Below are 57,109 nucleotides of genomic sequence, written 5' to 3'. Positions count from 1 at the left end.
GACACAATCAAGTAGGAGTCTGTCTTTTATCAGTTTACCCAAGTTGCCAGCCTGCCAGTCTGGAAAAACCCTAAGACTCACACAATCTTAACTTAGTAATGCTAAACCTCTGTCTAACCTGGATTTAATTTCCATTTGTTTACCCTCCTCAAGTCTATCAAAACACAGAATATGATAGAAAAGACATATTGGGCTATCACCAGTATACTGATGAAAACCCAGTCCAATTCTTCATCCCCGGATAACCTCTACCAGTAGTTTCATGTTGATACTGAAATGCATATGGGACAAAACTGAACTCTGTAGACCAAGGGATTGAGGCCAAATTCCCCAGCATCCCCTTCCGAAGCCTATCTGCAAGAAAGGACTGGAGCCACTGCAAAGTGGTCCTCTCATCCCCATCCCAGCAAGGCAGCCCAGAAGGATACCATGACTGATGATATCAAAAGCTACTAATAGGTCCAGCAAAACCAATAGGAATACACTCCCACTGTCTAGCTAGGTCCTAGTGAAGATCATCTACTGGGACAAACAAGGCTATTTCAGTCATAAAACCAGGCCTGAAGCCAGAATAAAATGGCTCCAAATAATCAGTTTCATCCAGGAATTCTTGGAGTTGGGTCACCACTATGCATTCAAACATATTAACCAAAAAATGAATGTTTAACATTGGATGATAATTATTTAAACAGTGCTATCTAAAGATGACTGCTATTTTTCGGCAGGATGGAATGGAACTCTCACATAAAGTTGAGTCGACATACTACCACCCTGCCAGTCCATTTCTGGCTACCTTTACAAGTCAACATCTTCAGGTTACACAAACTGAAAAGAATCCCTAATCATTGCACAAGCAACAGCAGAAGGTATAATTATAATTTGCAGCCATCTGCTTTTACAGGCATGTTTTTCTCTTATTTTGTGGGACCAATACTCTGTTTATACATCAGTAAAACACAAAATGCTATTTTGGGCTGATTTCTCAGCTACCAGAATTAATCACAGAATTCCATGGTAGTAATGAGGATAGTTTACATTAAGAATCTGGGTTGTAACATCAGTAAAAATATGAAATTGACATTGTGTTTCAATATGCCAAAAGGAGTCACTAAAAATGGCCAAGAAGCCATTGCCAAGTAATAATAATATTAAGCATTTGAAGAGTGATCTAATGTCATTACAACCTGTTGTATATACTCACAGTAGAGAGGACTTTCAAAAAGCGGATATAGGACATTGTTGCTATAGTGAATAATTAGCCACTATAGCATCACAACGAAGACCTACATGGAACAAATGTGTACTAGACCAATATATTCACAGGAGACCAGATGTCCTCACATCTTTCCCAAGCATCTGTCTGATAGGTTTGGCTACTGGAGAGAGAAGAATTCAGGGAATAAAATCTGGACTGTGGAGGAGCCCATGGGGATAAAGCCACCCGGTCTTGCAAAGACTTTCCGATGATCTTAGGAAACTGTATTGACTGAACTATGTCATGTATCATCTTTTGTATTATTAAAGCTATTGTTATGTATTATTTTCATTAGCAAACCATCCCATGACAATGGATCGTGTAGAGAAGAACGAAAATAATTTTATGGTTGGGGGTCACCACAACATGAGGAACTGTATTAAAGGGTCGCGGCATTAGGAAGGTTGAGAACCACTGCATTAGAGGGTCCTCATGCTAACGCAACATCATCTGCATCAGTGGAATGACATCATTGGATACTGCCCATAGTATTTTACTAGCCTGCCAGACAAAAATCCCATTTGTGGCATATTGCTGGCCAAAAAAATGGGGAGAGAGAGAGAGAGAGAGAGAGAGAGAGAGAGAGAGAGAGAGAGAGAGAGAAGAAAACTACCTGTCTTGTGCATTACAAAACGTGCTTGGTTGGTTGTCTGAAAGTTATTTCTACTTGCCGCAGGCAACCCTGCACGTAGTTATTTACAAGACTGTAGCCAGCCAGCATGGTATACCCATCTCCTGTAAAGTGCTAGTGATTTGCAATTATGATTTTGTACAGCTGGGGCTGGCATACTGCTTTTGTAGCTTCAGAAACATTGTAACATGAAGAAAAGGGGGACTTGAGTTTGTGGTTTAAAACACGCTGGTCTCTGTACACTGCACAGGCCACAAATAGCAAAGAAGATTAGAACAATATAACAGACACAAAATAAATGAGATTAGAAACAGCATTACAGGTTTAAAAGCCCTTTCTTTGCTACCTGTCAAAGGAGATGAAAACAACAATGGGGGGGGGACCCAAAGCAGTTGCAGTAGACAAGAAAGACCAAGGTTCTTTTATGCATGAAGCCAGGAACTACAGCATGAAAGTAGATGTGTTATTGGGAGCCAAAGCTGGAAGGGTACTGAGATAGGTTAAAGGTTCATATTGTGCGTTCACAGGAGACTAAATAGACTGTAAAGTAAAAATCCAATTAGCAACAGTAAGAAGTCATGCTATGAATCAGCAAGAGCAAAAACATTCGCAGTAAATGAAGGGATCAGAACATAGAGTTTAAAGAGCAGATTTATGCATCAGTAGATGATCAAAATGCAAATATTGTTGTTGTTTACCTACACTTTGTCTCAACTTAATTGTCAGAAAACATGGTAGAATGTTAGGAAAGATTCCATCAGAATCCAAACTGTGATCCACAGCCCTTAAACTTTTCAAACAGTCCCCACTTCAGCTTACCTTGAAGGAAGGAAGCAAAATATATCATGAAGCTTGACTTTCCCTTTCCCTTTTCTAAATATTATAAATTCATAGTAAAAAAAAAAAAAAGAAGAGAGAGAGAGAGAGAGTTATAGTTAAGACATATAGATGAAGAGAGCAATTATGTCCTCCAATTATTCCCCTCAATCCCCACCCAAGACAAGATTAGCTTTATAATCAATTCTTCAGGTTTATATATCTGAAAAAAGCAAAATAGTTTTAATTACAGGAAAAGCACTCAATTTACTCTGCTCTGCAGTTATAAGATGGCGTCTAGACACTGTTAAAAAGAAACATAGCACTTATAGTACCATTTCAGTGGGTTAGTGGAAAGAGAAAGAAAATATACTTCTATATAATTTTATGAGTAATACGCCTATTACTCATAGAATTAATTGCCCATTACTTAAATTGAGCAGAATCCTGAGACCCAAATTCTACATCAAAAATAAATAAATTGTGAGCTCAGAATAAATAATAATAACAATAATAATAATAATAATAATAATAATAATACAATTTATTTATTTATTATCTGCCTCTCCCTCTGGATCGAGGCAGGGAACAACATAGAATACAAAAATATTATAAAATACATAAAACTGTTTAAAACATATCAAAGTAATACATTATTAAAATAACAACCAGACATCTTAAAATTCGACTGGGTAGGCCTGTTGAAAGAGATCTGTCTTTATTGCATTTTTATATTCAGAAAGACCATTGGGTCGGCGGATCTCTCCTGGCAGGCCATTCCACCGTCTGGGAGCAGCAGAAGAGAAGGGCCTCTGGGTAACAGTTGTTAATTTGGTTTTTGCTGGCTGAAGTAAATTCTTCCCAAAGGACCTGAGTGTGCGGGGCGGATTGTATGGGAGATGGCAATACCGCAGGTAACCTGGACGCAAACCATGTAGGGCTTTAAAGGTAATAACCAACACTTTATACTTCGCCCAGAAACTAATTGGCAGTGATTGTAGTGATTTTAAAGCTGGTGTAATATGGTCACCCCTAGATGTACCGGTGACCAATCTGGCTGCCATATTTTACACTAGTTGAAGTTTCCAGACTAGGCACAAAGGTAGACCTATGTAGAGTACATTGCAGAAGTCAAGCCTCAAAGTTACCAGCATGTACACTACCATCTTTAGGACTTCCAACTCTAGGAAGGGGCGCAGCTGGCGTATCAGCTGAAGCTGATAGTAGGCACTCCTGGCCATCGCATCTATCTGGGCTGTCATTTGGAGCGACGGATCCAGAAACACCCCCAAGCTACGAATGCAGTCTTTCAGGCAGAGTGTAACCCCATCCAGAACTGGTTGACACACCTCCAAACCCAGGTTGGGGCCTCTGACAGTAAGCACCTCCATCTTGTCTGGATTCAGCTTCAGTTTGTTTTTCCTCATCCAGCGCATTACTGCCTCCAAGCATTCATTCAGAGGAGACACACTGTCCGTAGCTGACGCTGCTGTTGAAGGCATAGAGAAATATATTTGGGTGTCATTGGCATACTGATAGCACCCTGCCCCATGCCTCCAGATGTTGTCATATTTGGGGTGGGGGTGAGGGAAGCAAACTCCACAGTTAGGCAATATCTTTATTAGGTCTGATCAAAATGCCACAAAAGATTGTGCAAGTTCTCCAGAACTCTTCTTTGGGCTAGGTGGTATAAGAGGCAGGGAATGAAGTAAGAAACGGAAAAGTTAAAAATTTAGGCCCGATCTTGCAGCTGTGACATCTGCAGTATCGTCACAGTTCCAAAATGGTGATAAAATGGTGATTGCACAATTTGAATGAGTCACTAGTAGGTGTTGCAGGTATCAGATAAGGATAGAGTACTTTTGATTCCATATTGACAAATATTTATGATAGCTAGGGTCTCTAGCTTTAAGAATAAAAGAAAAGAAACCAAACATACTTAAGAAGCCAAATCAAATGTCAGATTCTTCGGCTGGTCACAAGGCAGAAATGAAGAGCATACTGAACATTTTTCTCATTGTAATTCCTGACAGCCTGGAATTCTAACACTCTGCTTTCCTTCCACCAATAAGTAACAACACAGGTTAAGACTGCACTGAACTCCTGGTGCTGAAAAGCAAGCTCAAATTATGATGGGGAAATCTGTGGTCATTCAAGTGTTATTTAAACGTCCATTGTTGCAAACACAAAAGGGATAAAGTCCCATTCAAACAAAATGTAAATTAGATGACAAATCTCTACAAATATGCTTTGTTGTATCTTCTTCCCCAAGATTAAAGGCAAAGAGGTATCAAGATAACGAGGTTAAAGTTAAAAGTTAACATTACGTCAACAAACTTTTATTCAGTTTTGAGACTAAAAAGAAATAGGGAAATACCCAGTAAAAGAATACTAGATGCATTTGCCTGAATGGACCACCCTGCCTAACCCTGACAAATCCAATTAAACAGTCCTGGAGTATTCCAACTGGAATGCAATCTTGGAGGTTTCAGATTCCATGGAAAATATCCTCATTTAACACTGTATCTGTACCAGTGGCTTGAGCTGTGTTATGAGAAGCAAATTCTTTCTTCTTTGTCTGGTACGTTTGTGCATTCACAGTCCACACATGCAAAGAGCAGTCCCAAACTGCAGATTGGACCAGATCTGTGGGAGCAAAACAGCTGGGCAGGGAATAGTTTAAATACTAGGAAATGCATGAGTAGATGATCCAAGGTGCTGCTTGAAATAGATTCAAAGATAAGACCACAGGCTGCTGCATGAAATGACACTGAGGAGGGGAGGCAATGATCCTTACAATACTGCGGGAAAGTTACTTCTTCTTTAATGAAGTCCCTGCAAAAATAACCCCCAGTAGTGTAAGCCTGATCAGGGACACCACCTTAGGCGCTCCAATCCCTTGTTTATTTATTTATTTATTTATTTAATTACATTTACATACCGCCCCACAGCCGAAGCTCTCTGGGCGGTTCACAACAATTAAAAATAGTAAACATTAAAAGTATACAAAAATTAAAAAAAACATAAAAACAGTATAAAAATTGTTCTGGCCCCTATTCAGATTTTAGACAGTTCTGAGTGGTACTTAGGATCATAAGCTTCCTGTGGACATCTGTCTGGCCACTTGGTAAACAGAATGATGGATGATTTATTTATTTGTAGAATTTTTGTGCCACTTCTCAGCCAAAATGACTCTCAGAACAAGCTTACATTTAAGTACACACAGTTAGTTAAGGTTCAACAGGGAAAAAAGCATTCTACCATGATAAAGGGGTAATCGGGGTTGGTCATTCTAACATTCATAAAATAAAATAAAATGTTTCACCAATCTTCCTGAAATTTACAAGTGCCAGAAAGAAATGTTGGTTTTACATAACCTGAAAATTTCAAGAAGATTGGTGAAAGATTGAGGGAAGGAGGGCAGTTTAAAGGAGAAAAGGGAAAAAAACTCCTTCAGCCAAAGCGTTTGTTAAAAAAAACCTTGGCGATTTTTTTGTCCACCCTTTGGGATCATATGAGGGCTAACCTAATTAAAATCCTGATGATTTCCTTTTCCTTTGATCTTATATTTGATGGAATAGCATTTCATTTTTTAAAATTCAATTTACTTTTTTAAAAATATTTGTTTTATTGCAAATGAAAGCATATGGAAGCTCATACTGCGGCCTGGTTCTTGCCTCCCTTTTGAGAGAAGAAGAGTCCTCTTTTGGAACATGTTTTCCCTTGGCTTTGAAACTATTTTGGGATATCTTTTCCCAAAAGGCAAAGGCTATCAATGGCTACTAGCCCTGATAGTTGTGTGCTATCTCCAGTATTCGAGGCAGTAAGCCTGTGTGCACCAGTTGCTGGGGAACATGGGTGGGCAGTGCTGTTACACCATGTTGTGCTTGTGGGTTCCTGGCCATCAACTGGTTGGCCACTGTGTGAACAGAGTGCTGGACTAGATGGACCCATGGCCTGATCCAGCATTTCTTATGTTCTTAAGGCCAACTTTTCTAACCCAGGCACATGGCTCGCCCCCTATTTGATTTTACTCACTGTTGAAGGTTGGGCTCCACAGCACTTTCCATTTAAAAATATTTTCTACACTCTCTATCTGGATTAATTTTTCCCACTTGGACTTTGCTGAGTTCTACACCCTGGATTCTAGGAGAGATCTCTTTCAACTTTCCTCTGGATCCATGATAACCTGATCTTCAAATCTCTCCTTGGAATAGATAGCTATACATTCCTTTTAACCCCCCTCCCATATACACATACTGCTCCCTTCCTTTTTTCTAAGAGTTTGGACCATACTGCTACAAAGTTAAAGTCTTCAAATACTTCATATAAGTAGTTTGGGCCGGTGTAAATTTTAAGTACAAATTTTAAACCTTTCAAAGTGCTTCTGGGCCTACAACATTGTTTTCAATCTAGTCACACTATTTTTCTAAAAGGCCTTAGAAACAGTTAAACTGTAGTGTATTTTGCATAATATGCACATGTATTGACATTTCATTTCTACATCTGATATACTTTTGCATTTACTTTTCTTTATAAATCTTCATATCTTAAGACTTCTTGTGTGGCATGTTTTCATTGGTTTAACAAGTTAAAAGGGGTATTCACTGTTTTCCTTCTTATGTTTTAAAATCTATTTTCAACAGGCCTAGTAAGTTCAAGAGTTACAGAGTTGGGGGAAATCCTCAATCTCTTTGCGATCAGAGGCACTGAGTAAGGGATCCCTGGAGATAATTTAGACTGACCCAACCACATAACACTATTCCCCCTTCTGAAGAGGTCTGGATTACGGACTACTAAAGACAAACAAAGTGGCAGACCATAATAATTTGCCCATTTGCTTTATGAGGCATGTGCTCCTGCAGGCTACCAAACAGAGGGACTAACAGGCCATAAAGTTGCCTGGCTGAGTCTGCCAGAAAACTGGCCTCACCACTCTGGCAAGTCCATGTTCTACAGCTACCGCTCTCATCTGAACTTGATGGAATTCCACCCGCCATCTCTGGGTTTAATTTACTTACCTCCCCTGCCTGGGCCTTGCAGGGAACTATACGGACAGCAGGCATACATAGCACACATGGAGTGCTGAGACTGGCAAATCTAAAAGCAAGTATGTTGCTTTTCAAGAACCAAGAAATTCAATGGGTCTTACTTTTTGAGTAAATATCTATAGGTGAAAATGCAGCCTATGTGGGCTTGAAACTTGACCACAAACTTTGAGAGCCAAACAGGAAGAAAAAGCACGTAGCTTAAAATGAGCTAATCTAATTAACATAGTAAACTGAAACTTATTATTTATTTATTTATTTTATATAGCACCATCAGTGTACATGGTGCTGTACAGAGTAAAACAATAAAATAGCAAAACCCTGCCGCATAGGCTTACATTCTAATAGAATCATAATAAAACAATAAGAAGGGGAAGAGAAGAAAGGGAAGAGAAACAGGCACAGGGTAGAGTAAAACTAACAGTATAAAACTTATTCAAATATATAATATTTTTCTGTATCATCTTGTGTGCTTCCAGAATTAATCAGGGTTTTTTAATTCCAGTAGAACAATTTTTCAAGTTGTCTCCAAATATTGACACAAAACATGAAATGCTTCCTTTTCATGATGCAGTGATAAAAAGCTTTTATCTCTGGACATTGGCTATTAAAAAGTTCAAACGAGTATCATCAGAGCATAACTTTTAGGGCTCATTTATTAATTTGAAAAGTGGGTTGAACACATAACACTAGCTTTGATTTTATATTGAATGTCAACATGGTGTAACATCCTGGCTGAGGCTGACTTGGTTGTCAACTGTATAATATCCAGTCAGCCATTACACAAAGCCATGAAATTCATTAAACAAAAAGCCTATTGTTTACAAAAGAATGTTAAGGCTCTAGAGCTTTCAACCAAGCACTAAAGAGCAGGGAAATTGGGAGTTAAGGCTCACAAGCCTTAACGCCACATCCTCCCTAAGGAGGCAGAAAGGCAAGTAAAATTCTCATTCTCCCAAAGCAGATAAACCATGAGGCCAGGATGAGAGTATCATATGCAGAAGTGACTGTGGGATTCTGGAAAACTGGTGATGAACAACTTAGGACCACCTACTTCTCTATTTTTTCGGTAAAAAGTAACGGTTACCATAAAAACAATAAAATTTGGTTTTATTCTATTCAGTTTGAGAATGTATGTCCCTGCCTTAATTAGCTAATTCTTAATAATGTATTGCCTTAGCTCCTTTGCCAACTCTGCAAAATTACGTGTCTTGGGAACCCAGCCAAGTAGCATTTTATGAAGTCTCCACCCAAAATGGAGAAACCAGTCCACGTTTAAACAGACACCTTACTGCATCCTATCTATACAAAATTCCACTGGGGATATCTTTGCATCCTTTTAAAGAATGTTGCATTGACTTGTTTTGTCATATTTTGAGGCCTGGGAAGCTTCTGCAATTATTTTTCTATTTTGCCCCTTTTGTCACAGGAAGAACTAACCTCATTCTGCTTGGGTCCAAGTGCCGATCTGCTCTAAGTACCCACCAATATTTCCTTACTTATTTTGCCATTGATTATACTTCCAGTGTATTTTCATATTTAAAATGAAAAATGAATGATCAGATAACTTTCTTTGTAAAGCAAAAAAATCCAATTTCTGGGATCCTATTCATCACAAGGTGGTTCAGAAATGCGTGTTCACCATAGTGATTATAGCATCATGTAAAGCAGGGGTGCAGAACCTCAGGGGCCAAATCCAACCCAACAGGGGTCCCAGTTCAGTTGCCCCCTGAAGGTCATGCCTCCTTCCCCCTGACCCTACACCTTTCCCCCCCAATCTCCAATCATTTCGTGACTTTGCAGCTTTTGTGCATTTTTTCCCCCGTTCTAAAAGGTTGAAATGCCTCTCCTAAGACTTAGTGTCAATAAGAACTTTAAACTAAGATATGCTGGCATTTGGGGATTTTGGGCCCCACTCCTTTTGCCCTCGACCTCCCCCACCACTGGAATGCAGCTCCTGAGAGCTTCTCCAAAACAGAATGTTCATATTACTTCCCATCACTACAAGCACAACGTTTCTCTGTGCAATCGGTTCACATATTTAGGCACAAGCCATTGAGCGTGAATAATGTGGGGGTAATGAGGGACTACACATGTACATGCATGCATGAACCAAGTACTCACCTCTGTGCTCCATTCTACCTCTCCCTCCACACACACATTCATTTGTGTGTATGGGGTGGGTGGGTATTACTCATATTATGTACTTACATTTAAGTGACGCTACTATCACTATTCCAAACTGTCAATACAATGCTGATACTTTTAAAAAGTCATAGATACAGTAAGCCAAACAAAATGCCTTGCTCAGCAGGAAAGAGAAAGTTACATACAGTTCAACCAGCCTTACAGTGCAACGGATAACTCCTCCTCCCTTATCTTCCTCTTTATTAAGCTCCACAGATATAGGTTTTTTAAGGCAGGGCCCAAGTTAACCTGCTCTTCTTGCGGCTTTTTCCTTCTAGCCTCCCTCCCACAGCAGCATTCATTAGCTCCTCCCTCCCTTTACTGTGTTACTATGGTGACCTCAACAAAGACCTTACTAGGCCTCTGGGGTACAGAGATACAACCACCAGGACTCTAGGATCACAAAGCCCTCATTCCACCCTCTAGAGTGTAGCAACAGCAGGAGAAAGACAGGCATGTGAGTTACAGAGTGGGGTGGCTGGGCATGGGATTAGGAGCTATTTATTGTGGGGAAATATGAGCAAGCAACCCCAATTATTTGGTTATTATATCCTATTTTGAGGGGTAGAGAGAGGGAGAGAGTTACATTTTAAGGGGTTGCACTCTTATTGCAACAACAAAATGAAAAGCTTTTCTTTCTGGTCCATGAAGTCACAAAGAGTCGGAAACGACTGAACGAATAAACAACAAAAAATATTTTCAGAGTGCTTTATGGGCTTTATTGAGAGCCCTTGTAGCAACCCTGAAAGATGGGGCATTGCTTTCTCCGCCTTTTATATATGGGGAATTATTATTATTATTATTATTTATTTATATAGCACCATCAATGTACATGGTGCTGTACAGAGTAAAACAGTAAATAGCAAGACCCTGCCGCATAGGCTTAAAGCTGAGAAAGTGTGACTTGCCCAAGCCTGCATAAGAAAGAATTTCAACCCAGGTCCCCCAGACCAAGTGCATGCAGTAACCTGCATGTGTGAATGGGTCTTCTTAAATACAGCTTCACAAACAGAATGTTTCATTTATCCCACACACAATGCTTCTAATGGAATCAGTTCATACATTCAGCTGCCAGGCATCATGTAGAAAAAGTAAGTGATGTACTTTCATGTATGGACCAGCCCAGGAAGTGACTTAGAATCCAGCCAAATTTCTATACTAGTTCTTCAGCTACTTTATCTTGCTCCTCTTCTGCAGGTGTAGTTTCTTACTCTTACGATACTCAACGTGTCCAAGATGGAACTTCACATTTCTCCTTCTAAACCCTCCTCGAGTCCAACTTAATTAGTTATTAAGTTGTTAATTGGATTGAAATTGTGTTTTATTCCGGTTTTATTAATTTTCTAAGCCACTTTAAGAGGGCTCTTTTGTCCTATAGGCAACCTATAAGCATTCTTAAACACATACATACTCTCCATAATATTCATTGGTAATATCACCATCCACCCTATTGAACAAGCTTTATTTGCTCTCCATATACAGTCTGTTGCTTCCTTCTTTAGAGTGTTGTAAAAATATATGAGAATTCCCCTCAGCCCATTGGTAAAAACTCTGGTTCGTGCCCTTACATTGATTATTACAGCCATCTCCTCTCTGGTTTTCTGTTGTCTCACCTTAGCTCCCAGTGGTGGCGCCAGGGGGGGCATGGGGAGGGCAAGCACACTCCCCAAACAAGGAGCTTGCCACCCTAAACACAGTAAGCAAGTTGTTAATTTTAGGATTATTGTGCTGGAAAGGAGAGGAAATTCTCAGTAACATCTCTTACCATGGGCTTCATTATACAATAGACCAAAATCACATCAGCTGGCCTGGACTCAATGTTTGGTAATTCATTAACTGGTAATTTTCTTTTCTCAGAATTAGAATGGGGAAAAAATTAGTTATTTTGGACTGCTTATGGGGCTTAACAAGGGATGCTATATCATTGGTCACTGGTACCAATCCCAACTGTTTATACCTAGTGACCAATTGGGATTGGTATCAGTGACTGACGATGTAACATCCTTTGTTAAGGCCCATAAGCAGTCCAAAATAACTATTTTTTCTCCCCCATCTGCCATAACTGTCTTCCCAGCTTGATTTCTATCCAAAAGATTGTGCATAGCAAATTGACCTCAAGAGTTCATGGATTTTAGGAAAGCTGATTTTAATAAACTCAGAACTATGATAAGTAAGGTCCCGTGGCAAGGGAGCCTAATGAGAAAAGGAGTGCAGGATGGGTGGGAGTATTTTAAAAAGGAAATTTTAAAGGCACTATTACAAACAATTCCAACAAGGAGAAAAGATAGAAGACAACAGAGGAAACCAATGTGACTCCACAAAAAGCTTAGAGATGACCTGAAAACAAAAAAGGATACATATAGGAAGTGGAAGGAAGGCCAAGCTACAAAAGAAGACTACAGACAGGTGGCACAGAAGTGCCGAAATGGTGTCAGGAAGGCTAAAGCTGTGAATAAGCTGAGATTAGCAAGGGATGCTAAAAGCAATAAAAAGGCTTTCTTCAGATACGTGAGTAGTAAAAGACAGAGGAAAGAAATGGTGGTTCAAGTGCTTAATGAGGATGGCAAATTGATAACAGATGACAAAGAAAAGGCTGAAGTGCTCAATTCCTACTTTGCCTCAGTCTTCTCCCAAAAGCGGGTCTATGACCCCAAGGAAAAAGTGAAGCAAAAGTTTTTTTGTTTTTTAATTCTTTTTATTGACTTTTACATCAGTTAACAAATTTAAAAACATAATACATAAACATAAAATAGCATTTATATCATATATTCAAACTAATCTATTAAACATATTCATGCTTAACATAAAAGTGCACCCCCCACCTCGGGATCTCATTCCTGTTTCCAAAAACTCATAGTTTCTTCTGTTGGTGGTTTCCCGCTTCCCTTAGAAAACACAAATACTAAGAACTTTTTCCATATTCCCTCAAAATCATTCTTTTTTGCTAAACCTCTTTTCATTTTAATATTACATGTCAATTTATCATTAATAGCAATATCCCACACTTCTTTATACCATTCTTCAATACAATAATCTCCTTGTGTCTTCCAGTTCCTAGCTATGATTAACCTTGCAGCCGTCAGCAAATTCGTTATCAGTTCCTTAGTTTCTTTAGTACATTTAAGATCTTCTTGCAGTGAGAGTAATGCAATCTTTGGTGTGTCCTCTATTTTCAGTCCGACAATCTGCTCAATCTCAGTAAACACCATCTTCCACAACTTTTGCACAAATTTACAATCCCACCACATATGTAAATACGTTCCTTTTTCACCACAACCCCTCCAACAATCTGCTGAGTGCTGATTATTAATCTTGTTTAATCTAACCGGAGTTAGATACCACCTCCATAAGATTTTATAATAATTCTCCTTTATTCTTACTGACATATTTCTCAACACTCTCTGTTTCCATAGTCCTTCCCAACTCTGCTGTCCTATCTGTATCTTTAAATCTGTCTCCCAAACCAATTTTCCTACCCTATCCGACACTCCTTTCTCAAGTAATATATCATATAATTGACTCATTAAGCCTTTTGTCCCTATATTTTGTCCCTTATCGGTTTCTATTTTCTCAATCAGTTGCTCAAACTTCGTCCTCTCTCCACTCTCTCCATTTTCTCTTACCCAATTTTTAGTCCATTGTTCCAATTGCCCATAATTTAACCACGTTAATTTTATATCTTTCAAAACCTCTTCCATCTTCTCTCTTGTATTCATCCCTCTTAACCATTCTCTTAATTTCATTTTATTTTTCTCTATTAAAACTTTACTTAATCTATTCTTTAAATCTTCAGGAAAATTCTTTAACATTATCACCGGTGTTAAATTGGAGCTGCTTGAGAGCAATTCCTTTTTATATTTGTTCCAAAGTTCCCAATGGAACTTCAGAAATTGATTACCTAAATCATCAACCCATTTTCTTTCCCCTCTTTCCTTAAAAAATACATTCTGCAACTTAAAGGTGAAGCAGAAGTTGAGGAGGCAGGATTGCAGTTTGAGATTGATAAACAACTGGTCAAAGAACACCTAATTTCCTTGAATGAGTTCAAATCTCCAGGGCCCGATGAACTGCATCCTAGAGTGATGAAGGAGCTAGCAGAAGAACTCTCAGAACCTTTGTCTATTATCTTTGCAAAATCATGGAAGACGGGTGAGGTGCCGGACGACTGGAGGAGGGCTAACGTTGTCCCTATCTTCAAAAAGGGCAAAAAGGAGGAACCTGGGAACTACAGACCAGTCAGTCTGACATCCATCCCTGGGAAAATTCTGGAGCAGATTATAAAGAAGTCAATCTGTAAACACCTTGAAATTAATGCAGTGATTACTAGAAGCCAACATGGATTTGTCAGGAACAAATCCTGTCAGACTAACTTGATCTCATTTTTTGATTGGGTAACCTCCCTTGTGGACTGTGGGAATGCTGTGGACGTCATATATCTTGACTTCAGCAAAGCTTTCGACAAAGTGCCCCATGATATTCTGATTAACAAACTAGCCAAAAGTGGGCTAGATGGAACAACTATTAGGTGGATTCACAGTTGGCTACAGAATCGGACTCAAAGAGTACTTATCAATGGAACCTTCTCAAACTGGGGAGAGGCAACGAGTGGGGTACCGCAGGGCTCAGTCCTGGGCCCAGTGCTCTTCAACATTTTTATTAATGATTTGGACAAGGAAGTGCAGGGAACGCTGATCAAATTTGCAGAAGACACAAAATTGGGTGGGATAGCGAATAACCTGGAAGACAAAAACAAACTTCAAAGTGATCTTGATAGGCTGGAGTGCTGGGCTGAAAACAACAGAATGAAATTTAATAGGGATAAATGCCAAGTTCTACATTTAGGAAATAGAAACCAAATGCACAGTTACAAGATGGGGAATACTTGGCTCAGCAATACTACAAATGAGAAGGATCTTGGAATTGTTGTAGATCGCAAGCTGAATATGAGCCAACAGTGCGATATGGCTGCAAGAAAGGCAAATGCTATTTTGGGCTGCATTAATAGAAGTATAGCTTCCAAATCACATGAGGTACTGGTTCCTCTCTATTCGGCCCTGGTTAGGCCTCATCTAGAGTATTGCGTCCAGTTCTGGGCTCCACAATTCAAGAAGGACGCAGACAAGCTGGAGCGTGTTCAGAGGAGGGCAACCAGGATGATCAGGGGTCTGGAAACAAAGCCCTATGAAGAGAGACTGAAAGAACTGGGCATGTTTAGCCTGGAGAAGAGAAGATTGAGGGGAGACATGATAGCACTCTTCAAATACTTAAAAGGTTGTCACACAGAGGAGGGCCAGGATCTCTTCTCAATCCTCCCAGAGTGCAGGACACGGAAGAACGGGCTCAAGTTAAAGGAAGCCAGATTCCAGCTGGACATCAGGAAAAACTTCCTGACTGTTAGAGCAGTACGACAATGGAATCAGTTACCTAGGGAGGTTGTGGGCTCTCCCACACTAGAGGCCCTCAAGAGGCAGCTGGACAACCTTCTGTCAGGGATACTTTAGGGTAGATTCCTGCATTGAGCAGGAGGTTGGACTTGATGGCCTTGTAGGCCCCTTCCAACTCTGCTATTCTATGATTCTATGATTCTCTAGTATTGTAGTAGCTGCAATATAGTCAATACAGGCTTTAAAAATATTCCAGTTTTTAATGTCTGTAACTTGAACAAAAATTATTTAATCTCTGCAAAGGATTCCAAGTACCAATAGAACCAAGCAGGACAACTTTTAAACAGAACACTCTCAACACATCTGCTGTGGATACCAAACGGCACTGCTCTTAACCTCAGCTATGCAAGCAGAGCTTAACAATGTTTCAACTTCAAGTCAAAGAAAAATAACCCTGAACTGCATTTGTTTTTGCTTTTTTAATATAAGTACCAACAATGGCATCCTATTTGAAACAGTCATCTCTAGAATTATACTTCCAGTGCCACTTATCAAAAAAGTTGTTTATATTATTGACATATTTTGTTATACAACTCATCTTATTATAAGACGTGACACCTGAATGGTTTTTGTAAGAAAGTGTTTTTCTTAAATACTCAGGTAAATAAAAAACACAGACATACTATATGCTTGGTCAAAGCATTTTGAAAAAATGTTTTTACTGATTGGCTGTTTTACATATGTAACATTTTTTGAATACATCACATAATGATTATATTGAAGATGTTGCTGCTGATATCAGCATTCATTGGTCTACTGTTGCAGTTTCAGATATTCATGAAATGTGTCTGGTGTTGTCAGCATTCCCATGCAATTATCTATAATCTTATTATTGAACATTCACAAAATGTATCTGGGATTTTCAGTGTTCACGGTTGTCAATAATACCAGTTTCTGCTATTCCCTGTAATATATGCATTTGATAATGAGTTTTATAGCTGCACTCTTATTGAATACTAGCAAAAAAGCCCGTCATACAACAGGTGTATTTATTTTGTTAGCACTTCTTTGAATACAATATTTTTGGTATACACTTTTGTAACATTTTCAACCAACTTCCCCTGTTCTTTCCCATCAATAATTTTTAACTTTATGTCCTCAAACCATCGGACTCTGGCCATTGCTACACAATAGCAAAGGCGGTCACGTTCTCTTTGTATATCAGACCAATTTGCACGTTGGGCTTTGTTTCGCTCTGCCTTTCGCCTTTTAGCCAGTTCCCTCATTGCTGCATCTTCGACAACAGTTCATTTACGTTTGGGGGGCATATTCACAATTTTCTAATTGTGAGGAGAAGCAGTCTGGTGAGGAGATTAGTGGGTTTTGGCGCCTCTGCTAAGCTGGAAGTTACTGGCAGTTATTTTTCTTGGAACTTCCATAAAAGGCCGCAGTTCCGATAAACGTCACTAGAAGGCGCCAGAGGGCAAAACCTAGAAGTGGCTTGGAGGCCTTCTATCTTGGAACTTCCCTAGATGGCAGTTATTATTATTATTATTATTGGAACTTCCATAGAAGGCCCTGTGAGCTCAGAATTTTTAAACATTCAAATAGCAGAGAATGCAGAGGCAGTGGATTGGCCTATAAGTGCAAATAGGAGAGAACATGCAAATAGCCTATAAAAGCAAATAGAAGAGAACATGCAAATAGGAGAGAAGGCAGAGGCAGTGGATTGGCCTACTGGTTGGCGATGTCATTGTGACATCCCCAACCAGTAGGCCAATCCACTGCCTCTGCCTTCTCTCCTATTTGCATAAGTGGCTTGGAGGAGGCCTCTGGGATTTTATATATATAGATATGATATTTACATTGAACCCCTGATTTACATTGACACCTGAGACAGAAAAACTCACAAGTTAAATCCCCTTTCCTGGTAGCAAAAATACAATAATAATGAATTAAATAGCTAACAGTTTGCTGCCCTTACATGCCACCCCAAGTCAGCTGCCTGAGGCATCCGCCTCACTGTGCCTTACAGTAGGGAACAGGAAACTGGATTACTGCCCACACATGTTCTGAAATCTTTCCTGCAGAATTCACATAGTTTGGGGGCTCTGGTGTCTCCAAGATATATCCCTCCAGACGTTCTGTCAGAACCAGAATGTTTTGTTCTGAGGTATTCCTTCAGTCACCAACTATCTCTACTATCTTGAATGAGGGGGGTAAAAGAATAACACGGTCAAGGAAATGCACACTGAGGAATGATAGCCACTTCATACACCAAATTTCATAAACATGCATACATAAACATATCAGATACGAAAGTGACAAAACATGTTTGCAAAAACATGCATCAGACAATTACACTGATCCAGAAGCTAACCTTGGCTGAGGTGCCCTGTGAAGTCAAGGGTATACTTGGTGTTGAATGAGATTTGCTGACTTGACATCTAATGTGTAATATAGCCCTGAGACCAGTGGTTACAACTGACAGGAATAGAAAAGGTGTAGAGAAAGTTTTCAAAGTGGGCAAAGAACTCCTACATTGTGTGGCTTTTTTTCTTTTCCACAGGGAACGACATTCCAGCATTAGATTTAAGCCAGTGGAGGGAAATAAATCCGAAATAGATAATGGTGATGTTAACGGCCAGTTCCGGTGGGAAGACAGGAGCGAACATCCTGTCATCAGCAGGGGCAGCGTGATGTTCAGTCCTAGGACTAATACCCAAAGATTTGACAGCTTCTCTAGCTCTTCTACAACTGCAAATGAACCCCTGAAACAACAGTAAGTGTTGTTGACATACCAACTCCACCATAGACTTTAAAGTGTAAGTGTTTTTCTCTATGTAATTGGCACAACATAATATGTGTCTTGATAGGTCTGAGTTAACAACAGACTCCTGGGAGTTTGGCATTATAGTATGTGTAGTCAAACACATCTGGAGACCACCAGGTTGGGGAAGGCTGATTTAGGGCACAAGAAAAGTCCTACAACTCCCAGCATTCCCCAGCCATACATGCATAGGATTGTGCCCTTAGAGTGTTATAACTGGATGTCCTGACTTCAGTACCATGTATTTGAGGGAGCACCTCTCCCTACGTATGCCTGCCCAAGATCTGGGATCTGTTGGAGGAACTCTCCTCTGCATCCCACCAACGTGAGACAGACATTATGGTGGGATATGGAAGAGGGCTTTCTTTCTTCGTTGTGGCACCCCAGTTGTGGAATACCCTCCCTTTGGAGGTCCGACTAGCACCAACGCTGCCTTCATTTTGACGCCAAGTTAAAATATGGCTCTTTATCAAAGCCTCTGAGGGCTAAATTCTCCACGGTTACACATAGTTGTAATTGTTTTTATTGCTTTGAAAAAAATTCTAATTTTAATTTAATGATTTAATATGTTTTTAGCTGTGTATATTTATGTTTACATTGTTCCTATTTTTATCTGTATGTCGCCCTGAGCTCCCAGTGATATAGGGTGGGATGCAAATGTTTTACTAAATAAATAAATAAATAAATATTTATCTAGGCATATCTGTTGACATTTCTCTAGCACTTTTCTGATGCTCTCATAGTAAATAATATTGCTATGAAGTATTGGAACAATGTCAGCAGTTCTTAGATTGAGCTCACAGGCTCAACTCAAAAGGACTCCTGTACTTATAATACAGGGGTGAGGAACAGGTGGCCCTCCATTTGTTGTTGGATTACAATTCACATGAGCCCTAGCAAGCATAGTGAGGGATGATGGGACTTATAGTCCAACAACATTTAGGCCACACATTCCCCATCCCTATAAGAGATGCATTATATGGCAAAATATCACAAAGTGGGCTTTTCCTATCACAGTGTTTGTTCTATGCAACTATCAACAGCTAAAATACTAAGGGTTACCACCACCACCACCACCACCACCACCAGGTTTTGACCTCTGTGTGTGTGTGTGTGTAGCTTCCCATTGCTCTGGAGGATCAAGTGATAACTTACACTTTCAGTACAGAAGGGGCTTGGTTCACTCTATCATGCTGCAGTGCTCTGCTCTCGCTCTCCCGTCGCCTCAATGAGATTAGCAACAGAGCAGGAAGGTCTCCATAGTTGTGGGAAGAAATTTGGCGGTGGGGGGGACTGCTCTTGCCTATGGGTGTCCTCCATGGATGCTCATTTGCATAATATATGCTGGATCTTGATTGGTTTGGGGGAAGCAGACCAGGCCTATATTTGGGAGTCAGGCAGAGTGGTGCTTCTGGACACTGTCTCCCCCTACAGTAATGTCTGAAGTGACTATTTGAACATGTGCACAGAAGAGACAGGAGAGGGAGCCAGAGGTGTGCTCACAGCTCTCCTGAAAAGAGAGCATGCCCTGCAGGTTTTTTGCCCAGCAGCAGCCAGCCTAGCCAGGAATGGAACTGACAGAGAGCAAGCAAAAGACTAAGGGCCTTGCTAGACCTACCTGTTAATCCGGTGAGGAGAAGGAGCGAGGCTGCGCTGCAGCTAGCGCGGGCCGTCACCCCTTTCTACACGTGAGACGCGATGGGGTAAGGGAAAGCCCCGTCGCGTCGGCCATTTTAAAAAAAACTTAAAGGGGCCATGTACGCAGGAGCGCACCAATGATAAGGTAAGTCTTTTTTTAAAAAAGGTTTCCCCGCTCCCCCTGCCCCCGATTCCCCCCAATGTCTGATGCCCCCCGCTCGCCCATCCACTCGCTCGCTCGCCCCCTTGCTCGCTCGCTCCTTCACTCACCCGTCCACTCGCCCCCTCGCTCGCCCGTCCACCCCCCGCTCACCCATCCACCCCCCTGCTCGCCTGTCCTTCACCCCTCCCTCGCCATGTCCACCCCCCCCGCTCGCCTGTCCACCCCCCCCGCTCGCCATGTCCAATGCCCCCTCCGCCCCCCGTCCGTGACCCCCCCCCCCAGCCTGATGGGCACAGCACTCCTATGGAGCACTGTGCCCAGTATGCGGCTTCTCCTGGCTACTCACGAATAAGCGAGCAGCCGGGAAAAGCCACGGAACTAGCTAGATCTTCCGCAGCCCCTGGCTCAGCCTGGGGCTACGGAAAAACTGGGCCACGAGCGAATCCGGTTATCCCGGGTCAAGGGAGGGTTTAGCCTGGCCTGACCCCGGGATCCCCTGTGCATCATCTGCACGCACAGCAAGGAGCCCAGGCCTCGCACAGGGCTAAACCCTCGTCTAGGAAGGCCCTAGGCACCTGCACCAATTATCTGTAACTAAATTGGAACCATATTTGGATGATGGTAACACTAGAGCAAGAGTGGGAGGCCTACCTGCAGAAAGAGATGAACCACTTCAGTCCATGTCATGCCTCTGCTGGAGGAATCCTGTTTATGGGTTTGAAATAACCCAAAAACTAAATATGGACAGTTGTTTGGTTTACTCTGGATTGCTTAACCCTTAAACAACCCCAAGTTTCCCAGTTTGTATATCATGAAACAGCCCAGGAATGGGATGTTCCTGGTTTGTTAAGCAACAGCAGAAATAATGAGTGTGTGGGAGGCAGCATACTTGTTGCTTCGCTTGTCCCTGGCAATTCCTGGATTAAGCAACCTGGGAATTGCAGTTTGATTTACTTTAGCAGGAGCTTGTCAGCAAATGCTGTTTCCTCTCTTCTTGTTACATCTGGGCTGAGGTGGGAAAGAGTCTTATTATTTCTGAAGGATATTAAAGGGGCTGGGGAGGAGGGAGGTGTAATTTCTTCCATCCCTTTGCCTTTATCTAGCAGACAAAGTTGCATAGTTTAGCTATTTAATTCCCTTCCTCCCATCCCATGGCAACCAAAGGATTTCAAACACAAACAAAACCACTCAATTTGCCGCTTGTGAGATCAAGTGGAAGGAATAGGAGACAGATGGAGACAGGTAAAAGAACCTCCGGATCTCAGATGAGCCAAGATATCACAGGAATCCCTGCTTCCTAGAGCCAAATAAACTGACCCTGAATAGCAAGGAGGAGGGAAGAGGAGATATTGGAGGCTTTTGAACATAGTCCTGCATAGCAGACATTCTGTAATTATTCCAACATATGGAGAGTCAAGAAGGATTCTGAGTGGACAAGAGAAACTCACTTGATGCAAAACAGAAAACAAGGTCATGCAGAAGATATGTGCAGGTTGGGAGGGGACTCATTAGACTACAGGTGATCAATCCAAAGAATAAGGGGGAAATGCAAGTGGACTATAGAGATGGTTTATATCAAACTTTCTACCTAAGCTAGGGTGGGAAATCTTTTTTCTATTGAGAGACACATTCCCCTTGTGGGTAATCTACCAGGGGTGACGTGCTAAAGGTGAGTCCAGCAAGAGCCCAAAGTGGGCTGGGCCGTGCTTTGTCTTTCTCTCTCTCTCTGACTGGGTTCAGATGACACAATAGTCAACGGTTGCTTAAATAGTCAACCGTTGACTGTTGTGTCATCTGGCAAGCCTTTTCCACACCAGTTGGTTATTTCCCTGAAATAACCAACACAAATAATCAACAGTGTGCAGAACTGATGTTGAATACTGTGTCTTGTGGCAAGCTCCGTTGACTACTTCACATGCCTACAGAGTCGTGAGGCAAGAGCAGCAGAAAACCCTGCCGCTCTTGCCCGGCAGGACTCTATAGGCATGAGTCAGCTGTCTCGGGAAGCACGTGGGAAGCCACCAACCATGGCAGCCCCTGGGCGAGGCACCGCAATTGGCACCTCCCCAAGTGCTTCCAAGGAGGTGCATGACCCTTCCCTGGGGAGGGTGGGGCACAAGCATCTCTCTGAGGCTGTCAAGATGCTTGCAGCCCACCCTCCCCATTTTCCCCAAAGTGGTGGCGAATGGGGACAGGGGAGCACAAGGATCTTTCCTCTGGCTTCCAAGTTACAGGAGAAATCCTTGCGCATGCCCTGTCCCTGTTCGACAGCACTCTGGGGAGAACAGGGAGGGCGGGTTGCAAGCATCTTGACAGTCTCAGGAGAGGTTCTTGCTCCCCACCCAGGGACGGGATGTGCACGTCCCTGGGAGTGTGTGGGGCACCATTGATCGTAGTGCCCACCCAGGGATGGCACATCCCATGAGAATCCCCCTTTGTGCTGGATTCTGTCAGTGGTGGGACCCAACCTCAAGGAGGATTCTCATGCAAACAGGCACTGCTATTTGGTGGGGAGGGCAGAGAGGGGGTGGAGGTGGGCAATAGTCAACCCTGTGTTAATAGTCAATTCCACGGATGACTATTATCATGTCGTGTTGAGAGTACCTCCTAAATAGTGATTTAGTCAACTCCTAAAGAGTTGACTATTAACACAGGGTTGACTTGTGTTGTCTGAACATGGCCTCTCTCCCCCTCTCCTTCTGTCTGACATTGCCTTCTCTCTTTCCACCCAGTGGCTGCTGGGGTTGGAAAAGGTCACTCTCACCAGAGGTCTAGAATTATTGTTTGCAGAAGGCCACCTTAGACTAGGCTTAGGGGTGCCATGTTTTCCACTCTTGCCCTAATCCATGAGGACTTGTTATCACCTCTAGTCAAACAGGTTTTGCAGATTTTTGAAAGAATACAAAAATATTTACAAGAGGCAGCATGGGCTTACAAACCATGAGCAGCAATCCTTTCATGCTGCTTTCAGTTCTCAGGGGGAAAAACACCCAATTGTGTCTGTCTCTAGCCTCTCATATGATTTGCTTCCCTGTTATCTGAGCCAAAGAGGTCCTCCTTGAAGTTGCAGTATTCTAGTATTCTGGCATTCTACTTCCTTTGTAGGGAATCCCGCATGCTGCTGCAGAACCCAAAACTGGTGGAAAATCCACGTGCCCTGCTCCTATTGCTGCATCAGAAGAATCTGGAAATCAAGGGGCTGAAAAACGCTTCCCAGAAAGATCCATCTGACCGGCTTGGCTGTATTTTGCAGGAGCTTGTGAAATCCAGGCAGAAAGCACCACAAAGGAAGTGAGTGACAGAAAGCTGGGCAAAACTGGAGTATACTTCAAAACACATACGGGTGTGAAAAACTGGGCCTTGTAGAAATACAAATGGCAAAGGTGGGGGGCTCTAGCTATCAAATTACATACACCCAGGATGACCAAGTTGCCTTACCAGGAGGTACAGATAATATCCAGCGATGAGTGAAATGGGTTGCCCATACGAGGTAACATTCCAACATCTCTCACAGAGATGGGATTGAAAACATCATTAGCCAATTCACCTGCTTTATGGAAGAGCAGCATCCTGTGGTCAAGCCAAATGACAGTGCACTCCAAGCAGAGATCAGCCAGAACCTAGGTGGAAAACTAGAGATAGTCATCCCGAGGTGGGATCTCCAGTGTGGTGCCTGTTCAGTTCCAACTCATACCAGCATCCCCCAGTGGTGGCAACTGAGGAGGAATTGCCAGGTGGCTTCTTCCTGTATGGTCTCACATTATCCAAGTGCCAGGGGAAGGAGCTGTGCAACAGTGGTCCTACTTTATGGCAAACGTAATGTGAGAAGAGGCTCTTAGCAGACTGAATTCTTGGGCTGCGCCATTTCAGGCTAGAGGTGTAGGATTCTATCACATTAGGAAAGAAACGTGTGTAAAAGAACTAGCAGAAGGAAAGGTTTAGGTGGTCCTGCCTCTGATGTGCTAGTTTTCTACAGCAGGGAACATTTACCATGGGGTGCCTTAAAAACAGGAGTCTCCTCCCTGCGATCGGAAACTACCCTCTTAGTCTACCGCTTCATTCTGCATAAGGTGTAGAATGGCTCTAAATGAGTCAAAATTATGACTCTTCAGAGACAGCTCCTTAGATGAAAACTCTGCTTGCAATGTAACTTATTGCATGAAGAGGTTTATTTATTTATTTATTACACTTATATACCGCCCCCATAGTCAGAGCTCTCTGGGCGGTTTACAGAAATTCTAAAATTGAGATAAAAACAAGTATACAAAATTTAAAAATTTAAAACACAGAACATACACACATAAAGCATTAAAAACCATAAAAAAACCAACAACATGTGGGTGATTAAGATGTGCTGCCATATGTCTGGACAAAGAGGAAAGTCTTAACCTGGCGCCGGAAAGATAGCAGCGTTGGCGCCAGGTTGCCGAGGTCTGCTCTGTTTCGGTCCATGTCACTGATTTGTAAGTTGCCTCCTGCAGGAATTCCTTCCTTGTTTCCAGCCAGAGGCATTACTAGGCCTAGTTCCGTGGGGCCCTGGCCCCTAATCTATTTTCCAAGGCCCTAGGCCTGTTCCCCACATCCCTGAGTGTCTATTGAGTTTTTTTTACCCCCCAGCTTAATTGCCAGGCAGGAACAATTTTCAAGGGAGATTGCAGCTGAGAAGGAAAAGTTTAACCCTCTCTTCCCCACAAGCTGCAACACACACACATTCCACATCCCCCTTGCATAGTAATTAAGCCTAGGAAAAATATCCCTTCCATTGCTGCTAATGGCAGCTTTCCCCCCTAAGCTTAACTGCATGATTATGTGTGTGAAGGGGTCCATGATAAAACTTACTAGCCAGTCTTTTTTGTGCTTTGGTTCACACCTTTTCACAGCCATTACCAATGCATTGACCAAGTTCGCACAATCATAGAGGGGAAGTAAGCCTTGGTGGCTTGTTTTCCCTCCCTGCCCATGCCAGTTGCAAACTGCCTACCCTCGCCAGGCATAGGTTGTCATGATGTCCAGACCCAGGGAGGATGGCTGGCTGGGTTGTGTGCAAATTAATTAATTAATTTTGTTTGGTATGCTTTTGATGGAAAATTAATTGGCTGGCTTTGCCTTTTGTGAAATTTAAAGAAATCCTAGTAATAATTTCTGGTTTTGCATATATAGATCTAAATTAGCACATGTACTTTTATGCTGATTTGTGCCTTAAAGGCTTCGGCCCCAAACCTTTTAAGTGCTTAGCAACGCCCCTTTTTCCTGCAGCAACTCTTAGGTCTAAAGTATAGAAAGGAGTGTTCCACTTCACAGTTCGTCCCATGAATCGCTGGGCAAACAATGCCGTTCTCCCTCTCTCTGAAGGAAGCAATGGAAACAAAAGCATGCCACCCATTCAAGATTTGTGATCCATAACGTGAATAAACTGCATGTGGCCAAGGGCAGCCACCATGCCTTTTTAGAAGAATAGCCTTCACTTTATTCTAGGATTCCAGGGATACATATTGTGCTCTGTAGCTGTGGCTGAAGTCCCTTTTGAACTGCTAAATGGGAAGTACTTCTCCTGAAGTCCAGGGCAGGGTGGGGGCAGGAACGAATAGTATAGAATCACTATTATCTGAAATCCTTCATTATTCAAACATTTGTTTATTCTATAGTTGTTGTTTTAGGATTTGTACCCTGCTTTTCTGACACCAAAAGGAAGCCTAAATGGCATTGCCAACCTTTTCTTTTTACCAGCTTCTACTCCTGTGACTTTAGCCATACTTGTCCTGCAGACATTAATAGGTGATCATGCTTATCCTCCTTGCACTAGCTGAGGGAAGAATTGTGTTTTGACATAATATATTTTGAGTGCTGGCTGGGAAGATGTAAACACCTCAGCAACAGAAGTTGTTGATACCTGATTTCCTGTGATGGACAACACCTGATTTCCACACTGTAAATGTGTAACACCTATGCATCTGTTATCCACTAAACTGATTCTGTAAAGGCTCTTATATAGTTTCCTGGCTTGGCTTCCCAATACCATCAGTCTTGCTGGTTGTTGCTGCTCTGCTTGGTTTTCCAAACTGGAGTTAAAGCTCAACTTTCAGCTGTGCAGTTTAGAACTGACAGTCAAGCAAGAGTTCATTCTGACTTAGAGCAATGTTCATCTTGGGGAAAAACATGCTGCTATCCCACAAGGCATGACAGAGAGAGATGATGGCAAGCCAGAACCAGTGCAGGGAACAATCAGAGTGAGGCTGCCAGTGTTCTCAGGGGAGAGAATGTGTTCAGTCCTCATCATTACCAGATCACAAGAAAGCACAGGCAGATCAGAGAAAGCACAGGCCGATTCTCTCAGAGCTCATCTTTATGAGTCACACATATAGTGCAAGCCACTTAATGTTTCACATTCCTAACTACACATAGCCTGAATCTGGGCTGGCCTAAGACATTCAGCTGCCCGAGGCAAAGGACAAGCTAGTGCCCCCTCCCTTTCTATATACAAAAGACGATGGGACTGGCAGCTCAGTCTTCCTTTGGTACTGTCGATGGGTGGCATCCTCCACCACACCGGAAGGCAACAGGCTAGCTTAAGGGGCGCAGGGCAGGCTGTGTGCCCACCGCTATCTCCTCCAACACTGCATTTTAAAGAAAGGAAACTCAGTGAAGTTTTGCAGTACAATGAAAGTTGGAGAAGGTTATCCAGTAGTCAAACTATTCATTTATTATTCATTTATTTGTTACATTTATAGCCTGCCTTTCATCCAAGGAGTTCAAGGCAACATACATGATATTCCTCCTCTCCTCATAACAACCCTGTGAGGTAGTTTTGGCTGAGAGTCACGAAGTAGCCCACAGTGAGCTTCATGGCTGAGTGGAGACAGGGCCGGATCTACACTACTGCTTTAAAGCGCTTTATAACAGTTATAAAGCGCTTTAACTGCTTTAAAGCGCTATAAAGCTGTTATTAAAAACTTTAAAGCAGTAGTGTAGATCCGGCCCAGGTCTCCTGAGTATCAGTCCAATACTCTACCCAGTACACTACACTGGGTCTCCATGGCAGTGTGGTTGGTTTGTTAGCTGTTATTGTTATAGGGTTGGATCCAGAGAATTAGTCTGCCAGTAGGAGCATGCCCAACTGGAGTGAATGCTCCCACTGGTGGAAAGAGATGGAGAGGCAATTTCTTCTGCACCCCCATCACCATCTCTGCACTATTTCAGAGGGTCCCCCAATGCTTCAGAGCAGATTTTCAAGGTACAAAGAGGACCGCAGAGGAAGGGAATCAGCAAAGATCACTTTCTCCCCTGCTCAAACTCAAAAATCGAAAGCCTCCTGCTGATGGAAGATACCCTTCCATCTGCTGGAGGCTTTTGCTGTATCAAACCCATTGTAAGAGGACTAAGTCAGCATGTATTTCAGTAGTACAAATCAAAGATTCCTCCTTGTACTATTTAATCCTCACTGCAATGGAGTATGACACTGACTTTGCCATCACTCTTCCATCCTCCCAGATACAGGTAGACCTCCAATACTCTGCTCTTTTGGGTGAAAGCTCTTATATTTTATTTGTTTATTTATAGCCAGGCACATGTACGATTCCTGAGAATCCATTGAAAATAATCCAATAAAATACATTTAGAACAACATTCCCCAGTCAGGGCCCCTTATTCATGAAAGACTTCCTTTAGAGTAGCTTTCCCCAACCTGGCATCCTCCACTGATAAGTTGGACTACAACTCCCATCATCCCCAGTCAGCATAGCCTTTGGCCACGTGGGCATGATTGCAGTTGTAGTCCAACACATCTGGAGGGCACCAGGCTGGGAATGGCTAAGTTAGGGTTTCCAGAAGAGTATCTCCATTGCCAAGTATAGATCAAGGTTTATAAGAAACTACCAATTTTTCACATTATCAATTTTGTACAATGGTTCATTTGTTCTAGATTTTTTTTTAAAAAAAATCTCCACAGTTAAGAAAGGAACGATGTCTGTTATCTGTGTTTGTTCATAGAAGTTCAACTGAAAATGCCCTTCAAAAAGAAGTAGATCAACTGAATGCTGAACTGACAGCTGTCAAGAAAAAACATGAGCAGGTGAACAACTAACAGATGCAGAATTCTCTGTGGCTATTCAGCTTTGACAGACCCAAGTATCACAAAGATCCAGACATGCTAGCTTACAGAACAAAGTAAACAACTGGCATGCTGAAAAATTGGCCAGGCTGTAGGCAAATCTTGCTGAAACTGTACTTATTTTTTTACTAGAGATTGATTTTAGCCAAATGGGGTCATGTTATTCTTGGATGAGAAAAGCTGTTCGTCATATTTATGATCCTGGAAACCAGGGCTTAAATGCCAGGCTGTATTCAGAAGAAATGAACCTGAGTCCTGCTGGGTCAGACTACAGCCCCATCTAGTTCAGCCGCCTGTTTCCTATGGTAGCCAACCAGCTGCCTCCAGGAAAGCCACATGCAGGGTGTGAAGGCAGTATCCATCTCCATAGCTCCCCATGCTGCCTCTGAGCCTGGAGAGCCCATAAAGCCATCATGGCTAATTGCCCTGATCTGTAATGCCTTTTAACTGGCATTGTAAGCCATCATGACTTGAACCGATCTCTATCGCCAAGTGGAGGTGATGGCCCAAATGAGATTGTTGGGAGACAGGCCCAGGGCTGCCTGAGCCACCTTTGAGCTGGAATAAGGCCAGGACTCTGGACAGGAACAAGAGTGTTGGGTCAGGGTGTAAGAGCTTCAGGACCTTGGGCAGCGACTCTACAACTGAGAGCGGAAGGAACACGTTGCCTCGGCACTGGCTTGCTGCAGCTGCTGCCAAAATCTTATTGCCTGGCCAGGAGAATCAAGACAGAAGTCCCACCTTCCAAGTGCTGCAACATTCCACTTAAAGGGCCAGTGCTCCTGAGTGCCACCACAAGCTCCTTCTAGGTGGCCATAAGCTCCTAGGTGGCAGGAGGTTGGGCTGCAGGGACTTGGTCAGTGGAGGTTCTGCAAGGCTTCCGTGGTCTTCAGAAGAGTCAGTAGTCCATTCCTCACAGACTGAGATCCAGGGGTTGTTGTGCAGCATCTAATGGTGGAGGGTCTACTTAGAATGGGTCTTGAATCAGAGAGCTCAGGGTCCTGGGTGATAACACTAATAGCCATCGACAAATCCATCCTCCATGAATTTGTCAAGTCCCCTTTCAAGTCCATCTAAATTAGTGCTCATTACCTCCTCTTGTGGCAGCAAATTCCATACATTGAGTGTCATGTGAAGAAGTACAAAACTTTTTTTTGTCTATCCTGAATCTCCTGTCAAGCAAATTTATTGGGTGGCCCTGACTTCTAGTGCTAATGTTATAAACCTCCGTCACAGCCTTTCCCAATCTGGTGCCCCCCAGATGGGTTGGTTTGCAACATCTTTCTTAGCCAGCTTGGCCAGTAATTACTCATTTTTTTCTAAATTAAAAGCCCCAAACACTTTAGACAAGGGGTCCCCCAATCTTTTTGGATCCATGGACACATTTGGGGATTTGAGAAACTGGGATTGGGGACAGGAGTGCATTTAGATTGTCTTTGGAGGGTGGGTGCTCTAACCCCCTGCTCACTTTGCACATTTTCCAGCTCTACAGTTTCCTCTTTCTGGTACAGTGACCAGAACTGTACAAAGTATTCCAAGTATGGCCACACCATAGCTTTGTATAAGGAATTATGATACTGGTAGTTTTATTTTCAGTCCCCTTTCCTAGTAATCTCTAGCATGGAATTTATTCATGCCTTTTCCATCTGCCTCACATACTTTTAAGTGAGGTTTCCACCATATCTCTAAGATCTCTTTTCTAGCTAACTGCTGCCAGTTCAGACCCCCTCATTGTATGTGTGACATTAGGATTCTTTGCCATAGTTTGCATCATTTAACAATTGCTTACATTGACAAGCCACCCTGGGGAAATCACGCTGTGTTCAGACAACATGATAACCCACAGTTCAATAGGAACCCACACTCAACCACTGAGTGTGGGTTAGCATGTTGTGTGAACCCAGCCAATGTGTACCAAAATGTCCCTATCCACATGCTTGTTGACACTTTCAAAGAACTCCAAAAGGACAGTGAGGAAAGAATCGCCTTTGCAGAATACATATTGATTCTTCTTCAGCAAGGCCTCTTCTCTATGTTTATTTTATCTTTAATTATGTTTTCCACCAAATTACCTGGGACAAATATTAAGCTAATTGGCCTGTAATTTCCTGGATTCCTCTTGGATCCCTTTTCAAAATTGACATCACAGTGACTACTTTCCATTCCTTTGGTACAGAAGCTGATTTTGGAGACACGTTGCATGTTTTTGATAGAAGATCAGCAATTTCATATTTGAGTTTCTAAAGTACTCTCAGGTGGATACTGACTGGACCTAGTAATTTGATAATTTTTAATATCCCAGTAAGTCTTGCCATCTCTATTTCAACTAAGTTCTTCAGAGTCCCTCCCTGAAAAAGCCAGTTCAGGTACTTGCCCTACAATTCCTGCAGTTTTGCCAGCAGAAAATTTGGCCCTTGACTGTTTGATTAAGCCTCTCATTTCTTTAACATATTCTCCCCTATTCTTCCTTCTGAAAAGGAGTTGCAAAAGTTGGAGGATAAACTCATGAAATCAAAATTGGACGTCCTGCACTTGCAGGATGCAGTAAGAATCCTGACAGAAAAAGCTGAGGAAGAAATAGACACAGAGTCGAGTATGTCACAGGATGAAGGGACAAAATTAGCATGCGAGTGCTTTGAGGTAGGAGCTAAAATGCATACCCTCCAATAATTGTAATGAAAGTAATAATTATAGGCAATGATTATATCATAGTAATATAGTATGTAATAAAAAGGATTTGATCACTAGATCTATTCTTGATTTGTTTACCAGTTGCTGGCATGGGCTGGGGACAGACAATACTTTTTTTCAGTTGCTGAAAGTGGTATGTAGAACCATCAATTGCCTAAGATGTACAGTCATTTCTTTTTTCCCACAACCAGGTTTCTCTGGTCAAACAGGTTTTTGAAGCAAGAAATGTGTACGTACCTCAAGCAACAATAACTGTACTGATCCCACTTTGAGCTATTGGGTTAAATCCAATAGTGTCTATCCACTGCACCCCTGAAATGTTCTCCAGATAATCCATCAGCATTACAGAGAAGGTTTTGGGGGTGCAGGGGGGAAGAGGGGAGGGGAAGCCCCATTGCACAAGCAGAGGCCTCCTCACATGGTGTTGGATGGAACCCATTTTTCTGTTTTCCAGACTGAATTTGTACTGAATGCTGGAGCTTATCTTCCGAATATATCTGTTTCTCCAGTATGAATACTGTCTGCTGTCTTACTGTGGAGCTAGATTTCACAACTTTGCTAGTGTTTCTGAATTTAATAATTCTGAAACATGCCAGTACATGGGGATAATGAAATGCTATGGAATCATAGAAACATGTGACTGACATTATGATACATTTTGGAGTTGCCACTAAATGTAGCATTTTGCCATTTCAAGTTTTCTTTCTTCAGCCAAACAAGTCAGTGGAGCACCAGGAAGCATCTGGCTCATGCCACACTATGAGCCCCTTGTTCAGTTAATGTAGCATTGCCAAATCTGGTGCCCTCCACATTGTTGGACTGCAACTCCCATAATTCCCAGCCGGCCATTCCCATAATTCCCAGCAAGTGAACGTATTCTGTCAAGCACTAGAACAAAAAAAAGGGAGGCAGCGAGACATGGAAGAGAGAGGGGCTGGTATTCTATGGGCTTAGTTAGAATTCGAAAGGCATTTAGGTCCAGAAATAAATACTGTATATTTTTCATGCATCAGGATTTTGCATAATAAGTAGAACAGCTCTACATTAGCATGCTAAGAATGTAGATGGTGAAACCCACATTTACCCCATTATTGCCAAACATTGATTGGTGTCACAGGAAACATGAACTTTAAAGAAAATAATAATAATCTGTCAACTCTGCATAGATCCACTTATTTTGTATAGACTAGTGGGCAAGTTAAGGTGCAGCCTCTTTAATGGATAAACTTGCTTTCTCCTGTCAAGCATGTGAGGGAAGCTAATTTTCTCCTTCTCTTCCTGGAAGATCAATGAGAGATTAGGGTACAGAGCTATTTGCCCTATGGCGGGTTATTGTCATCTCCTCTTGCTGTCCATGCCTGCCTCGGCAATGCTGAGGAATGAAAAGCCTTCTGTGAGAAGAGCTCTGGGGCCAGGCTGAAGTTTTGTCCCTCCGAGATGTCAGTCACTCGAAGCCTGGAGGAGTGCTGAAGCAGCTCCACGGCAACATCTTAACAGGAAAGGTTAGGAAAGGTGTGCGATGGAGTCAAAGAGGAGCATTGCCCGTCGGAAGCAATTACTTCATTACCTTGACATGGTTTCAGAGAGCTGGAGAGTTGCCTGCTGAACAGCCAAATGTCAAATGCCAAGTGTTGGTGGGAGAAGGGAAGGAGCAGGCTGTGGGAAAGCAAAGCAAAAGCATCTTTTCCAAATCACATGTCCATGCGCAAAGAGCATCCCAGCCAATCCAGAGCAGTTTAGTCTGACTGCAAATCAAACTAGTTGCAGTCTTGAGGAATTACAAAAGCTCATCCCAGCACCATACTTCTTACTAAGAAGTATTTATAATTACGAATGAAATGTGGCTCGATGTGAGCCTCTGGAAGGAAATGTAATAAGAGAAAAGTCCAGAACTTACATAAAGCACTTGCATAAGTAGCAACATCAAAGCAAGGCAGGGAAAGGGGGAGGGTTGGCAGACATGTCAAGACTGCTGCTGGGAAGAGGGATTAAATAAGAAGAGTCCTTTGGTAGCAAGCTGGATGATTTCAAGAAGCTGATCAGTAGGCCCGGCATGAAGGCAAGCATAATCCCCCTGCAACTGCCTTTGAGCATGGAGGGTCCATGAAGTCATCATCACAAATAGTAATTGTTGGCTGCATCTGTTGCATAATTGTGTTGCATCTGTTTAAAAATAGTAGTAGTAGTAGTAGTAGTATTGAAGCTTACAGCATGCAAAAGTAGTTGGTGTTTAAGATAATGACCAACACAAAATCCACCCAGTTCATAAATACCTCACCTAATAGGTATCACAAAAATTTAAATAAGCATGCAATATCCTTTGATGAATGTGGTTTCTCTTTTGAATAATTAGTAAATATAGGAGTTCCATCCTCCCTGTCTTTCTCCTCCCTCCTGCTCCCCCCATGTCTGCAGAAGTTGTTTTATACTTTGAATGTTTTTAATTTTTGTGAACCGCCCAGAGAGCTCCGGCTATTGGGCAGTATAGAAATGCAATAAATAAATAAATAAATAAGATTCTCTAGGCCTCTGGAGCAAATTTTGGGGGCATTCAAAGTGGGGGCTCCATTCTGCCAAAGGTGTCCTTTCCAGTGGTGGTTGGATACCCTGGAATTTCACACAGATATCTTTTTAATAAATGTTTTTCCTCTGAAATTGTATATAACTTGTAAGTTTAACCACTGTTGTAAAATCGTAATGTTTCTCCCCTCCCCCCACTTGTTCATTCATCATATTTTTGCCATTTTCTAATGCCTGGCATAGCAAAGCCATGCAGTTGTTATCATATGACATCAATTCCTGTTTGAATGATAGAACATTTTTGGGATACATTAGTAGAAAAAAACATTGGATTATATGGTATTTTGGGGATACATTAATAGAAAAATCATTGGATTATATGGTAATGTAATTCAAGTTACTATTTGTATAGATTGTATAATCCCCCCACCCCATCCACTAGGTGGAATTCACTGCCATTTCTAGGCAGTGAATTCCGTAAATGAATTATGCATTGTGTGAAGAAGTACTTTATATTATCTCTTTTAAGCATTGTACCTTTAGGTTTTATGCAAGATGCACATTATACTTCGTAGTAAAAATATATGATTTTTACATACATTTTAGAATGTAGTGTTTAATTATATCAGTTGGGTGTTTTTAGTACTTTTTGGCTGTTTTCGCTACCAAATTTACCCCTCCTGTTTTGCTTATCAGCATACCGATGTTATCTTGCTCACAATCTCCTAGTGACTGCATCCCAATGGCTTCATATAGTTATTAAAGATCATTGGGGACAAGATGGTACCCTACGGAACACCACAGCACAACTGCCAGAAGCCCAAGAAATAATTCCCCCAATGCTGCTCTCTGAGATTGACCCTACAAATAGGAGCAGAACCATAGAACTGCTGTGACCCCAAGACCCACCTCATGGAGTTGATCCAGGAGGATTCCATGATCAATGATTTCAAAAGCCACTGAGAGATTGAGCAGGAGTTTTCTAGGAAAGAATTTGTTCTCTTTCTCTGTCTTTGAGTCACTACTAATATTGCTACAACTTCTTTCCTCCCTTCCTCCTGTGTATTTCAGATAATGGCTACCGCACTGATTGATAGAACAAGGCAATTTTAAAGGAGCAGAGCTAAGACTAATTGCAATATCTGGCCATTAGGGGGCATGCACTGCTTGCCAAACGTTTGAGCCCTGCCCTCTTCTCATTTTCTGTGAAATGAAGACCCCGAAGTCCTTGGTGATTTAGCATGTTTACATATATGCACACGTTCTTTTATTTTTATTTGTTTTGATGCAGAACTTGCTTTATTGCAAAGGCTCACAGTCAAATAGATTTTTTTAAAAAAACCACACAAAAATATGAAACAACTTCAGCCATAATACATCAGCACAAATAAGATTTTGATTGTTTATAGAAAATACTCAGGTTCTGCTGTGTGATGGCTACCATGTCTGAGACCTTATAATTTGGTTGCTGCTGCAACCAAGTAAGCCCTTTCCCTCTGGCTGAGTTCCTAAACTGGAGTGTCCAGATATTGTACTTTCTGCCACTCACTGCCTGCCAATGCCAAGCCACTCCTGCTCCATACGTCGCCACCACCACCATAGCACATGTCATGTCCTGTTATGATTATCAACGTTTTTAAATCAACATTTTTAATGTACTAAGAACTGACCAAGAAGGTCCAGTGCTAAGGATCAGTACTAATACCCCAGCCCTCATTGCAATATGCAATGCACACACAATTAATAATTCCACCAGGGAGGCTGGATGATGTGAAGGCTGGTCAGGTATGAAACCGAAAAGGATCAAAAATAAAAGGAAAAGATTTTTTTTTAAAAAAAAGCCTTTATACCAGGAGTGCCACACTGCATCCAGGTGTCCCCCCCCCCGCCCGCCCGCCCGCCCGCCCGCCCGCCACTGAGCCCTCCGCAGGCCAGATGACTGCAGGGGCTAGGCTCACTCTAGGAATGTTGGAGAAATCGGCAATGGCGTCAAATGAGTTCAGATTTCTATGAATCCGACCTGTGCATTCTGCATTGGGCTGGTTTTCTCCGAGCCACACAGACTCACCGACCAGTTTTTACTGTTTGGGGGGGATGTGCTAATTTCCATGTGGGCTAATATGCATTAGTGCTAATGCACATTAACGCAAGGGTGAATCAGCACTAATGCACACTAGTGCAAGTGGAATAAAATCCTCATACATCCTTTAAAAGAAATCTGATTCCATGAATGAACAGATGATACCTGGAACAATCTGCAAAGCGCAGATGAAATGGATTTAACAAAATACATACATCCCTAGCACACACACACACACACACACACATTCATGTCATCTGGCCCCCACCTAAAACACTGGTTGGACCTCTTCCAGCTGGTATCTCAATATAGGCAGCTTCACCTGCCCTGTAACTTTCCCCATTGGTGAGGATGTGGGAAGTGCAAAGCCCTTGACATGCCACCCCCTTCCCAATGGGGAAGTGGAGCAGCATACAGGCGAATTCCTGCTATTATTGTCAGTCACAGATTAGAGATAACAGTGGGGTTTCCTCTTGACTAAGGGGCTTGGGGAGGGCTTCGCATGAGGCCCTGTAGGCTGGATGGGCTGGCCTGCAGGATGAAAGCTCATCACCCTATGGTTCTTCTGCCGTGGACAAGAAGAAGTCAATTTAGGGTTCAGCTAAACTGAGCACAGGAATTCAAATGATCTGAAAATGGTCAGAAGGGACATCACACACTTTTGTTGCTGCCTCTCTGCTCTCCTGGGCTTCCTGGGATGCCCCTATTCTGTGTTCTGAGGAACTGTTCTGGATTGCATATATAACCAATGAATGCTAACAACAACAACAACAACAACAATAGTTACCCGCCTCTCCCTCTGGATTGAAGCGGGGTACAACACAAATGCAAACACCATAAAATACATATAATTGATTAAAACATTTAAAACTAATACATTATTAAAAGCAGCACATTATTAAAAGGCATCTTAAAATACCAGAAGAGCTCACTCATTTTGGCTTTCTTAAATTCATAATTAATGGATCGTTAACTCTAGTAATGCATTACTTTTTCCTTCTTGTGTAGCTCTGGTCAGAGAAGGGAAAAAGGATAACATCAGACACAAGTGATCTAAGGCTTCGGAGAATTCCAAAGCACACCAGCTTTGTGGATGCCTTTAATAAGGTTAGTGCCATGAAGACAGGGGCTCTAGTGGAATCCAGAAAAGTGTGAGTTCTAGGTACTTGAACTCACAAAACCCACGTACAGAAGCACTCTCATCTAGCACAGCATTGCTATAATCAACCTCAATCGAGGCTGCACTCCTATACCTACTTTCCTGGGAGTAAGCTCCATTGAACTTGGTGTGACTAATTTCTGGGTAGACATGTAGAGGTTTTCTATATGAGGCATTTATTGCACACTGGCTATTCCCTACTCATGGTTGTTTTATGGGTTCTTTAGATGATGTTGTGATTCTCCAGTTTTGCCTCTGTTTTTAAACAGCACTTTCTGTGTGTGTGTTTTTAGAGCAAGGAAAATGAATTATTTGTGAAAGTGAGAGAAAACTCTTCTTTCACTTGTGTATTTGTGCTATTCTGCTATACCACAGTGGGCTGGTTCAGACAACACACTAAACCATGCTGCTTAACCACAAAATGGTTAACCATTTTGTGGTTAAGCAGCATGGTTTAGCGTGTTGTCTGAACCAGGGCAGTGTCTCCTAGTGGTTGGCAGAAAAGCAGGAAAGGAAATGCTTTTTGTGCAGTGCTTAAATCTCAATTCTGCAACAAAACTGAAAGTAGATACTGCGGATTAACAGTATCGTGTAGAAGCTTGTATAGGATCGCATTGTAAAGAAAGCAGCCCTAGAAGCAACTGCCCCTTAAAGTAATATTAAACAATGTTATAGATTCACTTGTTTACAATTTACCTATATTCACAATTTGCATGTTGATACCTTTCAGTTCAAACCAGCATAGATGAATGCTAAAATAATTTTAGTGGTTGCATGTAGTTAATCCTTGATTTCAAGAAGCAAGGAAGGAAGGAAGGAAGGAAGGAAGGAAGGAAGGAAGGAAGGAAGGAAGGAAGGCCCCCCTTTCCATCATTTATCTTTGTCCATTCCTTGTGTTCTTTCATGCTGGGACAACCTTTCAATACTTATGAGCATCATACCTGGGACAATGGAATCCAGTTTATGTGTGTAAGTATGTATGTGTCACATCATATACATGTGCAGAGGTACATACACATATAAATATACATACACACACATACGTCAAAACTGTTTTTCTTTTCAAAAGAGGAAAGCAGTGCCCTGAAGAGGAAGTCTGGCAAAGAAGCAATGCAAGACATAAAGTGATGGTACTTCTAGAGGATTCTTGTTTTCGAATAGATTTACTAAGCACACTGCCTTGCGGGACCATAGATTTGCCTCTCAGACTGATTGTTATCCTTCCTTCTTGGTGTTTTATCAGTTTTGCCAACTTTCTCTATTTTAGTTTGGAAGTGTCTCTCTGTCTGAAGAGGAGAAAGGTGAAATAATCAATAAATTAGAGACAGTCGCTGAAATAGCACAACTTCATAGCATCACAGATGAGAGCTCACAGGAAAGGTAACTTCAAATCACAAGGCCTTCTGACAGAAGGGGTCCAATCGGGGGCATGGGGAAAATAACTCTGAGGTGAGCCGGAACTAGAACATACTAAATTCAATGGGCACAGACCTTGGCTCATCCTAGACCAGCCTCCCACAAACAGTTGCCCTCCAAGTGTCTTGGACTGCAACTCCCATCTTTCCCACCATTCCAGGTACACTCAGCATTTGCAGGAAGCTGGGACCTGAGAAAGCCAGGTGCGCAATGTGCAAAGGGCCCAAGCCAAAAATGTCTTATTTATTTATTTATTTATTTATTTATTTATTTATTTATTGCATTTTTATACCGCCCAATAGCTGAAGCCCCCTGGGCGGTTCACAGGACTGCCTGGAACATCTGTCTCAGCAGGCGGAGGCACTTGTCCGCCTTTCTCCTGCCGAGAGTGCCGAAAGACTCAGGAGGATGCAGGGGGCTGGGCAGGAAGAAGCACCAGGGGCCTTTTCCTCTTCTTCACACTTCAGACCAACCTGCCCAAGCTCCTCTTCTTTCCTCTGAGGGTAGCGAGGAGGGGTGTAGGAAAGGAGGCAGCCACTCCCCTCTCCCTGTGCAGCCCCTTTGGACTGTGGCACCTGGGAGTGGGAAGCGGGGGGCTCATTCACTGTCAACTGCTCTGGCAAGGACACTAGTCATGCTCTGAGCGTTTGGGGAAAACACTCTGCCTGGGATAGGGAATGTGTAGCCTTCTGGGTGTTGATGCAACACAACTCCCATTATCCTTCAGCATTGGCTAGGGTGCCTAAGGCTGATGAGAGTTGTAGTTCCCTCCATAGCAGATTTGGAAGGTGCATGGGAGGGTGTGTGTGTGCTAGAATGGGGAAATCTCATTCTGCAAGTTCCACCTTCCACTGGTGGAACAACACGTCTGGATCCAACCCCTTGTCCAGACAACTTTTATTTCAGGAATCCACTCTGCTCAGTCATCCCAGATTCCTTCCTCTTTCTCTGTGTTATACTTCATGTCTTTCTCTCAGATTTCGATCTTCCTCTTTTGTCTGGCTTCATTCCTTTCTATCCTACCATCCATTCTATCTTATTCTTATGCTGCTTTTGAGAAAGAATTCAGAATGAGATTCCTCCAGCTCTTTAGAATAAGCAGTAATGACAGAAATAGAGCTGGCTGTCAGTAAAGAGGTTGCAGTTTTATGTTTGTGATGAACAGAGATGGTTTACTCTGGGCATGATGCAAATCTGATCTGTTCCTTTTAAAGCATCATGATTTCATCAGTACAGAGTAAACAAATAGCATTTATATTGAGTTGTATCCAATTGGTGTCCCTCCACTCTTTGATCCAGCAGAGGCTTCTGTCAACACAGTGGGAAGGAAGGTGATCCCCCGCCTCTGCTGGATCAAAGAGCCTTCTGTCAGTGGAGAGACACCGATTGGCTACAAGTCATAATGCTTTTCTAAAGTGCTTCACATACATTAGCTCAGCTTTCTTGAAATAGCCCTGTCAAAGTATGCCAGTCATATTATCCCAGCATTATGGATGCAGGTGGTGGTGGGCTGAAGCAGAAAAAAACCCCACCCCCCAGCAAGTTCATGACTGAGGCAAAATTGGAACCATGGATTTTCTAGCCTCTTCACTCAAACCACCATGCTAACCTGATATTATGCACCACATGGCGCCTCTCCTTCAGTGTTACACCGGCTTCCTGCCCACTCCTGGGTCCAGCACAACTCTTTTGGCCTTACCTTCCAAGCCCTCCCGAGTCTTGCTCCCTTATCTATCTGCACGTATATCCTGATACATCGCTGCCCATGATCACTCCACCATCCTTTAAGGAGAAGGGCCGTAGCTCAATGGGATAGAGCAAAATGAGGAGAGCAATGCTATGGCCCCTAGACAGTCTGGAGTTGAGGCAGGCATAAGATCCTTTGTATTCCTGGATCCAAGGCTGGAGAAAGTGCTCAGACCTTGGATCCAAGAATCTGAACTTCCTCCCCCTACTCCTCACAGCCGTTACAGAGAGAATCACGCCAGCTTTCTCTACGAGCTTGCAAACATGAGTTTGGAGAGGAGGGAAAGGGGATGGTCCTGTGGGCAGAAAGGAGGGGAGACCAGGGCGGCCAGCTTATGCAGAATCCTCCAGCTGCCCCAGCCTCCATCCACAGAGGCCCAGCTAGACTGCTCCAGAAAAATTGCCCATCTAGTGAAAATGCAGAGCAAAAGGCACGTGGAGGTGATGATCATCTTCCTGCTCCTCTCACCCTGCATAGGAAACCTGTCAGCCTCTGTGTTTGAAGGCTGGCAGTCATCTGGAAAGGATTGCGGCCTAACCCCCTTTTGGGACTCCTTCCTAGTAGAGACCCATTTTGTATAAGGGTTCAGAATTCAAAAAAGAATTCTGACAGGCTGCCATCATCATGCTGAACCTCCTGGCACCCCCTAGGCTGTACAGCTGCTTGGGAAAGGAGTTCCAAGCTCACCTGACAAGAACTCCTCCTTGTAGCCCAGCTCTAAGGAAAATAAATAAATTAAAGAAAGCAGCTTTTCCCCAAACCTAGAGCCTTACAGAAACTTGTGAACTTTCCTTAGAACACAAGGGCGCGCGCGGTAATTTAACAACAGTACAGTCTAGCACATGGAGAAGATTCTAGTTAGAGATTCCAGAGAAATACCTTTTAAACCAATGTCAAAGTATTTAATGAATTTGAACCAGGAAAGAGGGGGTAGGAAAAAAAGGAACACAACAGTCTCAAACTCAGACCCAAATAAAATAAATGAAGTCAATCTAAGCTAATGAGTTATATTTTACCAGCTTGTGCCTTGTATAGAATCTAGCTTTTCAGAGCATGTGCAAAGTGGAAAAGATGATTTGAGAAAGCATGACAGCATCTTTGGACTCCTGACTTGGATGGTTCCAAGGAGAAAAAAATAGTGGAAGCTTCACTTATGAGAATTCGAGATCAGTAAAAAACGGCCTCTTAATGGAGATGGGTCGCTGTTTGGATCAATGATATGAGAGGCTCCATCTCTGATGCAAATGGTTTTGTTAGCCAATCAGAAATATATTTTGAGGCTGATTCCACATTCTTAGTTATTCTGAACTTTTATTACAAGCTAGCCAGTTCCAGCTGGGTTACTGTAAAAAAGGAATTAACTTAGGAATGTGTATTGGAGACAAAACCCAGGCTTTTGCTTTTGCTTTTCAGAAGAGGTGCTGAATTGTACTCTAGGTGATGCTGTTGGTCTATATCAGAATATAGAATTTATTCCCATTTATTTAGAGATAATTTGTTGAATTATCAAGGAACCTCTTGACTCTCAGTGCTAGTAACTTCAAAAATTGGATTACTGCAGTGTGCTCTATGTGGAAAAAATAGTTCTTTATGTTTAGGATCAAACCTTTAATGTGAAATATAAACTTGCTTCTGTTTGGGAACATTAAAAAAATGAAACACTGATCTCTCCCAACCCCAAAAACTATTTTGCTGACTGTTTTTCCCCCTCTAGAGCTGTCTCTGCCTTCCACCAAGACATCTTCCACGATCTTATTTTAACAGTTCCCAGACCAAGTGTGGAGGGGTGGGGGTGGGGGGAGTGATAGCTTCCTAGAACAGCCCATGATGGTACTGAGTGGTTGCTTTAGTGATTCTGCATGCAATGTGTATACCTGGCGCCATATTTGAGGCTTTTCTGCCCTCCCCCACATTCAAGAGGCTGGTCCCAGGTAGGCTAGACTGAGTAATCCATGTTCTGGCAACCTTAGTGCTATACTACAGTAATATGCTTTTCACGGGGCTTCTTTTGAAAGCTGTTTGGAAGCTGCAGTTAGTTCCAATGAAGCAGCTCAACTACTAGCTATGTCTGGGCATTATAATAATATTGTGCTGGTACTATGCTAGTCTGTTTCTGGGCCCTATTCAAAATACTGGTTTCAACCTTCAAAGCCCTTTATGGCTTAGTTTCAGGTTACTTTAAGGACCTACCTCTGTATGTATCTTACCCCTACATCAAGATCTTCTGTTGAGAGCCTTCTGCACATGCCCTTGCCATCTGAGGCAAGGCAAGTGGCTACCAGAGGAAGGGCCTTCTCAGTGGTGGCACCCCAACTGTGGAATGCTCTTCCAAGGGAGATCTGACTGGCATCTACTTTATTGTCCTTTGGGGATCAAGCAGAGACCTTTTTACCTTCCTAGGCTTTGTAGCCGTAATTTTAGCTCTCCTGGTCATTTTCATCTGTTTAAGGTCTTGTTACCTTTTAAAGTCCTTGAATTTTAAGATTGTTGATTGTTTAACCTTTATTTTAATTCTTGTACTTTTCCTTTATGTAAATTACCCTGGGATTTCCTATTGAAGGGTGATATAATAATAACAACAAATCCTATGCTTACACCAGCCATATTCCCAAGCTTATCAAGGAGGAGGGGGTGTATATAGAATTATGTACCAGGACAGCAGAGAACAAAGATGAAATGGAATGTGACAAAATGGCTGCTCTATGGAATTGTGGCTCTCCAAATGGTCTTCCTAGATCTTTTTTTCTTAATGCAATAAATTTACAGTTAATAACTCATTTTACTTGTGTGGTATCCCGATGTCTTTCCTCAGGGTTGCTTGCAATTGTACTGTGGGGAAGAATCTGGCATTTGTCCAGCATGTCAATTACAAGATTTTGTCACCCAGAAAATGTGATTCTCCAGCTAGTGCATCCATTGCTCCTGGAATTACTGTGTGCAGTGTGGCTGCATGAATGTCATGGGAATGGGCTGCATAATGTCTGTGGCATTGCTAGTGATGAGCAACGCCCCACCCATCCCATCCCATCCCATGCCTGGGCCATCTTAAGAACGTCTTAAAAGAATAGGGATTGAGCCCTCCAGCATTGCAAGGTTCAAGCACATGAATGTTCATGTTGCAGAGCCTTCCCTGACCGGAAATGGAGTTCAGGAAGAAAAGGGGGCGGGGGAATAGCAAAGTCTAAATTTTCTTCTTGCAGCAATGTCCCAGCATTACGTTAATTGTTGCTGCTGCTGCTGCTGCTGCTGCTGCTGCTGCTGCTGCTGCTGCTGTTTTTAAGATTTATACCCCATTCCAGTGGTGGAGCACAAATTTCCCAAGACTTTTCTGTAAAAACAAATGAGCAGGCTATGCCCTTTGGTAGCAAGGTTTCCACTATATTATGTATGGTTACGGGCAAAATCTCACACTCTTCCTACTGGATTTGGTTTAGTATGAATATAGCACTAAGAATGTCTTGAGTTTTTAAAAATTCCAGATAAGCCCAAAGCCCACATAGAACTTTCCTTTCCACCTCCTACAGCTTAGGAACCGAGAGTCAGTTGCCTTCTTCACAATCCTCCATAGCTGTCCTCACCTCTCAGAAATCAGATCTCACTTTATCTACAACCGAGACCAAGATGACAGAATCCTCTTTGAGTCTGCCACCATCACTGGAGAAAGTTGAACAGGGGATATGTAAGTTCTAATTCTTCCTCTGTAAAAAGGGTCTGGCACTACCTGATTGATCAAAGAGTCACACATGCAATGTGTGCACATGTATGTGCACACATATATTAGATCACCTCCATATTGAAAGTGCACAACCCATTCTTATAGTTCCCATTAGCCCTGTGGACATGCTGGAGACCACCATAGCTGGAAATATCTCCATGTGTTGGCACTGAAATGAATTACTTTGGTTTTTATTGTATTTTAAACGTACAGTTTTTATACTATGTTACTGTATTTTACGGTTTTATGGTTTGTTTTGCAAACCGCTCAGTGAACTTTGGCTATGGTATAGAAATCTAATACATACATACACGACCATTGTCCATTTAGAATCAAATATTATTCCTTCTCCCTGGATGTTGCATACGCGGTGTGTGGCATTCCTTGCATAGCCAGTGTCCAGCTGTACACCAAAGGCTGAGCTCTGGGAGCACCCCGCCAGGAGAGGAGACAGGCTTTGTCAGAGCAGGGAGCAAAAGCCATTGTATTGTCTAATGAACTGCTCGTAAGCCTTTTTCTTTTATGTGCAAGTTGAATTTGGAACAGCTCCTTCAGACAGGGGGAAATCGTGTTCCCTTAGCATTGGCTGAAGCTTCATCTCCTCTTCTTCTGTAAGGAGTTCCAATTCCACAGAGGGGGAGAGCAGGAAGTGAAGCTTGTACAGCTTCAATGCAGTTTAATGGGACAGTGCCCTCTAGTGGGCGTTTTACAGTGGAACTTCTGCATATGGCAGGAAATCTCGGCATATATCTGAAGAGTCAGCTTTTCTGAGCCTTTTTTTACATCACTAAAGCCAGGAAATGGAACATGGGATGCACAGGATGATCATCGTGTCGTCAAAATGTCCCATGAAGATCCATGAGTGGCAAGTCACAACTGTGTGATAATGTGCTCGTCTGAAGAAGCTCATTGACTTGGTTCTCATGTAACAACAACTCAGAGTATGGGTTGAATATGGGTTGTCATTGAAGCATGGACTGCAGGCATTCTGTAGCTGAGCAGTATTGATAGATTGAAAAACAGCCTATAAATTGCCTCTGTCATTTCTTGGCTGCCTTTCAGGGCATGAGCCCTCCCAAGGCAGCTTTTGCAGCAATAAAATATGTAAAAACAGTTACAATATTAAAATCAGTAAAACATAGACACAATACTGGGCCTTGAGGATATAAATATGAGGAGGGGGAGGGTGCAATAAAAACCACAAAAGCCACAGTATATGCATGACACACAGGCAACAGATGTTTTGACCTCCAATATTTATTTTTTTACATTTTTTAAAACCCCAGTAACAGTCATTTTTGTAATAAGATAAAAAAAATCAAAATCCATCAATATAGAAAACTGGTGTGTGCGTTTTTAAAATGCAGCTAATACCACCACTGTGCAGTGTCTAACGTATAGCCACAGTATTTTCCCCCACCCCAGAGGTTTTCATAAGTAAGTATTAATGTGCCACATGAGGATATTATGTTTCCACTTTCCACAGCCACCCACATGGTTCATCCCTTGGAGCCTTGGAGGCTAACTCAACCTGGTCTTACCCTTGGGCAGCCATCAGATGAAGAGAGATGCACCCACGTTATGTCGTCCCCATTCATAGAAAAATGTAAATGGTGAGTGCCACAGATTAGATGACTGGAGGAACTTGAAGAGTTCAGCTCTGTACAAAGCAAGGCTGTTGTTTCTCTGCAACTTGGGAACAGTGACAAGTCTTTCTCCTACAGAATCATCTGAGTTAGGCGGAGACTGCTGCATGCTTTCTTCCATTTTTAGTCCTTCAGTATTACAAATTCCATTGGTGCATTTTTAGATCTTTGCACTGATGCTGGCTTTTGCCCCCTTTTTTACTTTGGTTTTTATTTTGTTTTAAACTTATGGTTTTTATACTATGTTTTACTAAGTTATTGTATTTTATGGTTTGTTTTGCAAACTGCTCAGAGAACTTTGGCTATGGTATAGAAATGTCATACATACATACATGACCATTGTCCATTTAGTATCAAATATTATTCCTTCTCCCTGGATGTTGCATACGCTGTGTATCGCATTCCTTGCATAGCCAGTGTCCAGCAGTACACCAAAGGCTGAGCTTTGGGAGCACCCCCCCACTCAGGAGAGGAGACAGGCTTTGTCAGAGCAGGGAGCAAAAGCCATTGTATTGTTTAATGAACTACTCATAAGCCTTTTTCTTTTATGTGCAAGTTGAACTTGGAACAGTGTAGAACAAGCACCCAGTCCTCATCTTTTCAGCCCTTTGTCCCACATTTGGCTGCTATGTGAGACTTTGCATTGTTCCTCAGTTTTCTTGCCCCTCCCTTTTTTTTAGAGGATTACTTAACCCTGCCCCCTCTAGTGCTCCTTTTCTGAGAGAACATTTTGAGCCTCTACATGCCATCACTGAGCAAATCACTACAAGATGTGGTGATGGCCACCAATCTGGATGATTTTAAAAGGGGCTTGGATAAATCCCTGTAGGAGAAGGCTATCAATGGCTACTAGCCCTGATGGTTATGTGCTACCTCCAGTATCAGAGGCAGTAAGCTTTTGTGCACCAGTTGCTGGGGAACATGGGTGGGAGGATGCTGTTCCACCATGTCCTGCTTTACTGGTCCCTGGTCGACAGCTGGTCAGCCACTGTGTGAACAGAGTGCTGGACTAGATGGACCCTCAGTCTGATCCAGCATGGCTCTTCTTATGTTCTTAATACTGACGAGGCACTCAGTGACGCAGTGGGACCTTCAGACCTACCGACTGAGCCAAACCACCACCACCCCAAACTCTTGTCGTGCAGGTGTCTGGAAGGCCAGGAACTGCCAGATAACAATACATTGTGAGGCCTCTGAGAAGCAAAGCTGGAAAGAACGTTATATAGATAGCTGTGTGCTTAAAGGCATCAGCTAGCTGGTCATACAGATGTCAGCTGAGCACCACATTTCAACACATTAAACTTATAAACTCTCAAAGCATTAGGTCTGCCACCTACTGTTGCAGTCTATTGGTTTGTGGACTTTGCATATTTCAGCTGAACCCATGACATCACAAACACACACACACATATACTCTCACACACTGGTTCACATGACATGGCAGCTTATCAAGGCTTAAGTATGGTTTATTTAACATCTGATTAACCCGTGATGGCCAGGTTCACGGGTTAATGTAATCAAGGCTTAAATGATGGCCAAGTTCACATGACCCCCATCACCCCAATTGGAGGTTGCATATTCAAAATGGCAGCCACAGCCTTCCCCCACATGAGCTACAGCTAATCATGGGTTAATTAATTCATGATAACCCACTGTGTCATGCGAACCAGGTCTCATGCATGTACAGCCAACATTTTGCAGAAAAATCCCTTATATTTATCATACAAATTTCATTATTTAAGGAATAGTTGTCAGAATCACCCCACCTCAGATGAGTGACTTTTCTAGCACACCACACCTCTCACACCTCCACTGCTCAACCCATGTGTTTTAATCACCTTATGTATCTTCTGAATATATTTCTCTTTTTTCGACTCTTAACTCTCCAGTTGGCTTAGTGTTGTTTTTAAACTAAACATTTCTTGAACCTTCTTGGAACGTCTAGCTGAAGCATAGTAAATATGATCTCTGACAGGATGTGACATTTTGCCTCTTCAGCTGTGTCTTGTGTTTCTCTGTTCTTCATCCACAGACAGACTATTTACTAGGAAACTGCAAAAGGCCAATTTGCATATGTGTTACCAGAAATACTACTGTTAGAGAAAATCATTTGTTTATCCAATGAACCAATGAAACTATGCTTCAGACATACATGAAGTCTCTCTCTCTCAAACACAACCAAATGTAGTCTACTTTAAGTATTCCTTTTCTACTTCTACCGTTTCCCTCTCCAACAAATTCATCACTACCTAAGCTGTTACTATTCCCTTTCAAACCAACACTGGATGCTAAGTAAAAAACTTAATGGCAACCAGTCTGCCTGCCAAACTGTACAAATCTTCTGTCCTTCATATCTGGTCTCTTAACTCATCATCTGATTCCAGGGAGATTTCATAATCCAGAAAAAGTCTGATTTTCTTTGCTGTGCCCTTTCTTTTTCTGTGATGTCTCCCCCCTCCCACCCCCAGTACTTCTTCCTACTTGCTTCTTCAATTCTCTTAGAACAAGCTCTGATATTTCCTGTGGGAAATTTGTCTATGAGAACCACAGTTCTAATTCACCCACATGCATATTAGAAGGATCAGTTTTCACACACATTTTCTAAATTAATAACTAATGCTCCTATTTTTCCTTCCTTCACCCTTCTTTCCTTCCTTCTTCCAGGTGTCATAGTGTCACAAGCCCTCTCAGGATTGTCAGTGTACATCGTACAGGCAAATTTGTTCGAATCTTCAACTCATGGTTGAACAAGGAGGTAGACCTCAGTAGCTACGTCATCCAGCAGTGGGTTGGAGGTTACCCAGTGTCTATCTACCGTTTCCCAAGTGGCACCATTCTGCCTGCACAGCACCACATCACTGTAAGCAGCAGAGACCCCTCCCATCTCCCAGCCCTTACTGTGATGTAAACTCTGTTGATATATAGTACAAAACCAGGAGTGTACGTGGGGGGAAACTCAAGAGTTACCAGGGCTCATTGAACCTTTTGTATGCAGTTAGACACAAATTGGAATAGATAGGGTTAGCACATTGGATTTAACTGTTAGTTTCAGTGCCAAATTAAAATGTTTCTATTTGCCCAGGCATTTTGAGGAAAATTTTAAAATTATAAATTTAATTCAAGGTAAGTTTATTTTAGATTTATTTTGCTTCTTTGCTGGTTTTATGGATTGTATATCTCTTTCTAATTGGGCATGTTCAGACAACATGATAAGCCAAGGTTAGTCTGCTAACCTTTTTGCAGCAAATGGTTAGTGAGTGTGTTTAAACCGTAGTTACGTAGCCACCATGTTAGGAATGGTTCACATGACATGCTAAGCCGTAATGTTTAGCTCAAAACGCTTAACCACCATGGCTTAGTGTGTCGTCTGAACAGGGTCATTGTTAGCCACAGTAGTTCCTGGCTGCCATGAATACAGGCTTCTCTGCACCTGATGTTCAATCTGCAAACTTTCCCAACAAAATAATGTAATATTAACACAGTATTATACTATATTAAGGGACAAACTATATCTTTAATGCAAAGATATGTAACTGTAGCCTGATGGGCCATTTTAAGTTTTAAAACTTCTTTGGGAGAGTGGAGAAGAAATGTGGTGGGGAGGGGATATTTATTAACTCTTTTCCAGTCTGCCTTTTCCCCACTCCAAATTGCCTCCACAGGTAGCTTTTTTCCTTACAGAGTTTGCCTATTCAAACTAAAGAAGGGAGTACCAGGTCAGCGTTTTATCCATCTGAAGATGGAAGGCTCTGGGTAAATATAAGTGAACTGCAGATGATGCACAGATGTAGTGTGGCTTATTCCTCAGTGCTGTATTTTATAGGTCTGGGCTGCAGGGGCTAACCTTGCTCATGAGCATCCTTCAGACAAGTTGTCAGGCCCACGGTTTTTCAGAGCAGGCCCAGAATGCACCACCATCCTCTGTGACCAGAGTGGCCAGGTGAATCACTTTAATAGTTTGGAAGGAAGGCCAAAGCACTGCTTTGTACTTTTCCTGTCTGTCTGTCTTTTCTTCTTTCTTTTCTTTTTAAAAGGAAGTGGGTGAAGAGTATTCCAGGACTGATTGTCCAAAGGTGAGCTATATCAGAATAAACACAAACACAGAACTGTAATAAGAGAAAAATGTTTGAGTCTTAGAGCTCATCAAGATATGTTGAATGTTAAATGGTCATATATTCAGTTGTCCAAGAAATCAGTATACTCTGCAGTTAGCTAAGATAACACATGCATATCATTTTGGTAAGGAAGGGGTTGCAGCATCATTAATCCTGAGGTTCTGCAAAGTAAGGAAAGAGAATCCATGGGGAGAGTCAGGGTTGTCAAAATACATTTTGCTACCTAAAGTGAAGAACAAAATGGTCCCCCCCCCCAATTCCAATTCCAGATACAGAAATTGGACTGACCAATTGAATCTTAGTTCGACATCCTTCATCACATTTTAGGTGATGCAGGATAGGCCATGTGGCACACACAGCTCTACCCTCCAGCACTTTTTGCAATCATTCCCCGCCCGTTATCTGCAGCCTGAGGCAGCTGCCTCACTCTGTCTAATGGAAGGGCCGCCCCTGGGGAGAATGTGTTGTGCTAGTTTCCTGGTATGTGGAATAATCTCTTTAATACCTTTTATCCCATTGTTCTTCCAAAGAGTTGAGGATAGTGTACATGATCCTTCATAACCCAGTGATACAGATTTGGCAAAAAGATAATAACTCACCCAAGGCCATGACTACACATGGACTTGATTCTGGGTCTCCCTCTTCCATGTCCAACATTCTACCTACCACACTACACTGGCTGTCAGTGACCAAATTACTATCAGAGTCCTCTGCAGTCCTGTGGAAAAGCTTATAGCAAGCCACTCTGTCATGTTCAGTTAGGTATCTATCTAAGGGCCATGAAGGGAAGGGGGTCAAGAAGTCCCAATGCTTGGTTTAATGGCATTTGATGCACCATCCTTGCTGAAGTTAAGCAGACTTGGGTCTGGTCAGGGTCTAGCTAGGGTGGCCACTGGTGAATTGCCAAAAAAGAGGGCAAAACAGGACAATTTGCATAAATTTTTCATGTTAATTTATATGTATAAATGCAAATTTAGAAATTATAATTCTAGCTTAAATAGAAATACACATCATCTCACTGTAGTATGGCAGACTGTCACCAGGTGACTTGTGTGTCTTTCTCAGTTTGCTGTCCAGGTGGTGTTGAAGGGCCACTTCGACCCCTGGTCTCCCTTCTGATGATTCTTTATCTTTATATTGAACTTGGACTGGGTAACCCTTCACATAGAGGACTGTCCTCTGGCAGTCTTTCAAATAGAGGACTTCAAATATCGGGCTGCCTGGGAACTTGATGTATATGACCTTGAGTTCCATTACAGAAAAGGGATACCTATATAAATATAGGTATCAGCATTGTAGGTCCCACAGTTCCCAAAGTTAAAAGCAGTTTGGGGAGGGGGACTCCATCAAGGCAATTGCATGGTGCGAGGAAGGTTAAATGAGCAATGTAAGTGGGAGAGGGGATAATGAGCTGCTGCTTTTGCCCAAAGAAAAAAAATGACATGGATCTCCCACATCATGGCTTGTTTGGCCCTAAAATGTATTTTAAGATAGATCATTTAATCCCCCCACCCTGCAATTTCCTTGATCATTCAGTATGTTATGCACAAAGGATTGCAATAATCCTCATCAAATTATACTGTAGAGCATGGTGTGAGAACTCAGTTGCCTATTAAACAGGCCCTTCTATAGTACTGCTTAAGGGAGTGGGTGTATTGGGCTGTGTTTCTCTGGATTCACTCCCTAGTCCATAAAAGATCAGGTACAGTCACCAAATGTCATTGCAGTTAGCCTGTAGCATAGGAATAGTCATTTTCAGCTGGCAGCTAAATAAAGCCACTTTTAAAATCTGGAATAAAAGAGCACCACTATGTGACCCTGGATTGCAATTTTCTTAGCGACTGCTGGTACTGTGAATGGCAGTTGGGAAAGAAGAAGAGGGTAAAAGACCTGTGTGCCCAGAGGGGAAAGCAAAAGAGACATCCCGGTCAGGAGCTCATAAATAACCATCAGCTTCTGAAGGGGTCCTGAGAGACTTTGGCTGCTTTGTTGTTTTCTCTATTGCATCTTTATTTTTTCTTTTGATATAGTAAGTTGTAAACTTCTCTGAGGGCACTAGTAGAAAGGGGGGATGCAAACATAAATAAATAAACAGTAGAGGTCTGGTGAATGACATCGTTTCTCTCTTGTTTGCATCTTCCAAGACTGTGTCGCAACACACAAACCCTCACCAGGTAACGGCAGCTGCAGCAGCCTACAGTGACAATGTGGACCTTTCAGTGGACAAGTTTCCACTCAAGGATGATGGTGATGATGACGATGATGACGAGGTGGAGGAGGGACCTAATCAGTTGAAGCTTCCCTTAAGGAAAGCGTCATACTCACGAAATCGTAAGAAAGACAGGGATTCAGGCATCTTGATAAAGAAAAGGTACAGAGTCAACCTAAGAGTCAACTAATCAAAAACAGGAATGGCACATAGCGTCATGTGATGTATTCCTAGATCCATAGAATTTGGAAGGTCATCTAGTTTATCCCCTGCCTGATACAGCACCTGACATATAGCTGTCCAGCCTCTTCTTAAATATCTCCAGTGAAAGAGAACTCACTACCTCCTGAAGCGGTCTGTTCCACCATTGAGCAGCTCTTTCCACTAGGACATTTCTCCTAAACTTTAGCTGAAATAGGCTTTCCTTGCCATTTCCATCCATTGAGTTGCATCGAGATGGGCCAGCCCAGGAATGGAACGGCTCCTTCCATACATGCAAGGCACTGGGGTCCAATGAAGATTCCCTGTTGGAGGGAGGGAGTGGGGAGGTGATCTTGGCAGATTGCCCCTGCATTGGCTTTCATGCTCCTCTGCTTCCCTGCCCTCTTCCTCCATCACCTAATCTGGATCCAACCTATTGGTTCTAGTTCTACCCTCCAGAGGAACACGGAATATGTTCTGCATGGTGACAGCAGTTCAGATACATGAAGACAACTATCATGTCTTCCCTTAATCTTCTCTTCCCCAAGATAAACATTATTGTCTCACTGCCAGCTCCAGCTTCCATTATGAGTGTGGAAGCTCATGTCATCTCAAAGGTGTGGTTCTATGAGTCCATTTAAATGCCAGTAGTAACCTTTGGGATACTGGGCCCTATGTCTGCACTCTGCAGTCATGTGATGGTAACCAAACTCATTCTGTGGCCATAGGAAGCTCTTCTGAGAATGCAGTCATTACCTTTCCATATATGCTAATAGCAGTTCAGAGGAGCCTTAAAGGGAAACAGAGAGAAGTGGAATCTAGCCTATAATCCCAGTCTCTAGGGTGGCACAGGAAGGTTTTAAGTAAGGGGCACACAGCCTGTTCAGCCCTGAGGGCTGTATGTGAGAGCCATGTGCACGCACACTCACGCACATACACATGCATTCCAGCAATCCTGATATAGATGCTCATTCCTTGCTGCGTGAAGATTTCTGGCAGAAGGAGAAATCGAGAGGGAGGGATTGGTGGCACTTCTGGGGGAGCACAGTTAGGGCCTGAGGGTGTGCCAGTTGTACACCAATTTTAATGGTTGGGACATGAAGGAATCTGTGCATAAACTAGGTGAACAGATGACAGGGGTGTGCATGAAGACCCAGCCTAAGCATAAAAGAACAGTTCTTTAATGTTTGGTGCCGAAAGAGGTATTAACAAATACTTTTGGAACAGAGTATGTGGGAGCTCTCGTTAGAAAAAATACGTCCATACATTTGAAAGTAGTGGCCAAGAGGCCAGGTGCATTCTGGGTTTCTTTTGTCACTTTAAAGCAGGGATGGAAATCTTGTGGCTTCTAGATGTTGTTGGGCTGAAGCTCCCATCATCCCTCAGCACTGGCTATGCTGGCTACGGCTGACGGAAGTTGAGAGCTACATGTACCCCACCCCTGCTTTTAAAGCATGTGGAATCAAACATGGTGGGCCTTGGCACCCCAGCACACATATCCCTCCTGACCGTATGCTACACAGATGTCTGCTCCAGCAGTGACATTTGGTGAAGCAGTGCATCTAAGCATGAGCTGTGAACCAGGATGTCTTCAACTCAAATCTCACCTCTGTTACAAATTCATTACATGGTTGTAGGCAAACTACAGTTCTTTCAGCCTTATCTCTCCTACATTCCATCTGCAATATGGGTATAATAATATTGGCCTGCCTTATCAATTTGTGGTGAGGATTGCTGAGATAATGTATGGGCTTTGAATTTATGAAATGAGTGGTATAAATGTTAGTTACTACTGCATTTTTCAATCTGTTACATATTAGATAGATTACTTTCAATGTTGAATGGCAATTGATGTGAAATATTGGCAGCAGCTCTGGGGTTTTTCTAGATAGAAGTTTTATTCTGCAAATTTACTGGGGTGCCTGCTTCTGGATTCTTTGCAGGATTAAAATTGGCTCTTTACATGCACTCTCTCTCCTCTCCCCCCCCCCCCCCGATTTCTTTTATCTGCAAGTTCTATATGGTCTATTATACAGCCACTAGATGGCACTGTGGTAAAGCTGCTGTTATATCACAACTTCCTCTTTACACAGAGAAATTCAACATACAGTATTTAAATAGCTCTTAAAAGGGGGGAGATAAAGGTCAGGAACCACGGGAGAGGCTCTAGAGGTTGACATCATGTAAAGGAACCAATCTTCCATAAGTAACCAATCTTGTTCACAGGAAAAAAGCCTCATGTAGAGAAGCCCCGGCTAAACTTTCAAAATTATCTAGTCTAGGAGTCATGTGTTGGTAGCGAGGAGGTGATGCTTGGTCCTATGTTTTTGCATGTCAAGATGCGCTTCATATTGAGTCAATCTGTTTTTTTCTATTCAGATACACAAGACACTATTCTGTTGATTCTTCAGCCAGTAGCAAGTTATCAAATAGCCATTCCACAGGAGCCAAGAAACAAATCAGAGATTCAAGTACCTCTTCTGGCTCATTTTTCTTTTCCACAATAAATCTACCTCCAGATTTGGGTATGTAGTTTAGCATAGGGATATTTGTGTGAACTGTGTTGTAAAGTTATACGGTATTTAAAAGCTCTTTCAGCACACAGAACAACACATTTATGTATTTTGCATTAAGAACAGTCAGAAATGTACACATGATAAACAGACTGATTTAATGTGATGCCTTCATAACCAGACATACTGGAGCTAATTTATTTGTAGGGTTTTTTTTCATCCTGCTCCACGATTGGAATTGAATATGTGGGAGGGCAGGTGGATATGAATTTTTTTTAACACAGAATGCTCTTAGTTATCATCCTGACAGATACGAAGGCCACTTTTTTTTAGTGTAGATACACACCTGTGCCCATGTGTGCTAAGTGAATTACCTAAATATGCTTGGGCTCTAGAGCAGGGGTAGACAACCTGATGCCCTCCAGATGTTTTAGGCTACAACCTCCATAGTCCTGACCATTGGCCATGATGGCCAGGGTTTATGGGAGTTGTAATCTAAAACATGTGGAGGGTTCCAGGTTGCCTGTCCCAGAACCTTTGTTTTGCCAGTGATCTATTCTGTTTCTACTTTTGTTTTTATTTAAAAGGCAGATTATGATTCCATTCTGTTCTACCTCGGATGCGGAGAATACAAACAAAAAAATAGCACAACCTCACCCTTTTATTTGTGGTTCAAGCAGGCTATTTCAGTGTTAATGCATAATGAACAGAGCATATTTCACTTAGGTTGATTTATGTCCACTTTCCTTGCAAATAAAAAAACAAATCCTACAGAGGAATAAAAATGGCAAATGGCTACGCTTTGGTGGGGCATTAATGTATTTCTTGTGTGCTATTTCTACTGAGGAGGTTCACCGTGAAGGAGATTGAGTTAACCACATACCAGAGTTGGACACCCTCAAATTGAGGCTATAGTGGTATGTGCAATATAGTGGTGTAACACAGTGGTATGTTTGGAGATCAGCATGGGAGACCCATTCCACTGAGAGTGCTTCTGTTGTCCTGCTTGGGTACTTCCCAGAGGTAAGCTAACCCATAGACTCCTCAGCAACCCAGTCCAGACATAGGGGATGCTGGGGAGGGTCATTCAGGAGTAAGCTCACCCTTCGTTCCATCACTGGATGGCCCCAATAAGTGAACTAGTCCCTCCCCCTTAAGTTGCACTGCCTTTTCTGCAATTAGTGGTATCATGGCTGATGATTTTGTGTGCGTGCGCGCGCACGCATACATCAAAATGGATAAATGGTGAAACCAACTTGGCATTGTGTGATTCCAAAATAGATTGTACTATATTATTGCTTCATGGGGCTAGACAAAGGTGTCCAAATGTTTTTGATTCTGCTTGAGTATGAGAATGTTTCAGATACCTTCTGCAATTTGGATGAGCTCATGATGGGAAAGGGCTAGTTTGGGGGCTAACTGGCCATTCTGCTTTTATTGTTCTTGGCAGTCAAGGAGAGCGTGTCTTCATCCAGCGAGGGAGATTATTTTGCTTTGCAGTCACGACAACCCAAATATGAGGAACCAGAAACTAGAGTAAGTAAAGTCTAACAGTAACAAATACATGGAGAGGGTACTAGCAGCTTCCCCAAACCTGGTCATGCTATGGTGGTTGCTCCAAGTTCAAGGCTAATTGTTAAGCTTTAGTGGAGGAATGATGTGCCTTTGGTATTCCCCTCTCTGCCTGCACAGCCAGTTAATATTTTACTAGCATTGTAAGGAAGCAGATGCATTTTTCAAAGGCTATTTAGATTCTTAATGTGCAGCCAGCTGACTAGATTAGATGCATTTACTTCCAGTCTGTGCCACAGGTCTGCTGTGGAACTCTGTAATTATACCTCACGAAACCCTGCAGACCAATCACACATCTGCTTTTAACATCGATATCTTTTTTACCTTTTCTTCAGGAGTTCAAGACTACATTGGATACTACACTTCCCATGGTGTCTCTGATAGGACAGAAGAGTGCTCGCTCAAAGTATGGTTTCAAGTTCATGACTCACCTTCCTACCACCACTGATCTGCATTTAAGGCGCTACTGTCCTGCTAGATGACATGTTGATGAACAGTGGCAAAGGAGGTTTGCATGGCTTCTTGAAATACACACCATACGCCTGCTATTTGTCTGACAGGAAGTCTTACTTTTATGACCTGCAGCCCCAATTTTGAGGTGACTTTTGGTGCCTGTTTCTCTTGGAAGGTGGATTCATCACACAAAAGGCAAGGAAGAAAGGTGTCAGCAGGCAGAGAAAAGGAGGCGTGTACTGGGGCATTGTGAACAGGGCTCCCAACTGTTCGATCAACTGTGGGTTAAGTGTTGCGTTAGTCTGAATTGGGCCATCACTTCTGTAGACAAATGGGGCCTGGGCAAATCACATGACCATCAGACTAAACTATGTATGTGTTTAAACAGGGCAGTTTCATGTTTAAACATGAAGGACTGGTTCCAGACTTCCTCAGATGTAGAGTTAGCCGCTTTGAAATAGTTACTAGGTTGAATCCCATTGATTCCAATGGGTCTTCTCTAAGTATGACTAAGTCTGGATCCAACGCACATAATACTTTCTGCCACAACCAGTTTTACCCAGAGATACTGCATGAAAATATCAAGTGTCAGATTTGCTTATCTATTATTATTATTATTATTATTACATTTATATCCCACCTTTTTTCCTCCAAGGAACTCGAGGCGATGTACATAATCCTCCTCTCCATTTTATCCTCACAACAACCACCCTGTGAAGTAGGTTGGGTTGAGTCTGTGACTGGCCATTTATATAGAGAGGCAAGATATTAATCATGAGTGGAAAGCAAGAGACTGGGTTGAAGGGGGAAGCAGGTTTAAATGGTGCATCTGTTGATAAAGCCAGTTTTTCCACACTGCCTTTAAGCCACCATTCTGTGAATTCTAATATTGCTCCCCTACAGACTCCATGCTCCATTTACTGTAGAAATTAATGGCATCCCTCATTCCTATGGCAAGGGGAGAAGCCACCTTCTTGGGTATCCATCAGATTTTTTTTTAATGCTTCTGAAGG

At 42.4% G+C, this 57,109-nt stretch overlaps 1 protein-coding gene across 1 annotated transcript; it reads left to right on the top strand.

Annotated features, from left to right (window-relative positions):
- Positions 1–8,656: 8,656 nt before the first annotated feature.
- On the top strand, positions 8,657–56,125 carry LMNTD2 (lamin tail domain containing 2; the record flags this gene model as incomplete). Its single annotated transcript, XM_063118401.1, has 15 exons — positions 8,657–8,676; positions 17,891–18,103; positions 23,058–23,243; positions 27,939–28,020; positions 30,538–30,699; positions 36,359–36,457; positions 37,777–37,889; positions 43,197–43,351; positions 44,874–45,000; positions 47,698–47,893; positions 48,857–48,973; positions 51,293–51,519; positions 53,938–54,083; positions 55,522–55,607; positions 55,979–56,125. Coding segments are annotated over 15 exons (2,076 nt in total), but the record flags the coding sequence as incomplete, so codon positions are not given.
- Positions 56,126–57,109: the final 984 nt, after the last annotated feature.

Source organism: Elgaria multicarinata, chromosome 2 (genome assembly GCF_023053635.1).
Source record: "Elgaria multicarinata webbii isolate HBS135686 ecotype San Diego chromosome 2, rElgMul1.1.pri, whole genome shotgun sequence".
Classification (NCBI taxonomy): domain Eukaryota; kingdom Metazoa; phylum Chordata; class Lepidosauria; order Squamata; family Anguidae; genus Elgaria; species Elgaria multicarinata.
Note: the sequence above shows the minus strand (reverse complement) of the source record. Positions and strands in the feature narration are given on the sequence as shown.